Genomic DNA, 72,089 nt, shown 5'->3' on the forward strand with positions numbered 1-72,089 from the left:
TTTATTAAAATAATATCACATATCTAGAATGGTCGTATATGCAATGTAAAAGTAAAAGCAAACATTTCATATTTTAAAGTCAAATTTAAATATCCTTTCAAGAAAAAAGTCAAATTTGAATATAAAATATGTACTCTTAAAAAAATTTAACTATTTCAATCTTTAAATATAACATGAAATTTGAAGAAATTATATACCATACAGATTTACTTGAATATAAAAATATTAATAAAATAATTTTAGGAAAAAAACAGTGGGATGGATAGAGTGCGAACGAAAGCTGGATTCGTTCTGTTTCTCGACACATCCCATAAAAAATGTTGATTTTATTGAATTTTTATTAAAAATAGTAGATAATTAATTTTCTAAAATATTAGTACTATTTAGTAAAATAATAGTAGTAGTAGTAGTAGTAGTAGTAGTAGTAGTAATAATAATAATAATAATAATAATAATAATAATAATAATAATAATAATAATATATAAATTATGAACAATAATAAAGCGTATAAAATAGTAAAATAGTAGTAATAATAATAATGTGTACTCTATCTCAAAATAATAATCGTTTACCCAAGAGAGCTTAGATGAGATGACGCGAGTATCTTCTAGCTTAACCAAGGTCATGAGTTCGAATCCAGCCTTTAACATGCAGCAGCGTTAGAACTCTTAGGGAGAATTTGCCGCCCATTTAGGTCCCACAAGACTCTGGGGATTAGTCTCCGCAAGTTGCGCACGGATGATATCCAATTTACACCAACAAAAAAAAATTGTTTAAGATTTATGCACATGAACTGATTAAATGTGTTGTCCGGTGGAAAGTAAGGAGCTAGGTCGCAGCTTGAGTTACACCCTCGACCGAGATGCTTGCACGCTGCACATGTGCGAATAATCTCTTTTGCCATAACTGCACATTAAATTAGGAAATTCAATTACTCTGTTCAATTAACAACAACAATTTATAACACACAAAATGTGAAAACAAAATCTATCGTTATCAAAATGATCGATATGATTCATGATAGTTATTCAATTTAATCTTAATATAAATAATTGAGCTTTCAAAAATGGCCTCAAAACCATGTATATATAACAATGATGGAATCTCAATTTTCAACGATCAAAATTTTAAAAAATAAATAAAAGGGAAAATCTTGAAATGAAATGAAGGAGAAATTGTCATAAAAAACCAACCCAAGATACTACAAAAGAGATAAAGAAGAAGCGTTTTTGAAAATGAATGATAATTTGTAGGAGAACAAAGTGACGATGGAAAACTTAGTTTAGAGAAGGAGAAGTGCTATGAAGGATGAGATGTTACAAGCAAAGCCTTCTTGTGTTATTTATAATGAAATGTTCTCATTTTTTTATTATTATTTTTTGACCATAATATGTGAACATTTTTTTTTGGTCAAGAAAATATGTGAACATTTATTTACATTCAACTCTTTTTTTTTTTTTTTTGTCAAAAAGAAATACATTAAACTCTTTTTTTATTTTATTAAACAATATCACATATCTAGAAAGGTCGTACATGCGCAATGTAAAAGTAAAAGCAAACATTTCATATTTTAAAGTCAAATTTAAATATCCTTTCAAGAAAAAAAATCAAATTTGAATATAAAATATCTAAAGTGTCCAGGTTTCAAAATGTTACGATTTTAGTCCTCTATGGAAAAAAATGAAAATTTTACCCATTAATGTCATAAATTAGTGCAATTATATTAGCCATACTTATACATCTTATTATACACTGCATGCATTAGATCACAAACATCTTTTTTCTCATCCTCCCCCTCCCCTCTTCTTTGCTCCCTAACGTCCATTTCCACCATTGCTGCCCTTGTATTAACATTTCCTGGGGTGTCTATGATGTCAGCCATGGAGAAGATGAAGCAAGGTGTTTCCCCAAATGAAAGAACTTGGACTGTTGTTTGAACCAATGTGAAGAAATAAGTCCTTGGTCCTTAATTCACCGACACCCCTTTATTCTTCCATTCAATTCTTTGTTTAAGAAAAAAGTATACAAAAAGATGTTGCAACTTGCAATGAAAAGAAATCAAAAGAAATGGCAATAAAATTTCGCTGCTCACTTTGTTTTATTTCTATGTATAAGTTCCCATTATTAAAAGAAATTTTATAAAAGAAATTATATATGTATAAGTTCCCATTGTTGGTCCTTCAAAAAAAGTTCCCATTGTTGCCACATGCCAAGGCTTCAAGGACACCAACACAAAGTTCAATTTGGGAAGGTTCACTTTCATTTTCTAGCCGCAACAACATCTTCTCTGTACGCTTAACTCACTCAACAAACGCTTATGAATTATTCGTATCTCCTATGGCTGATTTGGTCATGTGAGAGATATAGGGGGCATGATTGAGTGTGACAATATTTCAAAGTTATATTTTTATTCTAAAAAAATATGGACCATTCATGAAATCTGACAATGTATAAAATATGGTCCACTAGTGAGGGACTTAGTTGGGCTCTCACTCTAGAAGCACTGAATATTAAAATTATTATATGCAAATTTGTCTAATGGTATAATTGGAAGTGAAAAAATCAGCTCAAAACTATGTATTCCCTTTATATATATAACTAGTGTTTAGGCAGTCACTTCGTATTTGTTTGTCTCATCTTCTTATTGCACTAATGCGTATAATTTATGAACAACAATATTTATGAAATTTTGTTTAGAATTAAGAGTTTAATGGTGGTAGGGTAATTTTATTTGATTAAAATTATAGGTATAAATAATAGATATTTTACATTTTCATATTGTAACAAATTATACTTATCTTTTTAAATGATACCGACAATATAACAAATTTTTATCTTTTTTAATGATACCAACAAAATAGCATTTTTATAGTCAAATTTGTTTAAAGGTATAATTGGAAGGAAAAAAAAAAACAGTCCAAAACTACCTTTTTTCTTTATGTCTAGTGTGTGTGTGTGTGTGTGTGTGTGTGTGTGTGTGTGTGTATATATATATATATATATATATATATATATATATATATATATATATATATATAAGGAATATAGTTATCTAGAAGGAAGCAATGTTGTAAATAACAACAATCATTTCATAATTTAAAGTCAAATGTAAATATAAAATATGTATGGTATCTTGTGTTTTGTTTTGTTTTTCCCAAACCATTATTATATTCACTCATATTATAATAAAAATTTAATTAATATAATATTTACATATAACATAATATATGAAGAACTTAAATAGTACACATTAATTTTTTAATATAAAAATATTAATTTTTTACTTTTCTAAGAACGATGGATAATAATTTATCTCATGGATAAGACCCTAGTGTTGTAACCTCGAGGTACTGAGTTTGAATATCCTTGAAAAAGGTGGTAAAATGGCCGCTAATATTGCTTGAGCGGATTTACAATATAAAAATTATTATTTTTCAAAATAATTTTTTGTTTGAGATAATTACTTTTCAAAATAATTAATACTCATTATAATATATGTATTTAAAGGATGTGGATAATTAATCATTCAACGATTTAGAGGAATAATTGAATTAAGACTAGTAATTAAAAGGAATAGAATATATATATAGCAGGAAACAATAAGGTAATAATTTCAAGGGTCAAATTTTGCAAATATTTCATATTTTTAAAATAATATTTTGATTAGTTAAATATTTTAATATTTTGTTAAGTGTCAAAGGTATATGGACGTCCACAATGCTCTGTCCTCGAAACTCAGCACGCTTACCACGTCGTGGCCTTTTTAAAGGTGGGGGATGAAGATCATGGGACTGTTCCATAAAGTTGTCGGCTAGGTCAAGTTTTTTATTATCATTGTATGTTACTTAAGTGGATCGAAGTTGAACCATTGATATCTCTCTCGTTCTATTCCCAACAAAACTTCAAAATGTTTTCAACCTACTCGAATTAAAGTTAGTTTAAGGTTCAAATAACCACACTATGTTAGTTTAAGGTACAAGCAAATGAATTGTCTGTCCAATTCAATCGTTTGTATAACTTAACTTAGTCACAAGTAAGGACTTAAAAATTACAGTCATGAAGAAAATCAATAGAGACTACACCTAGAAAGTATGCGTTCATAATTATCTTATGTAAATATAATATTGGTAATGAAAACTTATAAGTATTATCATCATTCACTAAAGATAATAAGCTTAATTGGAGCACTTTTATTATGAGATAAAAGAAAACATACATAATACATCTAGATTTGGTGTCGATTTTATCCGAAAATGAAGAGAAAACAATATAAAAATCAAAACTGCATCAAACTATGGTATTTGATGTATGTTTTAGATGTCCAAATATTTTTTCTCATCAGCTTCTAAACAACTACAACACCAATATGTCTTATTATTCTTGTTTATGTTGGGGATACTCCAATCGCCGCCGCAAGATCAAACGTTGTGGCTCCCCGGCAATCGACCCTGGTTGCTTGTGCTAGTGCTACCATTGTCAAAAGTATCAGCCCTAGAAGAAGGAAGCACAGAAGGAGCATCAACAGGAGGAACATGAGGAAGCATCTGGGATCCAGCCAACCCAGAATCATGAACAGGAACATCAGCACCCATCTGGAATCTTGCCGAGCCACCACTGCCACCGACTGAACCACCACCAACAGGAACATTAACATCCATCTGGAATCCTGCCAACCCATCATCACCATCGGGGCCACTAAGAAGCTTTTGTTTTAGAACTTCTAGGTTGTGAAGCTGCTGAGTCGTTAACTCAGCAGCTGGCAGCTGATTAAAACCCAATGGTCCTCCACCGACTGTCATAGTCGGTGGAGAAGCATTTGGCTTAAAGCCAAAACAATCAGGAAAAGCGAGAACAAATTCAACGACCTGAGGATTGAGGTATTTGGCCAGTTCATTCTTCATACTCTTGAGCTCCGTTTGAGCTTCATTCAACCTACCTTGAAGGTCATTTGCTGGACCCGCACAACCATGGATAGGGTCCCTCAACCAGGCATCAGCTTCATACACCAAGGATTCAACAACTTGTTCATGATGTGAAACATCCAGTTTTTTCAACAGATTAGTCACATTTCTCTTTCCAAACACCGAGTGTACCTTGGCGAAACGCTCCAAGTTGTCCTTTGGAAAGTAAGGAGCTAAGACACAGCTAGGGTGGCACTTCCTATGGAGATGCTTGCAAGCTGCACATGGGCGAATAATCTCTCTATCCATAACTGCACATTAAATTAGCAAATTCAATTATTCATTTCATTCAAGAACAACAATTTAAAACACACACCGAAAGCGAAAACGAAATCTAACTCAAATCTTTTTTTTTCTTGACCTAACTGTGCCATGCAATATAAAGAATTTTGAGGTGTAAAATATAGGGCATCAAAACCATGTATATATAACAGCAATGGAATATGTGAGGTAAATGGTGGTAGCTACTGATTCCTGAAGATCTCAATTTTCAACGATCAAAATTTTAAAAAATAAAGAAATAAGAGAGAAAATATTGAAATGAAAAGAAAAAGATTAATTGAAATGAGAATTTCTATGAAAATAAAGCGGCGAAGGAAAACTTACATTGGAGAAGAAAAGGTGCTATGAAAGATGAGATGTTACAAGCAAAGCCTTCTTACCCTATTTATAATGAAATGTTATCATTTTTTTATTATTATTTTTTGACCAAAATATTTTAACATTTCTTTCTATGAAAATCCTTTTTTACTAAAACAAATAAAATAATTAAATAAAAAATTAGTAATAGTCAAAGGAATAGAGTTATCTAGAAGGAATCAATGATAAATATAAATATAAATATAAATTTAAATATAATACATACAAAAACAAATCAATATTATTACAAAATAAATAAATTAAAAATAATAACTATAGGAGTAGAATTATATAGAAGGAAACAATAAGGTGATAATTACAAGTGTCAAATTTTGCAAATATTTAATATTTTTGAAAAAAAAATATTTTTTTGAATGAATTTTTGAAAAAAAAAAATAATATTTTGATCAGTCCTCTGTCCTCTAATAAATATCTGGGGCTACCCACTCAATTTGGGAGATCAAAAGTTCAAGACTTCAACTACATAATGGATAAAATCATCAATAAGCTGAAAGGATGGAAAGAGAGACATCTGTCTTTTGCTGGTAGAAGTGTGCTCATTAAGGCAGTAGCTCAAGCCATACCTGTCTATGTAATGAGCTGCTTCCTTCTGCCTCAAGAAATTTGTCATAGAATTGAAAGTGCAGTTTGCAGATTTTGGTGGGGTAGTAAAGGAGATAACAAGCCTATTCATTGGATCTGCAAGGAGAAAATTTTTAAATCCACTACTGAAGGTGGGCTAGGATTCAAAGGCCTTAGGGATTTCAACCTAGCCATGTTGGCTAAACAAATCTGGAGATTGCACAATAATCCTAACTCTCTTATTGCTCAGTGTTTTAAAGCCAGATACTACCCAAATTCAGATGTTCTACAAGCCTCTATAGGCCTAACTCCTAGTTATGCATGGAGAAGTCTACAACAGTCTATTTGGATTATAAATAAGGGCTGCTGCTGGAAAGTTGGTAATGGGCATAAGATTGATATATGGTGTGACAATTGGTTACCTTTTCAGAATGGTCTCAAGGTCATTACTAAAAACATCAACAACCCTAACATTGTAAAGGTTAAAGATATACTTCAAGGAACTCCTCCAAAGTGGAACCAATCACTAATTGAGGAAACCTTGCTACCCATTGATGGGAACCAGATACAGCAAATTCCAATAACTCACAAGGATAATGAAGATTCTTTGATGTGGACCTACTCTGAGTCAGGTGTTTACTCTGTTAAAACAGGTTATCAAGCTATTCAAACGTGGGAAAACAATAGGGACCAAGGAACATCTGACAATGGAGTAATGGATCAGGTCTGGAAGAAAATTTGGGGAATTGTGACCATCCCCAGACACAAGGTGTTTCTTTGAAGACTTTTGCAAAATGCCATCCCAGTTAGGAATGAGCTGCTTAAAAGAGGCATCAGGTGCTCCCCCCTCTGCCCCAGATGTGAGTCAGGCATTGAGACCACTCAACACCTCTTTTTCAATTGCGAAGTCACTAGGAGAGAGTGGTTTGGATCCCAGCTAGGGATCAACTTTAACTCTACTAGGATTCCAAATTTTATTGACTGGCTTATCAACTTTATTACTACCAAAGACAAGGATATCATAATTTTACTAGCAGCCTTACTCTACAACATATGGCATGCTCGGAACCAAAAAGTTTTTGACAATATCGACGTACCTGGAGAAGTGGTGTTACAACGTGCCAGCACTAGCATCCAAAACTTCGAAAAGGCCCGCGCTGACGCTTCCGAAATCCATACTAGCTCCAACCCTTCCTTCAGCATACACAGAGCTCGAACACCTAACAAGGTAAAATGGAAGAAACCTGAGAAGGATAGTATCAAGCTAAATAGTGATGTGAACCTTTCCATACCTGACCTGTGGGGTATCGGCGTTATTGCTAGAAACGACGAGGGCTTGGCGATGGCATCTGGAACTTGGCACCGACCAGGTTTCAACTGTGCAACAACGGCGGAAGCTTGGGGTATCTACCAAGCTTTGATTTTCGCAGGAGATTGTGGCTTCTCCAGAGTTGAATTCGAAAGTGATAATGAAAAGGTTGTGAAGATGCTTAATGGATCTGAAGAGGAGTGTAAAGGCTACCTGGGCTCTATAGTAGATAGCATTCTCTCTCTTAGTTCTAATTTTAACCAATGTAGTTTTTCTCATGTCAGAAGAAGTGGAAATGGTTTGGCTCACTTTTTGGCCAAATTAGCTCTTGCCGATCCTGATAAGGTTTGGATGGAAGATGTACCATCCAATGCCACATCATTGTATTTCTCTGATCTTATTGGTTAATAATAAAACAGTCTTTTTATTCAAAAAAAAAATATTATTAATTTTAATTTATTATGCAAACCATCTACGAGAAAAATATTTGCACTGCTAGTGTATGTTTGAGACCTTGAGGTATGATTCTCTCAAGTTTGATTCATCTCGATGTTAATTTTGGTGGACTAGTCTATGCAATGCTTTTAAATGGCCCCCCAAATGGACGATAAGATTTTTTTTAATGACACAACATAACATTCTTATATACAAGTTTGTTTAAGGTTACATCCAAAGAATGAAAAAGCGAGCCCAAAATCATCTGCCCCATTTATATATTGGTATAGAATAGATAGTACAATAAGGGTGAGATATGTATTGAAAGCAATAGGTATGAATAGAGATTTAGAACATTTACATGCAATTGCTACATATTCCATGATCTTAATTTTCACAATAGAAGCTTCAATTTAGCAAGTTGTTAAGTTGTTGACATAATACAAAGTGGCATCATTAACTACCACTGTATATTATAGTTTCTGGTTAACAATTGCAGGCTTGCAGTTGAGAATTGTTAAGAGAGTAATAATTTTGATTACTTAACTAGATTTTGTTCGTAGTTAGTACGTACGAATTGGTTAATTCTCAACATGCTCTATATATAGAGGTATCTTGTATACATCTTACATATCTTTGAATATAATTTACTATCCTTTTGAGAATTTCCTTTCATTTCCAAGCTCTCAAGCTTTCAAGTTAGTTCTTTTTCCTCCATGGTCCTCTGATTCTTAATAAGCATTTGGGACAACACGTACCACATTTATACACAAAAAATTCGAAAAACAGGCCACAAATGCTTGTAAATCCAACTAGACAATGCATACCAAACTGAAAAGGTAGGGTTGCACCTAGAAAGTAGAGGTAACTCGAATTCCAGTTGCTCCTCACAACTGAAAAGGTAGGGTTGCACCTAGAAAGTAGAGGTAACTCTTGTGAACATTCTTTTGAATATACAATTTTTATCGGTATAAATTCATACAATTCTCACAACTTGAAAATGGGGTCCACATAGAGTGGTGTGATCCATCAATACAAGACACTTAAAACTTTTAGTGACAGCAAAGAACCGTATGTAAATATCAATCTGTATATATATATCCCAAAACCCTGTACCTACGGCCCATTATTTCATAGTAAATAGTTTACTATACCTACAGCCGGAACGCCATTGCTGTAGGTTATAGCGACGGTGTGCGTTGGAGCCAATCCAATCATTTTTCATCAACAAGTGTTACAAAAAGTTATTGATGGCGTGTGACATTTTATTAATTTGTGAGGATGATTCCAGTCTTTTTCAATTTAGAAGCTCTTTTTTGGTATGTACCAATTACCCTTACTTAGCAACTGTAAAGATTAATCCTTCAATCGGATGGTTGATGCATAAACAATATAATCTTTTTCATCAAAATTAAATATCAAAGGCGTACGATTGTGGAAACATGTTATCGGAGAAAAATAGTTAATAGTTGGATTCATTATACACTATCGTGTTTATTCTGCCATGTGGTAAATCACAGAGTTTGAAAACGATATAAATGAGCTCAAAAAATACATCTAAAGCTCAACAACATCCATAAAGTTTAGAACAAACAAATACAAACTTATATATAAGATAATTAAAGGAGCAATGACTTGCTAAGAGTAGTATTCGTATTTAGAGAACCCAAATTTTAGTGGTAAAAGAAAAAATCTCTTCTAAAATACGTTTATTCTCGGTTCCCAAATAAAAATCTTTGTCTCTCTCTCCCGCTCCCGTTCTTTTCCCTAAAGAAATTCAGAAAGTCACGAGCAATGTTTGAGAAATCAGCACATCAAATCAGTGAGACATCTAAATTATGGGTTCAAATGCTTTAGACTACTCGAATTAAGATAAAGCTACTATCGAATTGTTCAAACAACCACACTACAGGAGTATTAGTTTAGGGTTAAACCGAATGAATTTCCCAATTAAAATCGTTTATATAACTAAGTCACAAGTAAGGACTTAATCTTAATCTTAATCTTAATACTATACAAGCATGCAACATGTTTTAGGTAGAATCAAATAGGTGTCAAGCTTAGAAGCATTCATTGCCATGCCATCATACTAAAATTGTACTTTATTTGCCAAATCTTAATCTTAATAGTATACTATACAAGCATGAAACATGTTTTAGGTAGAATCAAATAGGTGTCAAGCTTAGAAGCATTCCTTGCCACATCGATCATCATATTAAAATTATATTTTCCTTGCCAAATCTTAATCTTAATATTTTAATCTCTTTTTAATCTTAATCTTAATACTATACAAGCATGCAACATGTTTTAGGTAGAATCAAATAGGTGTCAAGCTTAGAAGCATTCATTGCCATGCCATCATACTAAAATTGTACTTTATTTGTCAAATCTTAATCTTAATAGTATACTATACAAGCATGAAACATGTTTTAGGTAGAATCAAATAGGTGTCAAGCTTAGAAGCATTCCTTGCCACATCGATCATCATATTAAAATTATATTTTCCTTGCCAAATCTTAATCTTAATATTTTAATCTCTTTTTAATCTTAATCTTAATACTATACAAGCATGCAACATGTTTTAGGTAGAATCAAATAGGTGTCAAGCTTAGAAGCATTCATTGCCATGCCATCATACTAAAATTGTACTTTATTTGCCAAATCTTAATCTTAATAGTATACTATACAAGCATGAAACATGTTTTAGGTAGAATCAAATAGGTGTCAAGCTTAGAAGCATTCCTTGCCACATCGATCATCATATTAAAATTATATTTTCCTTGCCAAATCTTAATCTTAATATTTTAATCTCTTTTTAATCTTAATCATGTCTTATCTTATCTTATCTTGAGGGTGAAATTTATGAATTTATGTACACACATGCAACTATTTAAGGCTGGTTTCTGTTTTTATTTTATTGCTCTAACAATTATTAATAAGCATTTTATCTTTTTAAATGTTCTAGGTCAAGACCACATTTACTGCTATTGTAATCGATTTTGTCTCTTCATGTATTGCTCTTTATATATTTGTTTTATGTGTTGAATCAAAATTTGTTCACTATTGAATACCATTGGCTGCTTTGAAACACATCCATCAAAACAAACTTACCAGTTACCACCACTCCCTCTTTTCTTCACACTCTCTCTCACGTAACAACACATAAACCCTTTTCTTCTTCAAAAACACATACAAACCCTACTTAATCTTAATCTTAATACTTTGAAACATATCCATCAATCAACTATAATTTTTTCAATAGAAACAGAGGTATATCTTAAAGGTGATTCACACAAATAATAGTGAAATGATTTTCATCATAGGAGGGCTGGAAATGAGTCGAGTCGAGTCGAACCTGTCTGAGCTCGACTCGACTCGATAAGAATTGGTTCGGCTCGAAACTCGACTCGAGTTCGAAACGAACCTTTTTTTCGACTCGAGTTCGGCTCGTTTAAAGTTCACGAACAACTCGGTTCGGCTCGTTAGGTTCATTTCGTTTGCACGAATTGCATATTTCAAAACTTTTTTTTTTGAGAAAAAAGGTTTTTTTGTCAAAAATACATGATTTTGACCTTTAAAAAAAATAACAAAAATATAATTGAAATAAAACTACCGTAGAAGGTAGTAGCACTTTATATATTACTACTGTAGCATATAGTATAATAGTACTAGTATTGGTTGGCAAAAGTTATGGTGCATAAGGAGATCCTTATGCACCGTGCATAATTGCTTTCTACACCCAACATAATTGCTTTCTACACACCAAGTGAAAAGAATTATTTGGGTCCACTAAAAAATCTATTTGTTTGTGGGCCTAATAAAGCCCCATATTATAATTTTTTTTCTTAACAATTTATTTATGCAAAATAGCTTATTCGAAATAGTTTATTTATGCAAAACAACTTATTAGAATGATTTTTTAAAAACCGCTTATTCAAAACAACTTATTTATGCAAAACAGCTTATTCCGATTAATTTTAAAAACCAACTTATTCAAAATAGCTTATTTATGCAAAACAGCTTATTCGAAACAACTTATTAGGATCACTTTTTTTAAAACCGCTTATTCAAAACAACTTATTTATGCAAAACAGCTTATTTGTTCAAAACAGCTTATTCAAAACAGCTTATTTATACAAAACAGCTTATTCCGATTTCATTTTAAAAAACAACTTATTCAAAACAACTTATTTATGCAAAACAACATATTTATGCAAAACAACTTATTCAAAACAGCTTATTTATGCAAAACAGCTTATTCGAAACAACTTATTTATACAAAATAGCTTATTTGTGCAAAACAACTCATTCAAAACAACTTATTTATACAAAACAGCTTATTTGTGCAAAACAGCTTATTTAAAACAGCTTATTTATACAAAACAACTTATTCCGATTTCATTTTAAAAAACAACTTATTCAAAACAACTTATTTATGCAAAACAACATATTTATGCAAAACAACTTATTCAAAACAGCTTATTTATGCAAAATAGCTTATTCGAAACAACTTATTTATAAAAAAGAGCTTATTTGTGCAAAACAGCTTATTCAAAACAACTTATTTATACAAAACAACTTATTTGTGCAAAACAACTTATTCAAAACAGCTTATTTATACAAAACAGCTTATTCCTATTAATTTTAAAAACCAACTTATTCAAAATAGCTTATTTATGCAAAACAACTTATTCAAAACAACTTATTTATACAAAACAGCTTATTTGTGCAAAACAGCTTATTCAAAACAGCTTATTTATACAAAACAGCTTATTCCTATTAATTTTAAAAACCAACTTATTCAAAATAGCTTATTTGTGCAAAACAGCTTATTCAAAACAACTTATTTATACAAAACAACTTATTCCGATTTCATTTTAAAAAACAACTTATTCAAAACAACTTATTTATGCAAAACAACATATTTATGCAAAAACAACTTATTCAAAACAGCTTATTTATGCAAAACAGCTTATTCGAAACAACTTATTTATACAAAATAGCTTATTTGTGCAAAACAACTCATTCAAAACAACTTATTTATACAAAACAGCTTATTTGTGCAAAACAACTTATTTAAAACAGCTTATTTATACAAAACAACTTATTCCGATTTCATTTTAAAAAACAACTTATTCAAAACAACTTAGTTATGCAAAACAACATATTTATGCAAAACAACTTATTCAAAACAGCTTATTTATGCAAAACAGCTTATTCGAAACAACTTATTTATACAAAATAGCTTATTTGTGCAAAACAACTCATTCGAAACAACTTATTTATACAAAATAGTTTATTTGTGCAAAACAGCTTATTCAAAACAACTTATTTATACAAAACAGCTTATTTGTGCAAAACAACTTATTTATACAAAACAGCTTATTCTGATTTCATTTTAAAACACAACTTATATATGCAAAACAACATATTTATGCAAAACAACTTATTCAAAACAGCTTATTTATGCAAAACAGCTTGTTCGAAACAACTTATTTATACAAAATAGCTTATTTGTGCAAAACAGCTTATTCAAAACAACTTATCTATACAAAACAGCTTATTTGTGCAAAACAGCTTATTCAAAACAGCTTATTTATACAAAACAGCTTATTTGTGCAAAACAGCTGTTTTGCACAAAATAAGCTGTTTTGAATAAGCTTTTTATGAGTTAGAGAGAGAAATGAGTATGGATTATGAGTTTCTTTACTGGAACGTTGTTTAACATGTTATAGACTGCAATTATTAATGAAACCATAATTATGGTTTAATGGTTTTGATAATCATGTATGTGAAACCAAGATAAATGTGTAATGATTTTTAATGAAATTATTATTGTTAGATGGTTTTGAATAATGATTAAGATGTTATACACTGAAATTATTACTGAAACCATAATTATGGTTTAATGGTTTTGATAGTCTTCTATGAGAAACCAAAATAATTGTCTAATGGTTTTGCTATGGCTATGGTTTCTGTGAGTTGGTTTCAAAACCATTTTGCTGTGGAAATGGCTTCCGTGAGTTGTACTCCAAAACCATTTTGCAGTGAAAATGGTTTCCGTGAGTAATGCTAACACCAAATCCGAACCGGATTGATCATAAACAACACAATTCATCACAACATTCTCAATAATTCATCAAATCCGAATTCCAGCTTATACCAACAGATTTCACATCGAATCATTTCCCAATTCCAGTGAAAATGGCTTTGTAATAAAAAAATTGTGATAAACATTTAAATCATTATTAAGTAACCACTTAATAGTACACACTTATAACCTAATGTGAATTAATCAATAAGTAACCACTTTTTTTGTAAAGCCTCGTCATCTCTCTTTTATTTCTTACGTTGTAAAACGAATTTCTGACTTTGTCTAAATATAATCGCGCTTTAATGGTTTTAATAGACTTGTATGTGAAGAAAAATAATTGTCAAATGCTAAATAAAATAAAAGAATAGTGAAAATTATTATTGACAAATGATTTTAAATAAAAACTATTACTGAAACCATAAGTGTGGTTTAATGGTTTTGATAGTGTTCTACACGAAACCAAACTAATTGTTTAATGGTTTTGCTATGGGTATGGTTTCTTTGAGTTGTACTCCAAAACCATTTTGTTGTGGAAATGGTTTATGTGAGTTGTACTCCAAAACCATTTGATGTACTTAATGGTTTTGGAGTACAACTCACGGAAACCATTTCCACTGCAAAATGGTTTTGAAACCAACTCACAGAAACCATAGCCATAGCAAACCCATTAGACAATTATTTTGGTTTCTCATAGAAGACTATCAAAACCATTAAACCATAATTATGGTTTCAGTAATAATTTCAGTGTAAAACATCTTAATCATTATTCAAAACCATCTAACAATAATAATTTCATTAAAAATCATTACACATTTATCTTGGTTTCACATACATGATTATCAAAACCATTAAACCATAATTAAGGTTTCAGTAATAATTGCAGTGTATAACATGTTAAACAACGTTCCAGTAAAGAAACTCATAATCCATACTCATTTCTCTCTCTAACTCATAAAAAGCTTATTCAAAACAGCTTATTTTGTGCAAAATAGCTGTTTTGCAGCTGTTTTGTATAAATAAGTTGTTTTGAATAAGCTGTTTTGTACAAATAAGCTATTTTATATAAATATGTTGTTTCGAATAAGCTGTTTTGTATAAATAAGCTGTTTTGCACAAATAAGCTGTTTTGTATAGATAAGTTGTTTTGAATAAGCTGTTTTGCACAAATAAGCTATTTTGTATAAATAAGTTGTTTCGAATAAGCTGTTTTGCATAAATAAGTTGTTTTGCATAAATATGTTGTTTTGCATATATAAGTTGTTTTGAATAAGTTGTTTTTTAAAATGAAATCGGAATAAGCTGTTTCGTATAAATAAGTTGTTTTGCACAAATAAGCTGTTTTGTATAAATAAGTTGTTTTGAATAAGCTGTTTTGCACAAATAAGCTATTTTGTATAAATAAGTTGTTTCGAATAAGCTGTTTTGCATAAATAAGCTGTTTTGAATAAGTTGTTTTTGCATAAATATGTTGTTTTGCATAAATAAATTGTTTTGAATAAGTTGTTTTTTAAAATGAAATCGGAATAAGTTGTTTTGTATAAATAAGCTGTTTTGAATAAGCTGTTTTGCACAAATAAGCTGTTTTGTATAAATAAGTTGTTTTGAATAAGCTGTTTTGCACAAATAAGCTATTTTGTATAAATAAGTTGTTTCGAATAAGCAGTTTTGTATAAATAAGCTGTTTTGAATAAGCTGTTTTGCACAAATACGTTGTTTTGTATAAATAAGTTGTTTCGAATAAGCTGTTTTGCATAAATAAACTGTTTTGAATAAGTTGTTTTGCATAAATATGTTGTTTTGCATAAATAAGTTGTTTTGAATAAGTTGTTTTTAAAATGAAATCGGAATAAGCTGTTTTGTATAAATAAGCTGTTTTGAATAAGCTGTTTTGCACAAATAAGCTGTTTTGTATAAATAAGTTGTTTTGAATAAGCTGTTTTGCACAAATAAGCTCTTTTGTATAAATAAGTTGTTTCGAATAAGCTGTTTTACATAAATAAGCTGTTTTGAATAAGTTGTTTTGCATAAATAAGTTGTTTTGAATAGGTTGTTTTTTAAAATGAAATCGGAATAAGCTGTTTTGTTTAAATAAGCTGTTTTGCACAAATAAGCTGTTTTGTATAAATAAGTTGTTTCGAATAAGCTGTTTTGCATAAATAAGCTGTTTTGAATAAGTTGTTTTGCATAAATATGTTGTTTTGCATAAATAAGTTGTTTTGTATAAGTTGTTTTTTAAAATGAAATCGGAATAAGCTGTTTTGTATAAACAAGCTGTTTTGCACAAATAAGTTGTTTTGCATAAATAAGTTGTTTTGAATAAGCGGTTTTAAAAAAAGTGATCCTAATAAGTTGTTTCGAATAAGCTGTTTTGCATAAATAAGCTGTTTTGAATAAGTTGCTTTTTAAAATGAGATCGGAATAAGCTGTTTTGCATAAATAAGTTGTTTTGAATAAGCGGTTTTTAAAAAATCATTCTAATAAGTTGTTTTGCATAAATAAACTATTTCGAATAAACTATTTTGCATAAATAAATTGTTAAGAAAAAAATTATAATATGAGGTTTTAATTTAGTGGGCTTGGAGTTTTTTTAAGTGGGCTTTGAAATTTGGGGCTCTATTGACACCTCTACTTATTAGAATTAAGCTTTCACTTAGGGTGTAGAAAGCAATTATGTTGGGTGTAGAAAGCAATTATGCACGGTGCATAAGGATCTCCTTATGCACCATAACCACACCCGTATTGGTTTACATTGTTTTCGTAATGCACTGCTCATATTTGTATATACTCCTCCTCGCTACTCTTTTCAAAACTCCCCGATGTGGGACAATTTTTATGCACATGTATATTTAAAAGCTTTGTGTGGGCATTAACTTTTTTTTCCCTCTCTCTAGTATTACAATTATCTTTGATTTTTATTCAAATTAGCAATAAGTAATTATTCCTATGAAAAAAGTTGATAATTATTAGATGAAGCTTGTAATAAATTCTATATTATATAAAAAGTGGGTGTGTATATATATATCGAGCTGGTACATGAAACAAACGAGTCGAACCATACTTAGTTCAAGTTCAACTCATTTATTTAACGAGCTTAATTTTTAACTCAAGTTCGACTCATTTGGTTCATGAACCAAGTTCAACGAACCAATTATCGAATCGAGTATCAAACTATTTTCGAGTTGGTTCGGTTCATTGACAACCCTACATCATAGTATTCACACAAACAATAGTTAAATGACTTTTATCATAGTAATAGTTACTAATTAGCATCACGTGTGTAATGTTCCGCATGTAAAAATTTAGTATCAGTTATTCTATCCTTGAAATTTTTATGAGAAGGGCATAATGGTAATTGTGCATAAGACTTTTCATGACCGAATCATATTATTCCAACGGACTACGGACAATGAAATATCTCGCTTAAAACTTTTACGGTATTTTATTGGCTAAGTTAAGAAGAGTGTAGAAAAGGGCAATTTGGTCTTTTCCCCTAAGTGGTGTATATAAGACAAAATATACATTAAATTCTCTACACTTTTCTAGTCACATCTCTCACTAGAAAAAAATCTGAATTTCTTCCCTCTCCCACTACCTCCATCGGCCTCCCTCTCTCACTCAAACCACTAAAATTCATACTCTCTTCATGCAAATCATCATGCTCAGGGGCGGTTCTAAGGCCCGGCGAGCCCGGGCACTCGCCCGGGCTCCGGCCCAAATTTTTTGCAATTTCTTATGTAAATCCCCTTGAATTTCTTATATAAACCCCTATAAATTGGGCAATTTCTTTAAATTTTTTTATTATTTGCTTGCAATTTCTTATGTAAACCCTATAAATATATTGCAAATTTTTTTTCGCCCGGGCTTTATAAAAATCCTGGCTCCGCCACAGATCATGCTTATGAACAAATAGAACCTTTAGAAGACTTAATCCTTCAATCTTTCCTCTCTTAAGAAACTTTTTTATATGCACTCTAGCAAAGGGTTTAAGAAGCTAAGAGTTGAGTTGGTAATCTTGTAATGGAAATTGAAGTTTGGAGTTATACTTTGAGCATTAGAGACAAGCTTGAGAAAGATTGAGGCAAGACACCAAGATCTAGGGTTTGGCTTGGCAAGAAGATTGAGTCAAGGGCTAAGTATTGAAATTGAAGTGTAAGTATAAGTGATAAATAGCTTAAGTTGTGATTAAGTTGCCATAAGTTGTTCCAAAAGCTACCATAATTGATTATTGAGTTAAACATGTTAGAATATTTTTATGAGTGGTTTAGGAGCTATGTATACATGTTTTATTTTCATATGGAAAATTTGAATTGAGATTGAATTGTCTAGAGGTCATAAGCTGTTAGTTAAGCTGTTTTGGGAATTTTGCCTAAAATGACTAAGTTGTGGAATAAGTTGCTGTATAATTTATTTCTATGGCTGATTATACATGTTGGAACTGTTGTGTTAAAGTTTGGATTGAAATTAATATGGTAGAAGTCATAAGTTGCTAGTTAAGTTGTTTGGACAAAAGTTTAAGTTGGAATTTTAGTTGTTTAAGGTATAATTTTGTGATGAAAAAATTTGGAAAGATATATTAAATTGTTATATGAGTAATTGTGAAATGATAAGCTGTTCTAGTAATGTAAAAAGTGCTTAAATGACGATTAAGCTGTTTTGGAAGTACTTAAATGGGTAAAAGTTGAACTTCTGTTGCAAGGACTGAAATGGGAATTTTTTTACATGTTGGTTGATGGAGTAAGAGTGGAACACAATTGAGTTGAGTTGTTTCAAAAAGGACAAAAGATATAAGTTAGGGCATAAGTTGTTTTGGAAAAGTGATTATGGAGTTTTAGAGATGGCAGAAGTTGCAGGCTGTTGATAAGCTGCTTTGCAATTTTCCAGAATTTATTAACGGTGAGTTCCTTTAGATAGAAACCCCACCTTGGGTAGTTTAATTTCCATGAAATTATATAAATTCACTTATTTTAGCTTATTAATTTAAATGTTAGTTTTTTTATGACAATATATGTGTATTGGTAATTATTTTATAATCCTTTTAGGAAAGGGAAACGACAACGATATGCCTAGAATCTAAATAGGACAGCATGAGCAAGTACATGAAAGTATTGGAATTATGAGATCATGTTATGATTAACGGGTAGACCACTGACCCAGCAAGTTAATTACAGGTTAAAGACGGGATCACTACGTCTTTTTACCAGTTTATATTATTTTTAAAACACATTTAAGTCGTGTTTTTTGTTATTCACGCCAGTGGGATACAAAAGGTTCACGCTAGTGGGACGGGGCACTTTCCGTAAGGATAACCCGCACGACGACAAGAGGAGTCCAGTGTTAGCCTCAGATAGGAATAATTTTCACCGGTCATGTCATGGAAATAAATTTCGGGGTTACTACACTCGGGTTTATTCCGTAAAATCAATCCAGATAATATTGTTTGTTCAACGCTAACTTTCAAACATAAATATGAAAGATAATAAGAATATGATTATGATAAGAATCATGATAGTATAGAGATAGCGATCCTAGTTTTCCCCCGATCGATCAGTTATGCAGATAAGAACAGTATAAACCCAAAATGGGTTGAGTTTAGAAACATATGGCGATCATAGGTTCCCTGAGATTGCCTACAGCATAGGATAGGTGGAACTCACTGAGACATCATATCTCACCCCATTCCCTTATTTTATTTCAGAGGTTCAAGTTGCTCGCAAGCAGGATAGTTCGTGATGAAGCATCGGAAGAACCTGGACGATTATGTTTACTCGTCTTATACCAGTTTATGATTTGTCATTTGTATGAATTTTGTACACATTAGTGGTAAAATTGCACATTTTATGACTCATGTATGTATACGCCAGTGGTATTATTTCAGATGTATCATTCTATAATTTGTTCAAAGAAAATTTTAATTATTGTAATTTTAATGTATCCATTACTAAATATAACACAAATGCTGAATATTCTAGATAAATTAAGTATGAGTATTACAGCGTGTCTCTGCATTTTATAAGTGCTTTTGGTTTTGATCTCACTATCCTGCTCTTGATTAAAAATTATGAATTCAAATGCATCTCTATGACAAGTATATAATTTGTTTCACACATTATTTGTTTAAATTTTTCTTTTTAACCTGAAAGTATAAACTCAAAGATAACGCTATATAAGTTATAGGCCGACCTACGTTATACAATCCAATAGCTTCACAAGAAGGAATTACATATTCAACCAATGACCATTCCAATCTATGGTAAGAGTTAGGCTTAATTAATGATTTGGTCCCTTAAGTTATTTGTTGGTTACATTTTGGTCCCATAAGTTATTAACGTTACAACATTGGCTTAACGTTGCAATGTGTATCCACCTTAAACATTGGCTTAACGGTTTTGACGGTGGGAATCTATTTGGTTGACGGAAGATGGCTTAAAGGGACCAAATTGTAACATTAATGGACTAAAATGTAGCCAACAAATAACTTAAGGGACCACATCATTAATTAAACCTAAGAGTTAGTATGTTATTTCATTATCTTTTGAGTAAGTATCTTATATGTTGCTTTTAATTTTTTTAACCTCTAAAATTTTGATGGTATTCAAAAACAAAAGGGACACTCAAATTCTTGCACTTAATTCTTTTAACCTCATATGTTGATGCTATTATTTGAGTGAGTGTCTTATTTATTGTGTATCTTAATCTTATTGTTCTACAAGCATGCAACATGTTTTAGGTAGAATCATATAGGTGTCAAGCTTAGAAGCATTCCTTGCCACATTATCATATTAAAATTGTACTTTCGTTGCCAAATTCAGCATTCACAAATTTAAAAAATGCAATAACTTACAAAAATTTAATTAAAATTCTAAGTGAAAATGACATGAAATTTGCCGTTGACACATGTGTTAAGGTTGAAAAACACCACAAAAATACGGAAATGCCTCGGTAGCCGTTAACTGCCGATGCGTAAAGAACCGGTGGCAGTTAACTGCCGATGGAATCGGCAGCAGTTAACTACCGCGAGATCCATCGGCAGTTAACTACCGATGCGATCCTGACAAAAATTCAGGTTGATGTAAATGTTTTTCTTTTATAACATTTAGTTGTTATAAATGTTTTTCTTTTTTTATAATTTTAGTTTTAGGTTGATGTAAATATTGTTTTTTTTATATAATTTTACTTTTTGAGTAGATTTACATGTTATAATTCATTTTTAGAGTAGGCAGCACAACATGGTGTCGTTTATCGATATGTTTGTCATGCTGCAGAGATCAACTAAAGATATTATCAACAGTTTGATTCCGCAAGAAGATCATGATTAGGTAGGGAATGCACCTTCAACTACAACAATTGTCTTACACATGAAATTGGATAAGGTCAAACCTGTTAAACAACAACTCTCAAGCATTCACCTAGAAGTTCTATGTTTAGGTAGTATCTTTATTTTGTTGGAATTTAAATTAAATTCTTGTTAGTTTGTTGAAGATGTTGGAATTGAAGATAACACTACATGTATTATGCAGAATCAGCTATATAAGTTATGATATCGAATTTCTTCATATAAGATGAGTGTCACGGAATGCACTTCATTCTTTATGTGATAACTCGTCTTATATGAGGGAATTCGATGTGATAACATATATAGTTGATTTTGTAGAATACATGTGTTGTGTTCTCTTCATTCTTATAAGACACTTTAGTGCCAATATTTTCAATAAACTTTCAAGAATTTAATATAAATCCAACATCATGATGATGCTATATATATTTAGGGAGAATGTAATGTAACATAGATGATTTTAAATTTGAATAAATACGCTATTTCGCTTCGAATTGAATAAATACGCAATTTCACTTCGAATTTAATCAATACACAATTTCGCTTCGAATTTATTCAAAACACAAGTTTATTCAAGATTATTCAATAACAAAATATTCCAAAATGTGCGGCATATTCAAGATTATTACAAGCTGTCATACTCCAATTTTGGACCAGTCATTTCTTTTTAGTCGTATTTTTAAAAACGTCAAACTCTTTTCGCTTTATTTATTTAAAGTCATTTAGTCGTCTATTAAAAATTTTTAAGGCTTTATTTTACAGTTCAAAGCGCATTTCTTTTTGTCCAACTTTCGTGTAATTATTTCTTTTGCGCGTCAGCTTTTTTTTAAAAAAAAAAATATTTTACGCGCTCTTTTTAAGTGTTTAGCGTCCTATTTTATTTTAATTTCCTGTAAGAAGCTTTTAATTCAAATTTTCCTCTTTGTCCGTCTTTAGATTGCTTCAAAAGAATTTTGTTCGCACTTTAAAACGCCGCGTTATTTTAGACATTTCAGTCACAATTTCGGCAGAGAGGTATTTTAAAATACCTCATTTAAGATAATGTTTTCATTCTCGTTATCCTTTTATTATTATTATTATTATTAATTATTATTATTTTTTATTATTACTATTATTATTACCTTTAGTATTATTATTATTATTATTATTAATTATTTTATTTCTTTTTCTTTTAGTCACGTGAGTGACCTTTTTCCTTTTGTTTTATTATTTATTTTATGTTTTGTGTTGGTTAAGTCCTTGGGTCCCTTTGTGTCCATGTGGCAGTCTCTTATTGGCTCAGTTTTAAAACTTGCTCTCCAATCCTCTTTTTGCCTTGCTGTTCACCTGTATCAGAGACTTTAAGGGTAATACTGTCTTTTGCATCAGAGTCAGGGTTAGCCCTACTTTTTGCTATTTAAGACACTGTTCAGTGTCAGAATTGGACCCCCAATCATTGATTTTACACTGTAGCGGCAGAAACCCTAATCCTCTTCTCTTTCTTCACAATTTCAAATCAAATACCACAATCGTATGAACTTCATGAAGAATAGGAAGAACACATAAACCCTAATTTTTTTTTTCAGTAATTAGCAATCATTGAATCATACCACAAATCATCTTCCATACACAGTCATCTCATGTCAAGCTCGAAATTCATGTTTATCACAACATAAGTTTCGAATTTAACACCATAAGCATCACAACATGAACCATTTTGAATCTGTCCATACAAAAATAGAAGGAATCCGAGTTCACAACCATTTCTACTTCAAAGGCAAACACGAATCAAAGAGAAACTAGGGGAGAAGAAAAGGGAATCGGATCTTATAATCAAGGAAGGAGCAGCAGCTTGTTTTCTTCCTCTTTCAAGCACAGATCGATCTACAAGAGGTAAATATCCACTCTCTTCTCTGTTTCACTTTTTGTTTGTTGTCCATGAGTTGTTTTTTTTCTTTGAAAAATTCGTATCTCTAAACTCAGATCTAGGCTTATATAATGGTTGTTTGAAAAATCTAAGCCTGGAATCGGACAGAGGAGAAGAAGAGGGTTCGGATGATGTAAAAATTTTAAAAAAATAAAATAAAAAACGCTCCGACGCGGCGGCTCTCCGGCCGACCACCGCGTCGGAGCCCCCTCCGACCACCACTCTTCTTTCTTCTCCGGCGGTCTGGACTTGGAGAGAGAAGAGAGCTTCTCTCTCTTCTTTGTGTTTTAGAGAGAAGGGATGAAGAAAAAATGAAGGAGGAAACCGGTCTTTTTGCTTATAAACCCTCCCTGCCGGTTCGGTTTTCTCCTGAACCATTTCAGGCGAACCGAACCGGCCCAACCTGAGTGGGTCTGGCTCTTAAGCCCATTATCATGCTTCTGCTTCTGTTCTGTTTGTCTGATTACTGTTTGAACCTCCTGTGTTGCTAGCTGCGCCCCATTTTTTAATTTCCTCGCATATTCTTCTAGTGCTGTTTTGATTTTATATTTTTTTTTATAATGTCTATTATCATGCGTTACCATTGGTTTATTTAACCATACATTAAAAACCATTTCGTGCATTTTTTTTTCTTCTTTTTTTTTCTTGCTTTGATACCATGCATTTCTCACATTTAGTTTTTGAAATACAATTCTTATCTCAAGTTTCTTTTTTAAAATGAAGTTCATGTAGTACCATAATCATGCTTCAGGCATTTGAAATGGTTTAATTTTCATGATATGCGTTCTTTTAATTTTGTTTCAAGTGTTCTTAAGCTTCATTTCATGCATCTTCAATATCATACACGTTTGTTTGGTAACTAGTCTCAGTATAGGATTTAGAATCTAATATTTTGTCATATGGTGTTTTACATCATCTCTAAAATTACGGCATGCATATTTACTTCCATCATTCACTTTTCATTGCTTTTGATTTGTTTTATTAGCACTATTGGTTCAATATATGAAACCATAAAGACTTTTAATTAAAAAATCATATCACATTTTTATCATGTTCCTTTTTCACTTAATTTTAGTTACGTCCCCTTGGCATTTTGGCTCAAAATTATATTCCATGATTAAGCATGCTTTTATCTAGTTCACTCCATGACTTAATCCATATTTCATGCATCTTAAGCTTTTCGAAATTCATCATGTGCACATCTACCTATTCCATCTCACTTTGCTTAATATAAGTGCCCATTTCACAGGTTTATTTTTTATTCTTTGGCATTGCTTTATTATCTTAGATTTTTCCAATATTTTAGTGTGTATCTTAGGTGTTGATGTAATTTATTTTTGAGCTTTTTATTTCTTGCTTTAGAATGCCCCTAGGATGGAATGTAATAGCTTAGTAATTGCACACACCGACACTTGCACTGACACCATATCACTTTGCTTTACTCTCGCTTTATTTTTTCACGTTGTTACGCTCGCTTTCCGTTAGTTTAGAAAAATCTTTTTTTTTATCTCAAAAATCAAATAAGCAAAAGTCAAATTATTTTCTTAATAAACCTTGGATCCAAATCCAAGTGATTTTCCTTTATTTTCTTAATTAAACTCCTTAATGAACTTTAATTAAACTTAGACTAAATTTCTCAAATAAAATGAAACAACCTCACTTCTATTTTATTCTTCTATACCTTGAGGTCTCGCAACCCTTCTCAAAATCATTTTCAAAAATAATTAAAATCAACCCAACCCACAAAAAAAATATATTTTTAAGAGTGAACTACGGTGGTTTTGATCCCTTTTAAGGGTACGTAGGCAGAGGCTTTATTCCTTTCAAATCAATCAAATAAAAATAACCAAAACTCCTACTTCTTCTCCCTCCATTCTTTCACTCATACTTTAATCAATAATTTTTCAAATAAAATAAAGTTAGAAAGAGGTTCTCACGGAGTACCGTGAACGACGCGGGTGCCTAACACCTTCCCGAATCGTAACCAACCCCCGGATCCAAAAAGGGTTTTTCAATCTCTTTTTCCCTTCCCAAGAATAAAATCGAGCAAGTCCGGTAGATTGAAGGTTCAAGTCCAATCAATGGCTTGACACCCGAAAATCTTGGTCTACAAAAATGGCGACTTCACTGGGGATCCTACGCGGGTTTAGCCCACCTTTCTTTCTTTATTACTTTTGCTTTATCTTTTGTATATACTTTGTAAATGTTTATACGTGAGGGGTGAGAAAAGAAGTCCTACTCCCGGACTCGAGTGAAACCTAAGATAGGACGGAGTACGATCATAGTGCCATACCAGGAGTAGTCCTGCCTATGTGTGCATGTGATATAACTCCACTCAACGTGGGTTCAAGAGTACATATACGTCACCATGAGTAGTCGTGATTGGCGTTATTATTCTTGAAATCCATCAAGCGTTGAGGACCTTTAGATCACCCTTAACCCATCTTGGCCTTTTATTAGGACGTAGTGCGGAGACTAAACCAGGAGTAGTCCTGACTTTGGTCGTCACGCGATACTACACTCAAACTAGACTTCCTTACGAATTATTGGTCTAGGAGTTAATCCTACGCACCGAGATATTCATGAGGGTAGTTGTAAGTTGGGAACTTGGTAGAACCCTTGTTACAAGTGCAACTTGAAACCATAGTCCTTACCAAATGGCGTTACCTTCAACTCCAACATTGTAAATATAGTCCCCATGTATTCTAGCATTATCATGCATCCATGCATTCATCCATGAATACTCTTTTTCATTCATAAAATTATCGAAGGATTTAGACAAAGTTTGTTTTTGTAAACATCGTAGATGAATCCACAATTGAGGGCTACCCAGAGGTATAGTTTCAAGAAACCGGATTTGACAAGACTAAGGGAGATGGAAAAGCAATTGTCTGATCCTAGGAGGTTTCGGAATCAGTATGGGAGGTTGCTTGATCTTATTAAGGTGAGGGTGGATGATGGCATCTTGGAAACTTTGGTGCAATTCTATGACCCGGTCTATCATTGCTTTACTTTCCCAGACTATCAATTACTTCCCACGCTTGAGGAGTATTCCTATTGGGTTGGCTTACCGGTGTCCAAAGAAATACCCTTCACTGGTCTTGAACTCGCACCTAAAGAGGCTGCTATTGCAAAGGCGCTCTACCTTAAGCCTTCTGACCTAGTTGAACCCCACTTTACCATCAAGAATGGTTACCAAGGCCTCACTGCTAGATTTCTCTACCGAAAGGCCTCTGACTTTGCCAAAGCCGGGAAGACTATTGCCTTTGAATCTATTCTCGCCTTACTCATATATGGCCTCTTCTTGTTTCCCAATATGGATAACTTTGTTGACATCAATGCAATTAAAATCTTTCTCACCAACAATCCAGTCCCTACCCTTCTTGCAGATACTTATCACTCTATCCACCATAGACACCGCCAAGAAGGTGGTGCTATTGTTTGTTGTGCACCTCTGTTATACAAATGGTTTGCCTCACATTTGCCCAGATCCGTCTTTGCCATAACCGAAACCGGAAAAACTTCTTGGTCTGATAGGCTTATGCCCCTCACCCCGGCCGACATTGTTTGGGCTCATCCTGCTGCCGACGTTGAAGGAATCATTGGTAGTTGTGGGGAATTTCAGAATGTGCCTCTTATTGGAACATGTGGAGGAATCACCTATAGTCCGACTCTCGCCATGCGCCAGTATGGATATCCTATGAAGACACCGCCTGATAGTCGTTTTTTGTCCGGTGAATTCTACCTTAATAGTGAGGTTCACATTGGTTTGAGAGAGCTCTTCGGGAAAGCTTGGTATGCCGTTCATATGTTTGATAGAATCCAGCTGGGGAAGAAACAAGACTTTGCGCATGAGTCTTATACAAAGTGGGTTATTGACAGGGCTACGACTTTCCTTATGCCTTACCCCATACCTAGGTACTTGTCCGCGGCTGCTCCAGAGATACCAGTGCCGTTGCTCCCAAAGACTCAGAAGGAGTACCAAGAGCGTATGCACGCGTCCGACCGAGAGAAGGCCACTTTGGAATGGAAGCTCCGCAAGAAGGAACATGATTATGATGTGGTAGTGGGTATGTTAGAGCAAAAGAATTGGGAAAGTGAAGAGAGGCGCCTTGAGATTCTCCGATTGGAAGCCCTCATCAAAGAAAAAGATGCTGCACTTGACAGGGTCCCGGGACACAAGAAGAAACGGAGCGCTTTCTTTGCCAGCACATGTTCTCATCCGTCTCCCTAGAGCGTCTGAAGTTTCTTCAAGGAGTTGTTATTGCTTTATGCTTTATATTTGTATTGTTTTATATTTGCAAGTGTTTTGTATTTGTAAGTCTATCCCTTGGCTTGGTTGTTAGAAAGGGAATTACCTTGTAGTATTTTATATTTGGAGTCCACCCCTTGACTCAGTCTGTTAAAAGGGGGTCTATCCTGTAGTTTTCTTTACATTTGTAAGTTTATCCCTTGGCTTGGTTGTTACCTTGTAGTACTCTTTTGTCATCAATGAAATGTTTAAGTTGCTATGTTTACAAAATTACTTCTATAAGTCCTTCGATAAAAATGAAAAAGTGCATACTTTCGCATCTAGCATATCATGCATCATTTGCATTCATCAAGTGTCAAAATCAAGTCTCACACTTCACTCCTTTTCTGCCGCAGTAATTGAAAGTGGCCCGACGAATTCAATACAAGCCTACTCGCATTCATCACACAAGGGCTTACATTAAGAAGAAGATGGCAAATGCGGAACAGGAAAACGTTCAGCTCAGAGCAGATGTTAGTAATCTTAAGGCAGAATTAGAGAAGATGGCACTTATGATGGAAGTCCTGATGACTGAGAGAGAACAAGCAGCGGTCTCCGAGCCAGCTCCTACTGTGGTCGCTTCTGTGGCACTTAACGGTACTTCACAGCCGATACCTGCTGTTGTTACATCTGCTGGGCCTACACAGCCTCTCATGGTGGGTTTCTCATCTGATGATATGAACAACCAGAGTTTCCGTCCTCCTGGTCCTCATGGTGTTACTTCCCAATACTACATGCCTCCCGGCTATCCTTGGGGCATGCCTCAGATGATCAATGATGGTGTCCGTCCTGGTACTACGGAAATGTCGTTCCCTTACGGCCAACAGTCAACCCCATTTGTTCAGCCGGGCCATCCAATTCCTCAGGCTGTTGTGACTCCTGCAGGACCCCATGTCCACGTCACACAACAAGAAGATGAACAGGTTTACCATTCAGGTAGTGTGGCAGGAAATAATGAAGTGGAAGACTTGCGTGAGAAATACGATGAAATGTGGCAAGAGGTGAAAGCCCTCCGTGCAAAAGATGCTGTTGGTCCAGAGGCCCATGAACTTTGCTTGGTCCCAGATGTTGTGATACCACCCAAGTTTAAGTTGCCAGAATTTGAGAAGTACAAGGGAAGCACTTGCCCTAAGCTTCATTTGGCTATGTATGTTCGAAAGATGTCAGCCCATGCTAGAGATGACAAGTTACTCATTCACTGTTTCCTCGACAGTTTGGCAGAGCCCGCGTCAAGGTGGTATATGAAGCTAGAGAAAGACAAGATCCATACTTTCAGAGATTTGGGGTTAGCTTTCATTCAGCAATATGACTACAACGGATTCCTGGTTCCAGATAGAGAACAACTCAGAGCTGAAAGTCAAGGAGACAAGGAAAGCTTTAGGGCATATGCCATGAGGTGGAGAGAGTTGGCATCACAGGTCGTCCCGACAATAGGAGACCCAGAGATGACCAAAATCTTTCTCAGAACTCTCAATCCGTTCTACTACCGAAACATGGTTGCCATAGCTCCTAACAATTTCAATGACATGGTGATTATGGGAATGCGTCTCGAAGAAGGGGTCCGAGAAGGGCGGTTAGTTGTTGAAGATGGGTCGTCAGGAAACTCGCCAGGGGGTACTTCGAGTGGTCCTTCGGGTGGTTCATCAAGTGGATCGTCTAATGGCAATAGGAGGTCTGGAAATGGATACCCAAGGAAGAATACTCAAGAGGTCAGCATGGTGGCCCAAGGCGGTCCCCAACCTGTGTACCCAAACTACCCATATGTCGCCAATGTCGCACCACAAGCGCCAGCCCCACAAAACCCACCTCAACAACAACAACGTCCTCAAGCTCCTCCACCATATTATCCACCATTATACCAACAACCTTACCAACCATACAATCCTCAACCATTCTACCCATACCCATATTATCCTCCACCACCCTCACCACCTCAACAACAACAACGTCCTCAAGCTCAACAGCAGCCTCGCCCTCCTAGAAATCAATTCCCTCCCATACCTATGCCATACAAGGATTTGTTGCCTTCTCTCCTTGCCAGAAATTTGGTGCAAACTAGGCCTCAGCCTCGCATGCAAAACCCTTTACCAGCCTGGTATCGTGCCGATCGCACCTGTGAATTCCATCAAGGGGCACCAGGGCATGATATTGAACATTGTCGCGCCCTTAAAGAAGAGGTCCAGAAGTTAATCAATGACAAAGAACTAACCTTCGCGAACCCTGACCCTGTTGTTCCAAACAACCCTCTGCCGCCACATGGGCCTGCTGTCAATATGATTCAAGGAGACAACTATGTTCTCTATGCAAGTGATATCAAGACTCCTCTGGTCCCGATTCATGTAAAAATGTGTGAGGCCACCCTCTTCAGTCATAATCATGAGGCTTGTGTTGTATGTTCAGTGGATTCTCGCGGGTGTAAGCAAGTCCAGGACGATGTGCAGGGGTTACTGGACAGGAAAGAACTTGTTGTCACTAGAAAGGAGAAAGATAAGAATGTTTGTGTTGTTACTCCAGTTTTCAAGACTCGGGAGCCACTTGTGATAATGGTCAATCGTGCCAAACTAGCCAGTACTCCCCTGGTGATCTGCCCACCAGAACAGTTGCCTTATTCATCTCAAAAAGCTGTGCCGTATAATTACGAATACTCCATTCTGGAAGATGGAAAAAAGGTACCCCTTGATTCGTCAGTCCATGTAGACAACATTGCGGAAAATAGCAAGATCTTGAGAAGTGGACGGGTGTTCCCGGTTGTTAATCAGAAGGAAGTCAGTGCTCCAGCCGAAGAACCAGTGAAAGGGCGAAATCTTGATAAGGGTAAAGCTATCAGACAGCCCAATGAGATTGTCTATGAAGATAGTGATGAGATCTTGAAACTAATCAAGAGGAGCGAGTATAAGGTAGTGGATCAGTTGCTACAAACTCCTGCCAAAATCTCTATAATGTCTCTCCTATCCAGCTCTGATGCCCACAGAGATGCCTTGATGAAGGTGCTAGATCAAGCCTATGTGGAATATGATGTGACTCTGGGACAATTTGAAAGTATTGTGGGGAATGTGACTGCCTGCAACAATTTGAGCTTCAGTGACGAAGACCTCCCAGCGGAAGGAAAGAATCACAATCTGGCATTGCTTATCTCCGTCCTCTGCAAATCAGATTCTCTCTCTAACGTCTTGATAGATACTGGGTCCGCTTTAAATGTGATGCCTAAGTCCACTTTGGACCAGCTTTCATATCCAAAAGCTCTCTTGCAGCCCAGCACGGTGACGGTGAGAGCATTTGACGGAACTAGAAGGTCAGTATTTGGGGAAATAAAGTTGCCTATCTCAGTGGGCCCACATGAATTTGAAGTTAAATTCCAAGTTATGGAGATTCAGGCCTCTTTCAGTTGCCTCCTTGACCGGCCTTGGATCCATAATGCTGGGGCAGTGACATCCACTCTCCACCAGAAGCTAAAGTTTATAAGTCATGGAAAGTTAATAACCGTAAGTGGTGAGACGGCCTTGTTGGTCAGTAATCTGTCGGCTTTCTCTTACATTGGGGGTAGTAGCTCAGAGGGGTCGTCATTCCAGGGTCTCTCCGTTGAAGGGAGTGCAAAGAAAGCTGAGACTAGTATGGCTTCTTTGAAGGACGCTCAGAGGGTTATTCAAGAAGGCAAGACTGAAGCGTGGGGTCAGTTGGTGGAGCTGCACGAGAACAAACGCAAGGAGGGAATTGGTTTCCCGAATAGCAAGCCTGGGGCGTTCAACCCTACTGGTTGTACTTTTTACAGTGCTGGTTTTATCTATGATCCACCGGAGACTAATGCGATCATTGAGGATCAATCTGAAGAGGTGGCACCCATCTTCGTAACACCTGGGGGAGTCTGCTGCAACTGGATCGCTGTGGATGTTCCTTCTGTGATACCTCGCTTTAAGTAATATGTTTGTCTTTGTTTTTGTTTTTTCTTTAAGAAAACTCCTTTCGTCCTGCCCCAGACGAAAGTGAAACTTTGTAGGGCCTTATGTTTTGTTTCAAGTACTTTTGGTTATTAATGAAATCGTCGTTTCTATCACGGCCTTTATTTTACTTTACTTTATTTTATTTTAGTGCTTTTTCTGGAAAAAAATGGTAATACGTAAAACCAAAGTTGTTTCTCTTTTTCTTTTAAAAATCAAACTCAAAGGTCCTGCATTTACTCATTTAAAATCAATCATAAATCATATGCAGGCTGAACATAAATGAGCCCGTTGAACACAGTAACCCTATGCTTCCTCCCAACTTTGAGGTTCCCGTATATGAGGCTATGGTAGAAGGTGATGAAGAGATTCCTGATGAGATTAGATGGATGTTGGAGCGAGAAGGAAAGGCTATTCAACCTCATCAGGAAGAGATAGAAATTGTCAATCTGGGTACAGAGGAAGACAAGAAAGAAATCAAGATAGGGGCATTGTTGGATGCCACGGTTAAGGAAAGAGTTATTGAGCTTCTCAGAGAGTATGCTGACATTTTCGCATGGTCATACAAGGATATGCCAGGGATAGATGCCGAAGTTGTGGAACATCGTCTGCCTTTGAAACCCGAGTGCCCTCCTGTTAAGCAGAAGTTGAGAAGATCTCATCCCGAGATGGCCCTCAAGATCAAGGAAGAAGTGCGAAAGCAGATTGACGCCGGTTTCCTAATCACATCTGAATACCCTCAATGGTTAGCTAATATAGTACCTGTTCCAAAGAAAGATGGTAAAGTCAGAATGTGTGTGGATTACCGAGATTTGAACAAAGCTAGCCCAAAAGATGATTTCCCTTTACCTCACATCGATGTATTGGTTGATAATACTGCTAAATGCAAAGTGTTCTCCTTCATGGATGGTTTCTCCGGGTATAATCAGATCAAGATGGCTCCTGAAGATAGAGAGAAGACATCTTTCATCACGCCATGGGGCGCTTTTTGCTATAAGGTGATGCCGTTCGGATTGATAAATGCTGGTGCCACTTACCAAAGGGGCATGACTAAGATTTTCCATGATATGATGCACAAAGAGGTCGAGGTTTATGTGGATGATATGATTGTCAAGTCAAGTACTGAAGAAGAGCATGTTGAGTATTTATTGAAGATGTTTCAGCGGTTGAGAAAGTATAAGCTCCGTCTAAATCCCAATAAGTGTACTTTCGGCGTCAGATCCGGGAAACTTCTTGGTTTTATCGTTAGTCAGAAGGGTATTGAAGTAGATCCCGACAAAGTCAAAGCTATCAGAGAGATGCCTGTTCCAAAAACCGAGAAACAAGTCAGAGGTTTCCTTGGTAGGCTGAACTACATATCCCGATTCATTTCTCAGATGACCGCTACATGTGGGCCGATATTCAAGTTGCTCCGCAAGGATCAAGGGATTGTGTGGACAGATGAATGCCAAAAAGCCTTCGATAGTATCAAGGAGTATTTGTTAGAACCTCCAATCCTTGTCCCTCCAGTAGACGGAAGGCCTTTGATCATGTATTTGACTGTATTGGAAGATTCTATGGGTTGTGTACTTGGTCAGCAAGATGAAACTGGTAAGAAAGAGCATGCAATTTACTACTTAAGCAAGAAGTTCACTGATTGTGAGACTCGATACTCCGCGCTGGAGAAAACTTGTTGTGCCTTAGTCTGGGCTGCCCGGCGTCTCCGCCACTACATGATTAATCACACTACTTGGTTGATCTCCAGAATGGATCCCATCAAATACCTCTTCGAGAAGCCTGTTCTGAACGGAAGAATCTCTCGTTGGCAGATGTTATTGTCCGAGTATGATATTGTGTACCGCACTCAGAAAGCTATCAAAGGAAGTGCCGTTGCTGATCATTTGGCCCATCAACCAATTGAAGATTACCAGCCTATCAAGTTTGACTTCCCAGATGAAGAGATCATGTATTTGAAGATGAAAGATTGTGATGAACCGTTGTTTGGTGAAGGTCCTGATCCTGAATCTGAATGGGGTTTGATATTTGATGGAGCTGTGAATGTCTATGGTAAAGGAATTGGGGCGATTCTCATCAAACCCAATGGCGAGCACATCCCTTTTACTGCAAGGTTACGTTTTGATTGTACAAATAACATTGCAGAGTATGAGGCTTGTATTATGGGTATTGAGGAAGCTATCGATTTGAGAATTAAGAAGATTAAGATATATGGTGATTCAGCTCTGGTGATTAACCAGATTAAGGGAAAGTGGGAAACTCATCATGACGGTTTGATACCTTACAGAGATTACGCCAGACGTCTGTTAACTTTCTTCAACAAAGTGGAATTGAACCACATTCCTAGGGAGGAGAATCAAATGGCAGATGCTTTAGCTACCTTATCCTCCATGATCAAGGTAAATTGCCCCAAAATGGTACCTTTGATTAGTGTCAAGTTCCTTGACAGGCCAGCTTATGTATTTGCTGCTGAAGCAGTCTTTGATGACAAACCATGGTTTCACGATATCAAGGTTTTCCTTCAAACTCAAGAGTATCCGCCTGGGGCATCTCGCAAAGATAAGAGGACTCTAAGAAGATTGTCTGGTAACTTTTTCTTGAATGGAGATGTGTTGTACAAAAGGAACTTCGATGAGGTTTTGCTCCGATGTATAGATCGGCGTGAGGCAGATTTGTTAATGCATGAGATACATGAAGGCACGTTCGGGACTCACGCTAATGGCTATGCAATGGCTAAGAAGGCGTTGAGGGCAGGCTATTACTGGATAACGATGCATGCTGACTGTTATCACCATGCCAAGAAGTGTCACAAGTGTCAGATTTATGCGGATAAGATCCATGTCCCGCCAACTTTGCTCAATGTTATCTCCTCCCCGTGGCCTTTCTCTATGTGGGGCATTGATATGATTGGTCGGATTGAACCAAAAGCTTCCAATGGACATCGTTTCATACTAGTGGCTATTGATTACTTCACCAAGTGGGTTGAAGCGGCATCTTATGCTAATGTGACCAAGCAAGTGGTGGTCCGATTCATCAAGAACAATATCATCTGCAGATATGGTGTCCCTAACAAGATTATCACAGATAATGGTACCAATCTGAATAACAAGATGATGAAGGAATTGTGCGAGGATTTCAAGATTGAACATCATAACTCCTCTCCTTATAGACCACAGATGAATGGTGCAGTTGAAGCTGCAAATAAGAACATCAAGAAGATTGTGCAAAAGATGGTGGTCACTTACAAGGACTGGCATGAAATGTTACCTTATGCTTTGTATGGTTATCGTACCTCAGTGCGTACTTCGACAGGGGCAACCCCTTTCTCCCTGGTATATGGTATGGAGGCTGTACTCCCGGTGGAGGTTGAAATCCCATCTTTAAGAGTTTTGAAGGAAGCTGAATTGTCTGAAGCTGAATGGTGTCAGGATAGGTATGATCAGTTGAATTTGATTGAAGAAAAGCGTATGACAGCTTTGTGTCGTGGACAGCTATATCAGTCAAGAATGAAACAGGCATTTGACAAGAGGGTGCATCCCCGCAAATTTAAAGAAGGAGACCTTGTGGTCAAGAGTATCAAGTCCTTTCAACCAGACCCAAAGGGCAAATGGACACCTAACTATGAAGGTCCCTATGTTGTCAAGAGAGCTTTCTCCGGTGGTGCTTTAATACTTACAAATATGGATGGAGAAGAGTTACCCCGTCCTGTGAATTCTGATGCAGTCAAGAAATACTATGTCTAGAAAATATATAAAAGAACAGCTCGGTAGGTTGAAAACCCGAAGGGGCGGCCTAAACCAAAAATGAGCGTCTCGATGGATTGAAAACCCGAAAGGGCGGTCCATGCAAAAATTAGAGACACAAAAAAAAAAGAAGAAAAAAGAAAAAAAATGTTTACCCTGATAGATTGAAAACCCGAAAGGGCGATCTATGCAAAAGTTAAGGGTTTATGACAAGTAACTGCATCAGACTAAGCATCACTCACTTGGGGCACCTTAGTTGTCAGAAGTTCTCCTATATCAGAGCATCATAGCAGTGGATTTCAAAGTTGCTAGGGAATATAGCGGTTATTGTGTTCAATGTACCTTCCATATATTAATTACCATTTTCCAAATTTTGTAATCTGTGGTGCCATGCCTTTGGCCGGTTACCATTTCTAATACATTAATTTGAGCCAGTGCTTTTATTTGGAATTCTTGTTTATTCTATGTGCAAAATTTCTTCCGTTTTTAATATTAGTACTTGAAACAAAAACTTTGAAAAATCTTTTTTTTAAAAAATTTTCATTGTTTTCTTTGAAAAAATAAAAAAAAATGACAAACATATTATCTTTACAATTATGTATCATGGAAGCATGTGTCAACATTCGATCTAAAAGCAGGTGGATACCACAATTGGACATAGTCATTGCTGAAAAAAAGAGATAAAAGAAAAAGCTCGCTAAGTTGAAAACCTGAAAGGGCGACTTAGGCAAGAATGAGCGTCCTGGTGGATCGAAAACCCGAAAGGGCGGTCCAGGCAAAAATTAAGGACATAGAAAATGCAAAAAAAAAAGAGAATATATTCCCGATGGATTGAAAACCCGAAAGGGCGATCCAGGCAAAAGTTAGGGATTTCGAAAGATTTGAAAGAAAATATTCAAAAGAAAGCAATGACTATGTAGAGCCTGAATTTGAGAAGGTGCCGCGGTTGAGAAATGTCGACCTCTGCCAATGATTTGTTTGATGGGTTGTACCCCGGCTTTTGTTTTGGTTCATCCCCAGCGATGTTATCCCCAATGAAGATTACTAAGTGTTGGCTATGTGATGTCGGGCCACTTTCTTTGGACCTGCCCATGCTCGTCTCAATAATCTTTCTGTTAAACCGTCATATAAGTCTCATATGCATTCATTCATCCATGCATAGATAGCATGCATACAAATATCATTCATGCATAACTGCATTATTTTCCCATGTTTTACTCCAATACTTAAAAATGTCAATCCCAAGGTGTTAACCAATCAATTTATGCTCAAGTGGCAGGTCACATCAAATGATCATTTTACCAATGTTAATCAGTTTCCCAGTACCCTGCTTAAAGTACTCCGGTATTATTGATAGACAAGCTTTATCTTCCATTCTTTCGTCTTTATCACGGGCAGTTGATAATAGACAAGCTTTAATCAGTATTTTCGTCTTTACCACGGCAGTTGGTAGTAGACAAGCTTTATCTTCCGCATTTTCATCATTTACCACGGGCTGTTGGTAATTGATAAGCTTTACTTTCCACCTCAAGCTTTACTTTTGTCTCAAGCTTTATGTTCAGTCTCAAGCTTTATCTCCCGTCTGAGCTTTATCTTCAGTCCAAGCTTTATCTTCCGCATTGTCATCGTTTACCACGGGCTGTTGGTAATTGATAAGCTTTACTTTCCATCTCAAGCTTTATTTTCCGTCATAAGCTTTATTTTCCGTCTTAAGCTTTATTGTCCGTCGCAAGCTTTATGTCCTGTCTTAAGCTTTATTTGCTGTCTGAGCTTTATATTCCAAGCTTTACCGTCTGTTCAAGCTTTATATTCCGACAAGCTTTATCATCTGTATTTTCGTCTTTACCGCGGCTGTTGGTAATAGACAAGCTTTATCTTCTGTATCTCCGTCTTTACTACGGGCTGTTGGTAATAGACAAGCTTTACTTCCCGTCTCAAGCTTTATTTTCCGTCTTAAGCTTTATTGCCCGTTCCAAGCTTTATCTTCGGTACTTTCGTCTTTATCACGGCAGTTGATAAAAGACAAGCTTTATCCTCCGCATTTTCGCCTTTACCATGGCAGTCAGTATTAGACAGGCTTTTTCTCCCCAGTGTTATTTATCAGTTTGTTCCCCCAGTCAGTATATGTTTGTCGTCATTGCATTCATAATAACATTGTACACATGCATACCATAACACTCATGAACATTACACTCTTAGCATCTCGACTGGTCCAAAAGTGGTGTATTTAAGTATTTAAGTCTCTTCGACCCATCGATTTAAAAGTCTTCTTCCAAATCTTTGTGACGAAGAAACTTAAATAGGGGCATCTGTCATACTCCAATTTTGGACCAGTCATTTCTTTTTAGTCGTATTTTTAAAAACGTCAAACTCTTTTCGCTTTATTTATTTAAAGTCATTTAGTCGTCTATTAAAAATTTTTAAGGCTTTATTTTACAGTTCAAAGCGCATTTCTTTTTGTCCAACTTTCGTGTAATTATTTCTTTTGCGCGTCAGCTTTTTTTTAAAAAAAAAAATATTTTACGCGCTCTTTTTAAGTGTTTAGCGTCCTATTTTATTTTAATTTCCTGTAAGAAGCTTTTAATTCAAATTTTCCTCTTTGTCCGTCTTTAGATTGCTTCAAAAGAATTTTGTTCGCACTTTAAAACGCCGCGTTATTTTAGACATTTCAGTCACAATTTCGGCAGAGAGGTATTTTAAAATACCTCATTTAAGATAATGTTTTCATTCTCGTTATCCTTTTATTATTATTATTATTATTATTATTAATTATTATTATTTTTTATTATTACTATTATTATTACCTTTAGTATTATTATTATTATTATTATTATTATTATTATTAATTATTTTATTTCTTTTTCTTTTAGTCACGTGAGTGACCTTTTTCCTTTTGTTTTATTATTTATTTTATGTTTTGTGTTGGTTAAGTCCTTGGGTCCCTTTGTGTCCATGTGGCAGTCTCTTATTGGCTCAGTTTTAAAACTTGCTCTCCAATCCTCTTTTTGCCTTGCTGTTCACCTGTATCAGAGACTTTAAGGGTAATACTGTCTTTTGCATCAGAGTCAGGGTTAGCCCTACTTTTTGCTATTTAAGACACTGTTCAGTGTCAGAATTGGACCCCCAATCATTGATTTTACACTGTAGCGGCAGAAACCCTAATCCTCTTCTCTTTCTTCACAATTTCAAATCAAATACCACAATCGTATGAACTTCATGAAGAATAGGAAGAACACATAAACCCTAATTTTTTTTTTCAGTAATTAGCAATCATTGAATCATACCACAAATCATCTTCCATACACAGTCATCTCATGTCAAGCTCGAAATTCATGTTTATCACAACATAAGTTTCGAATTTAACACCATAAGCATCACAACATGAACCATTTTGAATCTGTCCATACAAAAATAGAAGGAATCCGAGTTCACAACCATTTCTACTTCAAAGGCAAACACGAATCAAAGAGAAACTAGGGGAGAAGAAAAGGGAATCGGATCTTATAATCAAGGAAGGAGCAGCAGCTTGTTTTCTTCCTCTTTCAAGCACAGATCGATCTACAAGAGGTAAATATCCACTCTCTTCTCTGTTTCACTTTTTGTTTGTTGTCCATGAGTTGTTTTTTTTCTTTGAAAAATTCGTATCTCTAAACTCAGATCTAGGCTTATATAATGGTTGTTTGAAAAATCTAAGCCTGGAATCGGACAGAGGAGAAGAAGAGGGTTCGGATGATGTAAAAATTTTAAAAAAATAAAATAAAAAACGCTCCGACGCGGCGGCTCTCCGGCCGACCACCGCGTCGGAGCCCCCTCCGACCACCACTCTTCTTTCTTCTCCGGCGGTCTGGACTTGGAGAGAGAAGAGAGCTTCTCTCTCTTCTTTGTGTTTTAGAGAGAAGGGATGAAGAAAAAATGAAGGAGGAAACCGGTCTTTTTGCTTATAAACCCTCCCTGCCGGTTCGGTTTTCTCCTGAACCATTTCAGGCGAACCGAACCGGCCCAACCTGAGTGGGTCTGGCTCTTAAGCCCATTATCATGCTTCTGCTTCTGTTCTGTTTGTCTGATTACTGTTTGAACCTCCTGTGTTGCTAGCTGCGCCCCATTTTTTAATTTCCTCGCATATTCTTCTAGTGCTGTTTTGATTTTATATTTTTTTTTATAATGTCTATTATCATGCGTTACCATTGGTTTATTTAACCATACATTAAAAACCATTTCGTGCATTTTTTTTTCTTCTTTTTTTTTCTTGCTTTGATACCATGCATTTCTCACATTTAGTTTTTGAAATACAATTCTTATCTCAAGTTTCTTTTTTAAAATGAAGTTCATGTAGTACCATAATCATGCTTCAGGCATTTGAAATGGTTTAATTTTCATGATATGCGTTCTTTTAATTTTGTTTCAAGTGTTCTTAAGCTTCATTTCATGCATCTTCAATATCATACACGTTTGTTTGGTAACTAGTCTCAGTATAGGATTTAGAATCTAATATTTTGTCATATGGTGTTTTACATCATCTCTAAAATTACGGCATGCATATTTACTTCCATCATTCACTTTTCATTGCTTTTGATTTGTTTTATTAGCACTATTGGTTCAATATATGAAACCATAAAGACTTTTAATTAAAAAATCATATCACATTTTTATCATGTTCCTTTTTCACTTAATTTTAGTTACGTCCCCTTGGCATTTTGGCTCAAAATTATATTCCATGATTAAGCATGCTTTTATCTAGTTCACTCCATGACTTAATCCATATTTCATGCATCTTAAGCTTTTCGAAATTCATCATGTGCACATCTACCTATTCCATCTCACTTTGCTTAATATAAGTGCCCATTTCACAGGTTTATTTTTTATTCTTTGGCATTGCTTTATTATCTTAGATTTTTCCAATATTTTAGTGTGTATCTTAGGTGTTGATGTAATTTATTTTTGAGCTTTTTATTTCTTGCTTTAGAATGCCCCTAGGATGGAATGTAATAGCTTAGTAATTGCACACACCGACACTTGCACTGACACCATATCACTTTGCTTTACTCTCGCTTTATTTTTTCACGTTGTTACGCTCGCTTTCCGTTAGTTTAGAAAAATCTTTTTTTTTATCTCAAAAATCAAATAAGCAAAAGTCAAATTATTTTCTTAATAAACCTTGGATCCAAATCCAAGTGATTTTCCTTTATTTTCTTAATTAAACTCCTTAATGAACTTTAATTAAACTTAGACTAAATTTCTCAAATAAAATGAAACAACCTCACTTCTATTTTATTCTTCTATACCTTGAGGTCTCGCAACCCTTCTCAAAATCATTTTCAAAAATAATTAAAATCAACCCAACCCACAAAAAAAATATATTTTTAAGAGTGAACTACGGTGGTTTTGATCCCTTTTAAGGGTACGTAGGCAGAGGCTTTATTCCTTTCAAATCAATCAAATAAAAATAACCAAAACTCCTACTTCTTCTCCCTCCATTCTTTCACTCATACTTTAATCAATAATTTTTCAAATAAAATAAAGTTAGAAAGAGGTTCTCACGGAGTACCGTGAACGACGCGGGTGCCTAACACCTTCCCGAATCGTAACCAACCCCCGGATCCAAAAAGGGTTTTTCAATCTCTTTTTCCCTTCCCAAGAATAAAATCGAGCAAGTCCGGTAGATTGAAGGTTCAAGTCCAATCAATGGCTTGACACCCGAAAATCTTGGTCTACACAAGCCATTACATTATTTAATCATCTCCCTCGTCGCTTATCTCAATTGGGTTGTCCTCGACAGTCCCTGGGGCACCTGCTTTTGGTTGAGGACCAAAATAGCAAGTCCTCCCGCTCCTCCTCAGCCTGGACTGATTATACACCGTCCCCTTCGAATCCTTTTTTTACGGAACCATCACATTCGACTACGTGTCATGTCACAGGCGATTTTGCTTTCTTCTTCTCATCACCCTCCTTTTTGTATAACTGAACATCACCCTGATTCTGAGACATATCTACATAAAGAAAATCGGTGATCAAAACCTACTAACAATTCTATCACAAATTCATAACAACAACAATTCATAAAAAAAAAAAAAAAAAAAACTTAAACTAATCCTAACAATTCTACAACAATTCATCAAAACCTAAACTAATCCTAAAAATTCTACCACAATTTTCTAACAATTCTACAACAATATTATATTCAACTCTAATCTAACATTAAATCATAAAATCAACAAAACCTAATTATGTGACAATTTAACCAAAAAAACTAACAATTCAATCACAAAACAGCAATGCAATAGGATGATAACAACTTACTTGATTTTGTAATCGTAATTGGCGTTGAATCCGCAACAACTGGGAAAATTCGCACCTCTTGAACTTCAATCCGCAACAATGGAGTTTTAGAAACTCCTAGGTGATGTTCTGTTCTTATAACAGAGCATCGACACTTAACTGCCAATGGAATCCTCAGCACTTAACTGTTGCCGGTTCCATCGGTTGTTAGTTGTTGCCGGTTAACTAAACATCGGCACTTAAGCGCCGAGGGGTATTTTGTTCATTTACATGTGTTTTTCAGCCAATGATGATGTGTCAAAAGCAATGTTCAAATGACATTTGATCAAAAGTTTTTGAATATTTGAAATTTCCCCTTCAAATATGGTATTTGGGCCTAACAATCATAATAATTCAAAAGTCTAATTAAAATTAGGTCCAATATTACCTAAACCCAAGCACAAGTTAACTATGAAACACTACCTAACAAAAAATAATTCCCCACCTTCTGCAGAAATTAGCAGCTTACATGGTTTTTCATCCATCAGTCACTTTTAAAATTAAGTCTCACAATTCATAGTATGAATTGAATTCAAATTCAAACACAAACACAAATGCTTTGATTCTTTCTCTAATTCTTTTCAGTTCCTTCTCTCTCTGCGTGAAGCAACATTCCTCTTTCCGTTCACTGCCGTCGGTTCTATGACCAAACACAAACACAAATTTTCCTTCCATCTCTCTTACTCTTTGTTCTTTATCTTCCTATCCACACATTTTCATATTGCTTTCTATCTCCCTTTCTATTTATAATCACAGCGAGTCGACTACAGGGAACAATTTTGAACCAACAGGCACTGCGACAGCTAAGGTACGAAATCCAAATCAATTTTTCGATTTTGGATACCAAATACTTGTCATATCGTCATATTAAAATTGTACTTTCTTTGCCAAATTCAGTATTCACAAATTAAAAAATTTGAAAATTCTAAGTGAAAATGACATTTGATCAATGTTTTTTGAATATTTGAAATATCCCTCTCAAATATGGCATCTCAGGCCTAACAATCAAAATAAGACTATTACTTTTTCCACCCTATGCTATTCTCGCGCACCCTGTAAAATTTCCAAAAATTCCCCTAGGTTTTCGGATTATAAAATCAGAAAACATCCAAACTAAGTTCGAATTTTATAATCCGAAATATGCTTATGTATATTCAGCAATCAGAATCTCTCTCATTTCAGTAGTTTTGACTTTTACTTTTAAAAACAACAAACAAACAAAGTAAAAATGATAAAAACCTGTCAAATAAAATTATAAAAATACCACCAAAAAATTCTAAAGTTCAAATAAAATTAATGCAAATTTTTTCGGATTTTCCTGAGAACATGAAAAATTAAAAAAAATTAAAAAATTAGTCAAAACGATGAAATTTTGGATTTTGAGGGCCGAAGTCCCGTAAGATGTCCTTCTACGGGAGTCTTGACCATGGATTTTTTTTTATTTTCTAGGGAAGTTTCAGAGCAATCTAATCAAGTAGCCTGTAAACCAGAATTTTTATTAAAAACAGTTAACAATAACCTAAAATAGAAGGATGAGAGTTAGGAAGATTAATATGGTCCTTAACCTGGTTATCCATGTTACAAACAAACTCAGAATTTGTGCTGATACAGTTTAGATTATATAATCCAAAAAAAGCAAGTAACGAGCCCTATTTTTTGAGGTTTTCGAATTATAAAATTCGAATTGTTGAAAAACTCACTTTTTCACCCTATAACAAAGGAAAAACTCAGTTCGGATTCTAAAATCCGAAAATCACATGGGCATTTTCGTAAAAAAAACAGGGTGGGCGAGAAACGAGTAGGATGGGAAAAGTAATTGTCTCAAAATAATCCAAAAGTCCAATTAAAATAAAGCCCAATATTATCAAAGCTCAAGCACAAGGCAACTATGAAACACTGCCAAACAAAACATAATTCCCCACCTTCTCGAAAAATCAATAGCTTACATGGCTTTTTATCCATAGGTCACTTTCAAATTAGAATCTCACAATTCATAATTTGAATTGAATTCAAATTCAAATACAAACACAAACACAAATGCTTTCATTCTTTCTTTAATTCTTTTTAGTTCCTTCTCTCTCTCTCTACGTGAATCACCTTTCCTCTTCCCGTTCACTGCCGTCGGTTCTACGGCCAAACACAAACACAAATTTTTCCTTCTATCTCTCTTATACTCTCTGTTCTTTATCTTCCTCTCCACACATATTTACATATCTTTATTTCTCCCTCTTTATTGACAATCATGGAGTGTCAACGACTGGAAACAATTTCGAAGTCGGGGAATTAGTCACTTTAGTCCCTGAATGGGGAACGATTCGTCAATTTAGTCCCTGAATGCAGATAAATTGCAAAATAGTCCCTGAATGTAGACTTTGTTAGTCAATTTAGTCCCTGAATGCAGACTCCGTTAGTCAATTTAGTCCCTGAATGTAGACTTCGTTAGTCACTTTAGTCCCTGAAATTGACCATGCAGGGACTGTTTTGCATATTATCTGCATTCAGGGACTAAATTGACGAATCGTTCCCCATTCAGGGACTAAAGTGACTAATTCCCCTTTCGAAGTCACACGCAATACGGCAGCTGAGGTAAGAATTCCAAATCAATTTTTCGTTATTGGATACCAAATCCATATATATTTTTGGATTCTACAACCATTATATTTTGGATACTATACAAGCAAAAGTACTACAAGCCTTGGCATTCATGAGTTAGGCATCACAAATGGATGGTGCTCTTAAAGATTGTATGCAGCAGATAACAATATGCTACTGTTTCTTTTTTACATTAATATATATTATTGATTACTAAATTTTTCCCTATCACGAATTAATAATTCATATTTGTATTCATGCAAGTGTTTATCTAATTTCTATAAAACTATATGATTAAGCTAGAAAGTACATTCATAATTAGCTTATGTAAATATAATATTGGTAAAAAAAACTTACAAGTACATTATCATCATGCGTTCAAGATAATAAGCTTAGAGCACTTTTATTAGGAGAATGATTCATTGACACCCTTTTTCCCATATCACTTTTGTATATATCCTACGTGGTAGGGTATTTCGGTAATTTCATAAACCCTTTTTTTTTCAATCTCGCCAATCCTCCTCCGTAACGGAAACACACCCTCTCCAATCCTTGTGTGCAACAGTAAAACCCACCCTCAAACATTCCCCTCCTCTCTCTACCATCTCCCGTTCTCTCCACTCTCTCGACTCTCTCTCTATCTCTACCATCAGATTTGAAACTCACGGTGAGATTGTGGATTAACAAGAACAAATAACCATGGACGACGACGGTGAGTCCGTGAACGGCGACGGTGATAAAGACACGACAAATTGCAGAGGGAGGGCGCTAGAACAATTGCAACGAAGATGGTGGAGGACGAAGACATTTGGATCCAGTGATTTGAGGGAGAAGGGGATGACCACTGATGAAGAGATGGTGACGAGGACAAAGATGATGGTGGTGGGAGGTCGTTGAGCAGTTGAGAGAACGGCAGTTTCAATCGCCGTCGTCGGAAAATAAATAGGCTGCCGACGGCGGTGGTGAACTTTGGGGTGAAGGAGAAAGGAGAAAAAAGGTGAAGGAAGAGAGAGACAGAGGGAACGTTTCCATTTTTTTAGTTGGCACTATTTATTATCTTTTATTGGCATTTGGGAGGTGTAGAATGGTATGTTGCCACATAGGTGTGTCAACATATCATCTCTCCTTTTATTATCAGATAAATGGAAACATACAAAATACATCTTGAATTGGTGTCGATTTTATTAATAAATATGAAGAGAAAACGATATAAAAACCAAAACTACATCAAACTATGGTATCTGATGTGAGTTTTAGATGTCCAAATATTAAACAACTACAACACCAATATCTCTCTTATTATTCTTGTTGGTTGCTAGTCTTACCATTGTCAATAGTATCAGCCCTAGAAAAAGGAAGCACAGAAGGAGCATCAACATGAGGAACGTCAGGAAGCATCTGGGATCCTGCCAACCCAGAATCACGAACAAGAACATCAGCATCCATCTGGAGTCTTGCCGAGTCACTACTGCCATTGACAAAACCACCACCAACAGGGTGGGACCTAGTACTAGTGCCACCGTTTTCAACAGGAACATTAACATCCATCTGGAATCCTGCCAACCCATCATCACCATCGGGGCCACTAAGAAGCTTTTGTTTTAACACTTCTAAGTTGTGAATCTGTTGAGTCGTCAACTCAGCAGCCGGCAGCTGATTAAAAGCCAATTGTCTTGCACCGACTGTCATAGTCCGTGCAGATGCATCTGGCTTAAAGCCGAAACAATCAGGAAAGGCGAGAACAAATTCAACGACCTGAGGACTGAGGTATTTGGCCAGTTCGTTCTTCACACTCTTGAGTTCCGTTCGAACTTCATTCAACCTACCTTGAAGGTCATTTGCTGGACCCGCACAGCCATAGACTGGGTCCCTCAACCTGGCCTCAGCCTCATACACCAATGATTCAATAACTTGTTCATGATGTGAAGCATCAAGTTTTTTCAACATATTCGACACATTGTTCTTTCCAAACACAGAGTGTACCTTGATGAAACGCTCCGGGTTGTCAGGTGGAAAGTAAAGAGCAAGGTCACAGCTTGAGTCGCACTCCTGACAGAGATGCTTGCACGCTGCGCACGGGCGAATAATCACTCTTGCCATCACTGCACATTAAATTAACAAATTCAATTACTAAGTTCATTCAACAACAATATATAACACAAAAAGTGAAAACGAAATCCATTGTCTATATTTTTTTTCTTGACCTAACAATGCCATGCGATATTAAATAATTTTGAAACGATCAAAATTTTTAACGATCTGGGATATCAATTTTCAATGATCAAAATTTTTAAAAATGAAGAAATAAGAGAGAAAAAAAAAATCTTAAAACGAAAAGAAGAATCTTACAATGGAAAAGGAGAAGTGCTATGAAAGATGAAATGTTTTTTTGAAACATTAAGTATGAGATGTTACAAACAAAGCTTTCTTACTCTATTTATAATGAAATGCTATCTTTTTTTATTATTATTTTTTGACCCAAATATGTGAACAATTCTTTACATTAAACTCTTTTCTTTTCGTATCACATTTCTAGAATGGTCTTATATGTAATGTAAAATTAATAACAAACATTTTTTTCTAAAAAAAAATAATAATTTAAAGTCAAATTTAAATATAAAATATGTACTCTTAAAAAAAATAACAATTTGAATATTTAAATATAACAAAAAAAATTCAGAAATTAATTTCAGTGATTTTTTTATTAAAAATAGATAATAATTATTAGTGATAGCAATCAGGTAAATATTTCAAAATCATTTCATAATTTAAAGTCAAACTTATATACTTCATCCGTTTTAAAATGAGTGTCGTTTTATCCAAAAAAAATATATATTTTAAAATGAATGTCACTTTCAGTTTCCAATGCAATAATAACTTTTTCTTTTCAATTGTACCCTTCAATTAATACTATATACACTACTTCCAAAGTATTATTTTTTCTTTAATGAAAAACAAATCAATAGTTGATTAGGATAATTTGGTAAAATAACAGCTCTCTTTCTTTTAATTAATGCATTTTTTAATATGTGTGTAAAAACTTTAAACAACATCCATTTTGAAACGGAAGGAGTATAAAATGTGTATGTATCTTGTTTTTGTTTTGTTTTTCTCAAAATATTATTATATTCACTCATATAAGATATTAAAAAATTAATTGATTGAATATTTAAATAGAACATAAAATATAAAGAAATTAAATGCTACACATTAATTATTTTAACATAAAAACAATAATTCTATTAATTTTCTAACAATGACAGATAATCACTTATCTCAAAGACGATAACTTAGTCTTGTAACCTTGAGGAACTGAGTTTATCTATCCTCGAGGAAGGTTGTAAAATGGCCCCTAATACGGCTTGAGCCAATAAAATTTCCCCCTTCTCAATTCAAAAAATATATTATTATTTTTAAGTTGCAATTTATAAAATATTTAATATTTAAAAAAAATTGATTAGTCCTTTAAAAAAAATATTCAAGTTAAATTTTAATTTTTTAAGTCAGGAGAAAGGACATGCCTCAAGGAAAAATAGCGACAACCCAATTAGGTTGGCACCCCACTGCACCCCATCCCTAAGCCGTCAATCTAAAAAAATTTACTAAAAAAAGTGAAAAGTAAAAGCCATCATTTCATAAAAATATTATGAAGAAAAAAAAATCATTTTTACACTTCTAGAATGGTCATATATGTGAAGTAAAAGTAAAAGCAATAATTTCATAATTCAAAGCAATCATTTATTAAAAAAATATTTTAATATGAAAAATAGAATTTAATAAAATAATGTATAACATAAATTATGAAAAAAATTAAATACTATATAACATTTAGTTTCTTATAAAATATTAATTATATTACTTTTCTAAAAAAAATTCTTATAAAATATTAATTATATTACTTTTCTAAAAAAATAGATAATTACCTTTAAAAATTATTAATAATGATTGTAATTTATTAATTTAATGCAGTTGAATAATTTATCATTCAATGATTTAGATAAAGGACAAAAATAAATAAATATTTTCTCAAAATAACCAAATAAATATTAATTATAATAATAATATAATAATAATTAAAGGAATAGAATTATCTAGAAGGAAGCAAATAAGGTTGAAATTTCAAGGGACAAATTTTATAAATATTTTATATTTTTATGAAAAAATATTTTAGTTAGTGTGATAAAGTTTATAATATTAAATAAAAGTTTGATAAAGGTTATAATATTATTAATTACAATTTATTATACAAACCATTCATGAGACAAATGTTTTTTCTTTTGGAACACGAGACAAATGTTTTTCCGTAATCAATTAGTTTTTATCATAAAGCTAAAACTTTATTTAAGAAATAAAAAATAAATAAATTGGAGGGACCTAAATAGTTAACGGATAATCATTCACCGAGTAAATTAGTTCTTGTATGGAACTAATACAAACACGAGATCAATGTTTTTCACTAATGTATAAAATGAGACGTTAATATTTCGATAAATATTTGTGTCAGGTGATATGTTTTATCTATAAAAAATGACAAGTAATCAATTTTTTTTACATTTGTTAAGAGTTTTGAGGTTTTTTTTGTCAGTAGCCTAGTGGCTAGAATTCACCTTATAATGTGAATAAGTGGCGTGTCTGAGGTTCGAACCCCGACCTTGCATATAATAATGCATTGTCCTACCAACTGAGCTTTGCTCACGGGACCGAGTTTTGAGGTTTTATTCGTACCTAAAAATATGAAGAAAATGTTTTGGCCAGCCTAACCAAAATCGAATGACACTTTGTCACTCTAAAATGAAAAGAGAATAATCCAAATACAAAACTTGGAACACACTAAAAGTATTGTGCTAGCTGATAGCAATAGTAGTGTGAGCAAAGTATTTAATTATCATACCTGGGAAGAAGACCCCTTATTTATCATGATGCATTCTCAAGATGCACTCGAGTCTGTTGCTATTTTCACTCGTAAGATAGGGTTCAGTTTGCTGAGTGCAACTAAATTCGAGATATATGTGGCCGCCTATCGGATTCGAATGCATCCTTAGATGATAGGGATTGTTTAGTGATTATTTGATAGTTTATTGGTGTTGATGGCGATGGAGCACATCAATGTTGAAGCATTCTTGATGTTGAAATGAGGAGATTTATGGAAAATGGCGTAGGAGGTATAGTCTTGTGTTGCGCCACGCTTCGTGGCGATATAAGCATATCAAATTGACTCGTGGTTGTTCCTGTTATTAGGCCTAGTTGCATATTTTTTTAATGGGTTTTCTTATTGGACGACCTATGGAATGAATCCTGCTCTTTACCCAAACAGTTTTGTTCATTCCCAAAGTAAATGTCACAAATGCCCCTGCGTAAGTTAACATGCGCTGCGTGAGTTAAGTCACGCTACGTGACTTAACTCACGCTAGTTATAATTCTGCAAAAAATCCCAACGTGAGTTAACTCACGTTGGTTTTCATACACACACTACATGAACATCCACCCACCATATATTTTGCAAACCTCCAAATCTGACCATATATTTTTAAAACCGAATCCACCGACTTGAGAAAGTCAATTGGTTGATGAAGTGATGAAGAATTCATGATGGATGGTCCTTTGTAGAAAGTCAACACAAAAGCACCTGCTATTGAGATTATGCTCCCCATTACCGAATCCACCGACTTGAGAAAGCCAATTGGTTGATGAAGTGATGAGAGCAAACCACGCAGACTAATAACTTTTTCATTCTTAATTACAATTATAAGACCAAACCAAATAAGTGGACAACAGACTAATAAGAGCAAACAAAATATTGTGGATTGCATGAAAGCAAACCAACGTGAGTTAACTCACGCTGGGAGTCAGTGTGTTTTTTTTTGTGTGACTTAAGTCACGTGATATTTTGTACTAGCATGAGTTAAGTTGCGCTACGTAACTTAAGTTACGTACGATTTGTACTTGCGCAAGTTAAGTTGCGTAGGGTCATATGTGTAATTTACTTTGGGAGTGAGCAAAACTGTTTGGGTAAAGAGCAGGACTCCTATGGAATAACTGGCTTGGGCCTTTTAGGCGCATACCATTACATAAAAGAAAATGAGTATTACTTTTCCCACCCTATGGCCTCCTCGCGCGCCCTATGCAAATTACCAACATACCCTCTGGAATATATATTCTGGAATAACTATGAAAATTCCAGATTATATAATCCGGACAATTGCGACATATAAAAGGAACTTCACCCCTCATTTTTACAGTTTTACATTTTCACTTTCCCAAATTCTCTCTCTGTAACACTCATACTAGACGTATCTAGAAAGTCTAGCATGTGTATTAGTTTAGTACTGGATACATTAAAAATTTACAACTACGAATGAATACATATACGACCAAATGCGTTCGTACATAATAATACAACTCAACTTTTCTAAAGTATATTAGATGCATCCTTGAATATCCACATCGTCCCGCAGCGGTACGAACGAACACTTGTCGCATCATCCATTCGGCTACTAGCTTGCTAATCCAACCTGTTTATCTGAAACAAATAAGGATTGGGATGAGACATAATGTCTCAGTGAGTTCCCCTAAATCCTAGGCTATAGGCAACCTCAAGGGGAAACCTACGGTCACCACGTGTCTACATTACAACCTGACGGTTGATTATACGTGTGTGGGGACTTGCATACTTAGACGGTAGTGCATACTAGAGCCGTCATAATCGTATCTTAACTTGTTATAGGCTTCACTTCCTATACGAGTCATGGCGGTCGAGGGGGAATCTAAAACCGCATTGTCAAGAATACACTCTATGTATCGAGGCCTAAACATAACATACTCATGACACGATTCTAAACCGAACGATTAGGGAAAACCTAAGATCGTCATCGGTATCATGTTCTTTACTTGCTTTATTCCATGCCTTGTACTTATCATGTAGCATCTAGTGCTCATATTCTTAAACATAATGTGCATGGATTCATTCTTGTATAAACATGAAAAACCTAATCATATTCATATATTGCATAAACGTATCTAGGTTCATTCATTAGGTTAGCGTTGAACAACAATTATTATCTTGATTCATTTTACGGAGAGCCCCGGGGTGGAGTAAACCCGAGTACAATCCCATACATACCAAAAATACCTAGCTAAGGTAATCGGACTCCCTCGGTGTCGTGCGGGTCCCTTACGGCTTAAACCGTTCCCCTTAGGTCGAGAACCTCCCGTATCCCCCTGGCGTGGATAACAAGAGACACGAACACCTACGTCTTACTTACTCGGTGACATGCGGGTCCCTTACGGCTTGAATCGTTCTCATTAGGAGAACCCCTTGTATCCCCCTGAAGTGGATATCAAGAGACATGTCACCTACACATATTATGTCATGGTCTTGTCGTGCATATAAGTTAAACATAATCATACATACATATTTACCTCGGAACCTTAATCGATCCGATTAGCGGTAACTTATACTTATTCATACTTAACATGGTGGAGGGGTCTAACCTATCAATCCACAACTTACATATTTGCTAAGTCATTCTAGCTCATGTGCGAAGAAATTACACTTCGCGTCTTACTTACATATGCACTCATTCCTATACTTGACATACTTAGGGATTCATGCTAACTTGCTAGTTCTCAACAACTATGTCGAGGCTCTACATTCATGCCCTTTCTTAATTCATCACTACCCGGACATATTGCATAACATAACACTCTTGCGTATCATTTATCAACAAGTATTGGTAACAATTTGCCATGCCTTTCCCTTGATTAAAACCTTGTTTGGAATTGTACTTTAGGCACTTGGAATTGAGGGGTTCATAGTTTAATAAGGTACTGCGAGATCAAGCCTCGGATGGCCCATGCTGGCCACAAAACGAATTGACAACACATGATGTGCAGTCAATTTCGCCATGGCCAAATTCTCTCCGCCATGGCAAAATTTTTCGCCGTGGCGAGCTCAATGGCGAGCTACTCCAGAGAGCCCTAATCCCCAGCTCGCCATGGTGAGCTAAATTTCGCCAGGCGAACTGTAGCAGTCCAGAATTCTGCAGAAAACGTGATTTTGCATAAAAACATCAATTCAAGTGTTCTAATTCATTCTAATCATCCATAACATCATAAAAACAACTTATATCATGTGCATGGCATCAATTAACAATATTTGATCATAAATGATACAAAGGGGTACTAAAACCCTAGTTTTATAAACTAACATAATTCAAGTTTTCTTCACAAGATTATACAAACCCAAAGGTAGGTAATCTAACTATGGAACTCACCTAACATGTTCCTTGCAATTTCCAAGCATCAACCCTAGCTTTGATCCATTCTTGATCCTTAGCCCTTTTCACCAAACCATGCTTAATCCTTTCCTCCTCTTGTTTCTTGCTTGATAAGTTACCATAATCCATGCTTAATCATGTTTTGAAGGAAGTTTGGATGATTAAGAGAGGAGAGGGAGGCGAAAATTCTTAGAGAGAAGGGGGAGAGAAAGGGTTTTCCAAAACCTAGAGAGAGAAGTGAAATGGGAAAATGAATATTTTGGTGCCAAAACCACTTATATACTCCCTTGCGTGCAAATACTTAAATGCCCTTCGTCTCAATCGTGTTTACCTGACACTGATACACAAGTCCATATTTAACTGATACCACATAATATTAGCTTCCCTCGTACTTAACATTTTCGTCATACTTGCTTTCCATGAATCTTAGTCCTCTGATACATTTAACAGATAAAATTTCCATTAGCTGACGAGCGGGATATTACATTCCACCCCCCTTAAAAAAATTTCGTCCTCGAAATTTAGAGATCAACTACCAATCCTCATGACAAAACTTATCATCTATGGTCTGAGTCAAACATTTTTCCATTCATACATATCCAAAGGGTTTATCGAATCATGTCGTCATCTTGTTTCTTAACACACATGTAACTGAACATAGCCTTCTTGATCTTAATATCACTCAACTTAGAGTTATCTTGGCATATCATGACTTGAAACTTACCTTGCTACACATAAACTTCTTGTCTCTGACTCGTAACTTACCCACTTAACATAAACCATTCATAAAGGTATCTTATCATAAGCATGAACACTCAGGATTTGCCTTTTTAACTGGAATCCTATCGGATACCAGGTTTGCCCTGCAGTGCTTACTTGCAGCATAAAACATTTTTCATACACATACATAGTTAAAAACATAATTTTCCTTATAGCACCTTGAGACATACTCCTCTTTCCCACATTACTTATCTTGACGATTTCACGAATCCACGAATCTCTTGTCTCTTTTCAGAGTCTTATTAATTCTTCTGATTTCATTACCATTCTTATTGCACCCAAATTCATGGATGACTCATATAACTTGTCGTAGAGAGGTGAAATTAAATACACCGATACATATGTCATTCATCAACCCATCTTGTAGCTTACATGCTCTTAAGGCTTCCGACTTAGATCCCTTTCATTTGAATACTCTTAACATATACTTGTGCACCTCATAAGACTTTTCGAAAAACCTTGTTGTTTACTTCATTAAATCTTACCTTACATGGTGTCCTACATGCTCTCAAGTGTCGCATCTTGTGATATAATAACGATACTTGTTCTTACATCTTGATTAAGAAAATTTTCTAAACCTTGGTATTTGGGTCCTTGGAACGAATAATTGTATAACTTAAAAGAAAACATTACGAAATCATATTTTTAAAATAATCATCGTTCCAAAGTCCCTTACTACCCATTTTAATTTTAAAAGTTATAAATCATAATTCGAAATCTTCGTAGCAAGTATCGTGATCATTTAACAAGTTTGACATAGGAGAGTATGCACTTCCTCGTGCATAACTCAAGGTTTATATCTCCATGATTACTGTCTGAACTTTATTTATTAACTTTCGTTGCGCCACTCTGATTCCCACCAGTTGACTTTAACCAATATTCTAATCCCTCGAGACGACTGAAACTTCACATTAATTTTCCCATATGAGCCTTATATTCTTGAACTTTTCATATGGCAACCATTGCCATAGACATGCACCTCAAAATACCTTGCAAGATCGAATCTCATAGTAGACTTGTCACATTACCATAATACTTTACTTGGGAATAGACCTTATATTCACACTAGTTGAGTTCACCTCATGACATACACTTATCATACATAAACTTGTTTCTGAGAAATCTTGAATTCCCATAGTAGACTTATCATAATTCATACATACTTTCCTTGATCATACTTCATTGCATCCTTGTATTCTCGCATACTATGTTTTGCATAATCAAACTAATGATTGCTCGTTAATTTCTTTCTTTAAGAAAACATCATAATTTAACACACGGGTCATTGGCGTTGACGGTTTCTCTTTATGTAAAAACGTAATAAGTTTGGCCCCAGTCGTTACTCTAAAATCACGGAATAAGTTGACAACACAACTGTGTCATCTAACCTTAGTTCCAGTGAGTTTAGCCCACTCTACGTGAGTCGTAACAACCGGTACCTACAAAAATTCCATTTTAAAAATCTATAAACATCAACTCCAATCACCCATATGTGTCTACCTTTCTAAAATCTTGTAAACTTTTGAATTCAATATCTTAACGGGCTTTAACAATTCAATTAAGCAAAACATAGATCCGGGGGTACTCATAATTTCCTTAAATCTGATAATCTCGCGACTTTACATAATTCTTTACCACTTACCTTTCATCTCATGCATGCGCATCCACTTTATCCATTCATATGCCGGAACCTTAAAACTTTTGACCCAAGCTCTTCGTCAGCTCTTGCCACATTAACTTCTAATGTTGCCTTAAACCAGATTGATTCCGTTAATACTTGTCCATGCATTTTCTTCCTTAGAAATCATAGGGTGTGATGTGCATTCAATACTTGGTATTATAGAGAGTGTTTGTTACATAAAAGATTGTGAAAACAACCTCCAATAACTACTACTGACCCTAGAGACGAAATGACAGGTTTCAGAAAAACTGAAAATTTCGCCCCAGGTTCGCTATTAGCGAAATCCTCTGGAGTAATTTCGCTATTATCGCAATTTTCGCTATTGGCGTATTTTCTAAAAATTAGTTTTCCAGAAAATCATATTTTTCATAAAATCTTATTTCCTCAAGTATCCCAATGCATATCATTCCTTTCGATCGTCTTAAAAACAATTCTATAACCTTTGCATGACAAGCATTAACATCAATCGATTCAATTCACGGCACATTAGAAACTGATATCTTGTCATCCTAGCACTTAACATAAACTTCCACTTAAAACTTCAACTTCATCCGCTAAGAACGGCTTAACTTATCTCTCTGCCAACTTATTCATTGTTAGAACCTTATTCTTACTGAACATATAAATCTTTATCTTCCGTTCTCATATCTCAATCCCTGAGAGCTTACTAATTCCATCAACACATGTTGACTTCTCCTTAACTTTTAGTCTTGTACTTACGTTCCAGAATATATGTTCCTTTGCATACAGTAAACCCTGTTCCAACAACAACTTTTGCCGCAACTTCATACCATACTTAGATATTTCAAATTCTTCACTTATGGGTATACGAAATATCATAAACATCTTACCCTACGATGTTGGAACATTCCTTCTTATCATAACCTTACATTCACGGAGGATTTACACTTCCACTGGCTTAGTTCACCGGCACCTTCTGGCACGATCAGACTCTTACTAATACTTATCCGAGTTCTTACTTCTGAGTTCACATTTTCCAGTGCATCTCCATCACATACTTCGTTCCTCCTGGGTCCTATTCAGCTCTCAGGCATCCATTCCAATCGTCGAATGCTAAATTGAGTTGATCAGGCTCAACTAACAACAACAATTAGAACTTTTACCCGGAACCCAATGGTCCCACTACCTTTGTTGTAACTTAATGACCCAAGGCACGATCTGAATCGACCTGCTCTGATACCAAATGTAACACCAATACTAGACGTATCTAGAAAGTCTAGCATGTGTATTAGTTTAGTACTGGATACATTAAAAATTTACAACTACGAATGAATACATATACGACCAAATGCGTTCGTACATAATAATACAACTCAACTTTTCTAAAGTATATTAGATGCATCCTTGAATATCCACATCATCCCGCAGCGGTACGAACGAACACTTGTCGCATCATCCATTCGGCTACTAGCTTGCTAATCCAACCTGTTTATCTGAAACAAATAAGGATTGGGATGAGACATAATGTCTCAGTGAGTTCCCCTAAATCCTAGGCTATAGGCAACCTCAAGGGGAAACCTACGGTCACCACGTGTCTACATTACAACCTGACGGTTGATTATACGTGTGTGGGGACTTGCATACTTAGACGGTAGTGCATACTAGAGCCGTCATAATCGTATCTTAACTTGTTATAGGCTTCACTTCCTATACGAGTCATGGCGGTCGAGGGGGAATCTAAAACCGCATTGTCAAGAATACACTCTATGTATCGAGGCCTAAACATAACATACTCATGACACGATTCTAAACCGAACGATTAGGGGAAACCTAAGATCGTCATCGGTATCATGTTCTTTACTTGCTTTATTCCATGCCTTGTACTTATCATGTAGCATCTAGTGCTCATATTCTTAAACATAATGTGCATGGATTCATTCTTGCATAAACATGAAAAACCTAATCATATTCATATATTGCATAAACGTATCTAGGTTCATTCATTAGGTTAGCTTTGAACAACAATTATTATCTTGATTCATTTGAGCCCCGGGGTGGAGTAAACCCGAGTACAATCCCATACATACCGAAAATACCTAGCAAAGGTAATCGGACTCCCTCGGTGTCGTGCGGGTCCCTTGCGGCTTAAACTGTTCCCCTTAGGTCGAGAACCTCCCGTATCCCCCTGGCGTGGATAACAAGAGACACGAACACCTACGTCTTACTTACTCGGTGACATGCGGGTCCCTTACGGCTTGAATCGTTCTCATTACGAGAACCCCTTGTATCCCCCTGAAGTGGATATCAAGAGACATGTCACCTACACATATTATGTCATGGTCTTGTCGTGCATATAAGTTAAACATAATCATACATACATATTTACCTCGGAACCTTAATCGATCCGATTAGCGGTAACTTATACTTATTCATACTTAACATGGTGGAGGGGTCTAACCTATCAATCCACAACTTACATATTTGCTAAGTCATTCTAGCTCATGTGCGAAGAAATTACACTTCGCGTCTTACTTACATATGCACTCATTCCTATACTTGACATACTTAGGGAATCTTGCTAACTTGCTAGTTCTCAACAACTATGTCGAGGCTCTATATTCATGCCCTTTCTTAATTCATCACTACCCGGACATATTGCATAACATAACACTCTTGCGTATCATTTATCAACAAGTATTGTTAACAATTTGCCATGCCTTTCCCTTGATTAAAACCTTGTTTGGAATTGTACTTTAGGCACTTGGAATTGAGAGGTTCATATTTTAATAAGGTACTGCGAGATCGAGCCTCGGATAGCCCATGCTGGCCACAAAACGAATTGACAACACATGCTGTGCAGTCAATTTCGCCATGGCCAAATTCTCTCCGCCATGGCGAAATTTTTCGCCGTGGCGAGCTCAATGGCGAGCTACTCCAGAGAGCCCTAATCCCCAGCTCGCCATGGCGAGCTAAATTCCGCCAGGCGAACTGTAGCAGTCCAGAATTCTGCAGAAAACATGATTTTGCATAAAAACCTCAATTCAAGTGTTCTAATTCATTCTAATCATCCATAACATCATAAAAACAACTTATATCATGTGCATGGCATCAATTAACAATATTTGATCATAAATGATACAAAGGGGTACTAAAACCCTAGTTTTATAAACTAACATAATTCAAGTTTTCTTCACAAGATTATACAAACCCAAAGGTAGGTAATCTAACTATGGAACTCACCTAACATGTTCCTTGCAATTTCCAAGCATCAACCCTAGCTTTGATCCATTCTTGATCCTTAGCCCTTTTCACCAAACCATGCTTAATCCTTTCCTCCTCTTGTTTCTTGCTTGATAAGTTACCATAATCCATGCTTAATCATGTTTTGAAGGAAGTTTGGATGATTAAGAGAGGAGAGGGAGGCGAAAATTCTTAGAGAGAAGGGGGAGAGAAAGGGTTTTCCAAAACCTAGAGAGAGAAGTGAAATGGGAAAATGAATATTTTGGTGCCAAAACCACTTATATACTCCCTTGCGTGCAAATACTTAAATGCCCTTCGTCTCAGTCGTGTTTACCTGACACTGATACACAAGTCCATATTTAACTGATACCACATAATATTAGCTTCCCTCGTACTTAACATTTTCGTCATACTTGCTTTCCATGAATCTTAGTCCTCTGATACATTTAACAGATAAAATTTCCATTAGCTGACGAGCGGGATAATACACACACACACTCTCTCTCTCTACATTATCCCAAATTCCGAACACAACAAATCTTGTCCAAATTTGGAGTTTTTTTGCTCAAAAGCACCGCATTTCAACCCTTGTCAAACATCATGGAAGGTAAGTTCGATTTCTGTAGTCATGCAAGTTCAATTAGTTCGTTTTTTTTTTGAATTCTGTCGAATCCAGTCCGGATTTCGTTTTCTGGACTAGGTTGTTCCACTTCCAGAATTCGAAATCCGGACAAACCCAGAATGTTGTTTTGCTTCTGTTTTGTGCTGTTTGATTGTGATGGTTGATTACCCTAATTTGAATGTTACAGAAGGTTCAACTTCTAATACTCAGCGCGTAAGGGAGGCAGGGCATGCTTCCCGTAGGAGAGCGCGTAGGCAACAGATGGAGGTTGAAGGTGTTGTTCGTCTGAGGCGTCGGGGTGCTAGAGGATGCCATGCTGATGTCGATCCTGATGTCGAGCAGCAGCCGGATCAGCAAGAGGACATAGAGCAGGAGATGCCTGATGTGGAGTTGCAGTGTATGGAGGAGCAGGAGCTTGAGGAGGAGCTGCAGGGTATGAACGAGGAGATGGAAGATGCCGAGCCACAGCAGAGGCGAAAGAAGAAGGAGAAGGTGGTGGACCCTGAGCCATTACAAGACTATCCTGGTGGTCCACACCAGACTGACCTGCTGTGGAGGTACCATGTGCACGTGGCCAGGAAGGCGGCTGATGACGTGGTATGTATTGTTTAACTCACTTTATATCTGAAGCTCAGTTTATATCTAAAACTGCTTGGTTATGTACTGTTTATATCTGACTGGTTTATTTATTGTTAAATATGTTTGTGAAGCCATGAATTTAAACTCACTTTATTAATTATAAATATTTGCAGTGGCGTGGAAAATTAAAATGCATCAACAACGGAAAGAAGATAGAGGCGATGCATGATGATGACACCAGACCTATCATGGCTGCACGTTGGTGGGAGAGCAGATTGCGTCGCACAGGCCTTGGTTGGCTCCAGGATACGAGCTACACGATTATTGATCATGGGCTGATCTGTGCGTTCGTGGAGAGGTGGCACGAGGAGACTTCCAGCTTCCACCTTCCGTTTGGGGAGATGACAGTCACACTTGATGATGTGGCCTCTTTGCTGCATATCCCCATTGACGGCATGCTCCTGTCCCACGGCTCCATATCACGGGACGAGGCGGTGGAATGGATGGTGGAGTACTTGGGGTCTGATCTGGGTGATGCACTCAAAGAGGTCGACAAGACCAAAGGTGCACATTGCAGATTTAACTACCTGGAGAGGATATTCAAGGAGCGGTTGAAGGAGCAGAGGGATTTGGCGGAGGAGTATGATGTGACTGAGGAGGTGGAGAGGTTGCGGGACCAGGCTGTCCGCCTATATTTGCTGTACTTGGTGGGCATCACGATCTTCAGTGACAAAAGCCAGTGGAATGTCTATGTTGTCTACCTGAAATACTTCAGAGACCTTGATATTTGTGCTAGTTTTTCATGGGGAGCTGCGGCACTAACTCAGTTGTATAAGGAGCTCAACAATGCTGCACGTTGGAACACCAGTCAGGTGGCAGGATACCTGAGTTTGTTGCAGGTATAAATCAAGAACTATGTTTTATTTTTTTTTTAATTTAAGTGTATATGGTTTGTATATTTATATGTGGTTGTCTTTGATGCAGGCTTGGGTGTTTCATCACTTCATAGGTATGGGAAGCAAGGATGTCTGGGACGGATATGTGGAGAATTTGTATCCACGCGCGATGCTTTTTGTGCCACTGCATGGTTTAGGCACGATGGACAACTACAAGAACTATCTAGATACGCTGGATTTGACGAGGGTTGTCATGGCCCCATATGGAGAGCACCGTCAGACACGTCCGTTTGAGCAGGTCAGCCTTTACTCTGGATGGCTGAGATGCGGAGAGCGCATGGTGAGATATCTGCCGGAGAGGGTGCTTCGCCAGTTTGGGTTTGTTCAGACCAGACCGAGACATCCCGTTCAGAGTGCACCTGTTGATGTGAACTTGGCGGAGATCACAAACCGCTTTCAGCGTGCACTTGATTATGCGCTGACACCTCAGGAGTTGGGAGAGACTGCAGTCCACGGTGTGGAGGTAGCAGATGGATACATCGAGTGGTTTTACCAGGTGTGTCATCCACGCATGATTCTTTCAGACATGCCGGTACCGGTGCCACAGCCACCAGAGCGTGAGGTCCTTGATGCCCGAGCTGCTGAAGATGATGGAGACCTTGCGTACTTACAGCTTAGCGGAAAGATGACCGCATCAGAGACCACATTTATGCTGTGATGAGAAGCGGTCTGATGCCGAAAGGGAGTGAGGAATGACAACATTTGGAGGATGCCTTGAGAGAGGTGCATGATGCCAAAGTTTACCGTCGTCGGAAAGCTACTGAGGGTGGCAGGGGTGGTGGCAGAGGTGGTAGCAGAGGTGTAGTTATTAGGGACTGATACTATTTTATGTAATTTTAATGTTTGAATATTTTGGATAATTATGTTATGTACCATTTGGATAATTATGTTTTATTAAAGTTTAAAAATTATATTATGTTGTTAATTTTGATGTTATAATTTGATTTTCTGGTTTACGTATGGTCAAAGGCCAAAAACATTGACTGAATTTGCTCTAAAACAGAGGCTCAGCCAAAACAGATAGCTTCTGCCTCTGAACTGATGCACTCCGGATTATTAAATCCGGACATATTTAACGCATTCCGGATTATATAATCCGGAACTGTCGTTCACCACCCCCTTTTGTTGACTTTCAACGGGGTGATTTACATGTTTCGGATTATATATTCCGGAATATCTCTAACGCCTTCGGATTATATAATCCGGACCACTATTTTTATAACTGGTATCATCAACCATCAGGGTGAATGGAGTGTCAAACTACACGAATTAATCCGGAATATGTATTCCGGAACTAGTTCGGATTATATAATCCGGACGAAGGGTATTTTAGGAAAAAAATAGGGCGCGCTAGGAAAGGCATAGGGTGGGAAAAGTAATACTCAAAGAAAATTGCTTTTTTGACATTGAATACTTCCTATTGACACAAGTAAATGACCAAATTACCTCAAGCGGTAGTTAACTACCGTTGGTTAAAGCGCCTGAAAAATTGCTTTTCTTTACTATCCCACTTGTTCTGCCACTTTTCTAGTCTTTACTCTTGCATCACTCAAGCTTCTTTACAATCTTTTCTACAGGTTTTCTAAAAATTATCAGGGAAGAAAACAAGTAACTCATCACAAAACTCTCCATTTTGGGAATAATACTTACCATAGTCAGTGTAGGCCAAAACCACAACCCACAATGATTGAAGAAGAAGACGAGGTGAACTACGGAGGAGGAAGAACAATGACAGCCCCAACCTCATGTACAACAACACCAATAAAAAGTGCCAGAGTGAATCTGCAACTTTTATGTGTTTATTAAGACATATCTCCAGGACATTTTACAGATCAAAGCACTAACCAAATCACATGTTACAAACTATGATTGATGAAAGGATAAGCATTTAAAGAAAGGATAAGAAGAACATCAATGGAGAGAGAAACGAGAATCATGGTTTCTTGTTGGTGTCTAATTAATCTCTTGGGTGGAACCAATTAAGATCCAATTCAAAAATTCTAAAATCAATCTAATGAAGAAGGATAATCCAATTCTAAAATTCATGGTTTCTTGTTGGTGTCTAATTAATCTCTTGGGTGGAATATTGGCACAAAGAAACAAGAAAGTATGAGCTGTAATTGATGTTGCAGTAATGGAACGGTTAGAAAAATAGGATTGAGCTGCATAAATCCCATTGAGATTGGGAAAGTAACGATTTTTGCTGTGTAAGCGGCAGTTAACTGTCGACGCTTTAACCAACGGTAATTAACTACCGCTGGAGGTAATTTGGTCATTTACTTGTGTCAATAGGAAGTATTCTATGTCAGAAAAGCAATTCTCTACATAAAATCTAGAGGTTCTTAGTCATTTTAATGATTAATGGGTCTAAGAATAATGAACTAAAAAGTTTTTTGAATTTTCCCGATGTGAATATTTTTTTTACTAACATGAAATTTCTTGAGATGAGATATTGTATTCACATAGTTCCTTCAGCCCCCTAGACTTGCAACTCAAATATGATGTAAAGGTCCAAAGGTTTATCTAATGTGACTACTCAAGGGTTGTGTCACTTCATGATATGAGCTTCTAAACACATGTCTCTATCATATCAATTGAATTATGTATGATGCATTCGTTACTTTTATATGAGGGATTGAATCGTTGGATTCATGGATGAAGGATCGTGTCGCTTGATTGTAATGAGTAATTCTGAATCACTGTCGATCCGTGTTAAACAGTCACTCAAATTCTTATATAAACCCTTTTCTTTTTCATATTGTTCCTCGTTTTCAAATTGAGATTTCTCAAAATGATTTTCCAAGTATTTTTCTATCTCATTGTCTCTGATTCATCTCTTTGTTCTTTCTTGTGTAATTTCCTCGATAGTTGTCGTCTCCTTTCTTTGATTGTATGATGTCTCATTTAGAAAATGCTCATCTTAGTACCTCATCTGATGCTCTGATTGAAGTCATGTTCTTAGAGACTTCGACGAAGGTTTCATCCATTTCTTCTGAGAATAGGTATGGCTTAGGGAAAGTTCCATGTGCCTTTCCTTTTGATAACCTACGAAAAATGTTGGTTGTTACCTTTACTTTTACCTCTAATATTCAAGTGTTCTTTAAGTGATTGTATGACCTATTTCTCCTTACATGTGTCTATTTAGGTGTTTATTAATTCAATTAGTTTTTTCATGTTATTTAATCATTTGGAGTACTTTAGGCTTGCTAGTGTTTGGTTCAATGACCATGAAATGCAATTTGGTGAAGTTGAGACCAAGGTTGCAACGTTGTAATGAAAGCTGCAGCTTCGCGTACTACAAGACTAGTCAAGTTACATAGTACATAAGTGGGTTCAACATATGGCGTGGAACTGAAGTTAAAGGAAGCTCAAATGATTGATAGTACACTGTAAGAATAAGGAATATATTTGATCATTAATAAATAAGGAAAATGACAACTTTCATGGAAATTACAAAAGGGCGCAAAAAGGTAAGGGCAATGACATGTATGATGCCTTGTCCTATGCAAGGACAAATTTTATGTTGAGCTAATGATCCTTCTTGTATCGTTTCATTGTTGCTACTAACTCTAGCAGCCACTTAGATCTCAAACTCATATTATACATTATGAACCTTCATTCATTCCACCTTAAAGGCATTATAGCTAATTTTAGCTAAATTCATCCATTTCACCTTGAACCCATATTCTACTAACCCTAGCAAACGATGAAATGATGTTTACCAAACGAGGCTTTTTTAGTCATACGACTCATTCGCTATAAGCTCGTTTCATGACCTTGCCAAACAGACCCTGTGTATATTTTTAATTCGATATCTAACCTAAAGACCAACTAATTAAGATGACCAATCTCATTATCCATTTACGAAAGATTCAATTAAAGTCAAAACAAAGTTCTATAAAAACCTAAACAAATACATTTCTGTAGACCATGATTTTCGGGTGTCAATCCATTGATTAGTTTTGAACCTTCAATCGTTGGGCTTTTCGATCTTTATTCGTGGGAAGGGAAAAGATGAATTAAAACCCTTTTTCAAAGACTTTGGATCCGGGGGTTGATTTCGATAGAGGAAGGTGTTAGGCACCCCTAAAGACCACGGTACTCCGTGGGAACCTCTTTCCTAACTTTATCTTGTGCTAAAATATTTTTATTTTGAAAATTTCTTGCTTAGGATCTAAGTGAAAGAATGGAGGGAGAAGAAGTAAGTTCTTGTTGTTTTTTATTTGATTGATTTGGAAGGAATAAATCCTTTGCCTACGTACCCTAAAAAGGGATCAAAACCACCGTAGTTCACTCTTAAAAATATTTTTTTGGTGGGTTAGGTTGATTTTAATTTGTTTTTGAAAATTGTTTTAAGAAGGGTTGCGAGACCTCAAGATATAGAAGAATAAAACGGTGTGAAGTTGGTCAATTTTAATCAAGAAATTTAGTCTAAGTTCAATTAAGATTCATTAGAAATTTGATTAAGAAAATAAAGGGAAAAAACAACTTGGATTTGGATCCAAGGTTTATTAAGAAAATAATTTGACTTCTACTTATTTGATTTTTGAGATAAATTTTTTTTTCTTCTAAACTAACGGTAAACTAGCGTAAAAACGTGAAAACATAAAGCGAGCATAAAGTGATAAATAAAATGGTGTTGTGTCGGTGCTTGTGTCGGTGTGTGCAATTACTACATTATTACATACCCTCCTAGATACATTCTAAGGCAAGAAAATAAAAAACACAAAAATAAATTACATCAATGCTTAAATACACACTATAATATTGACATTAAAATAAAATGCAAGGAATTAAAATATGCAAGAGATGAGAATAAATGCAATTATGATATGTAACCATGAAAATTGTAAAGAGAACAATTAAAACAAATAAAATAAACTCACATGTTTTTAGGAATTTTTAGAAGAAATTTTGAATAAAAGGAGGTGCGAAAAAGAAGAAACAGTGGTGTAAACAGTAAAATAGTAGAAAAATTTGAAAACAAAATGGGCGTAGTACAAAAAAAATTGGGCTTAGGCCTGGTCAGATCTGAACCGTGAGATTAATCAAAGGGTCTTGATCTGGTTCCAGGAATCTCATCACAGCCATTTGATCAAAGATCCAAGGGTTTCTAAAAAAAAGATAAAATAAACACTAAGACAAGGAGCAAAATGACAGTAAAGCAGGGACCGTCAGATCCATGATCTGACGATTTAAAATAAAAACACATGGTGAACTACATAAGGGATGCTAGCGCAGTATTCTAAAGAGAGACTCACAGTAGCCATCAGATCTTAGATGTCTCCATATCTAATGGTTACAAACACACAGGAGCATAATAAGCCATGGACGCGCGCACACACAATTAAGGAGGGGTATATAAGGATATAGACACCAAAAAAACAAACACAACTCAAAAACACTCCTCTGTCTAAACTCAAAAACACTCTCACTTCTCTCTATAAAACAGGCCGCCGGAGAAGAAGAGTAAGCGGCGATCGGAACCGCTCTGACGCGGCGGTCGGCCGGAGAGCCGCCGTGTCGGAGTGTTTTTTTTTTTTGAAATATTTTTATACCGACGGCTTCCTCTTCTTCTCCTCTTTGCAAATATCAACTTAAAAATTCCAGGAAACCAACACAAACTACTAGATCTAAATTTAAGTTTCGAAAGCTTCAAAAACGAAGAACACAAATACGACCTACTACCTTCGATTGCCGCCTCTGGATACTTTTAGATACTCGATTCCGATCCGGTCCGAGCTGTTGTTGTTCTTCATGGCTTCGATTCAGCTCATCCCCGATCTTCTTCTTTCATGAAACCGGCTCGGTTTAGCTTCCTCCTCTATCTCTGTGTCTCGGATTCTTCTCGGTTCCGTTTCGTTTGTATAGTTTTGATTTGGTTCGCTCTTCTCTGTGATCTTGTAGTGATTTGTATGTTAAAACCGATTTGCTGTTGTTGTTGGAATTTACGGACAGTGGCGAGGATTGTGCTGGAATCCGATTTGAATTGTGAGGGTTTTGGAAGTTTGATGATGATTTTGAATGTGTTGTTCTGATTCTGGAAAAAATGAACGAAGTTCATGATGAACACTCATGAGTGTTCATGATTTTTGAATGGTTTTGATCTGAAAATGTGGAATGGAATGGAAAATTAGGGTTTGTGATATGCGGCTGCTATGATTGGACTTGTCAGACTCTGGCAATTAATGCTACTATTTATACTGTGTAAAATTAGGTTAACTCTGCAGGTGCATCAGATTAGGTGTCCCTTTCACTGGACCAAAATACCCTTACTTGGGTCTGACTTGAATAAAGGACAAAGAAAAACTGGACTAAAAAAATGGACCAAGAGAATAAAACGCAAGACTAAAAGGAAAATGGCACAGTTAATAAAATAAATTAAATAAAAATATAAGAATAAAGAAGAGAATGACTAAATAAAGAAGGAAATAATAAGAAATAAAAAGAGAATTAAAATGAAATTAAAAATGTCCCTTTCGGTAACCGAAATGAGGTATTTTAAAATACTTTTCTGTCGAAATTCCGTCTAAAACGACGGAACTTCTCGACGTTTTAAAATACGAATAAAAACTTAAAAACAAAGAAAAGTGGTCAAAAATTGGGGTATGACAATTTCTTTTAGTATAACCCTTAACAAACAATTGACTTTTTGTAGTTTGCAACAAAATTATGAATTTAAGAAAATGATAGTAAGAATTAAGTCAAAATTTAAAAAACCACAAGGAAATGCACAAAATTTTCCTCTCGACAGTAAAAAACGATGCACAAAATTTTCCTCTCGACAGTAAAAAACGAGTAAGCCCAAATAGGTCAATAACCTAAAACCCCTAACCTCTAACCTCAAAACCCCATTTTGCGTTACAGAGAGAGAAACAGAGAAACAATCATGGCGCAGTGGTGGCGCTCCGCCGCGAGCCACCTCCGATCAACGGAGGTTCACCCTTTAACCTCATCCGCACTCCGTCGCAACCACTACCACACAATCCAAGCAATCCCTCGAGAAATCACCGGCAGTAGAGTCGCCGCCAGAGACAGAAAACAAGGGCGAATCCCCGCCGTCGTTTTCTTCCAGGACCTTCTTGAAAAATCCCCCGAAGCTCGATCCACTTCAAGGAAGCAACTTCTCACCGTCGAGAAGAGGCAGATTAAGGCAGTGCTGAACTCCATTGAAGCTCCGTTCTTTTGTTCGACGCGTTTTCCGCTTCAGATTCGTGCTGGTTCTGGATCCACTCATTTGCTTGAAAGTGGAACTGTTCTACCTATAAAGGTTTGTTTTTTATTTTTTTGTTGCATTTTTTTTTTAATTTTGTTTGAATTTTGGAAATGTGAATTTAGGGTTTGTGTTTTTTGTTTGTGTAGATTCATAGGGATGAAGAAAGTGGGAATATTTTGAATTTGGTGTTTGTTTGGGCTGAAGATGGTATGAATTTGAAGGTTGATGTTCCTGTTGTTATCAAAGGGGAAGATGTTTGTCCTGGTCTTAAGAAAGGTAAGTCCATTTTTAACACGAATTTGTTAGTGTAATATGAAATGATTGAAAGGTAATTCTTAAGCTATCAATAGTAATAATCATTTTTATGGCTTAGTTAGATATTGATCTGCAAGGTGATTCTGGTTTTACTGAATATGTTTGGTTTTTTGTTTTGTTGGAATCAAATTACTTTTCTGCTGTCTACTTTATGATTGTTTTAATTAAACATGGTGTATCAGTTGGGAAAAAAAAAATAGAAACTAAAACTAGGACAAAATACTTTCATTTCAAGAGGTAAATTTTTAGGCCAAACTATTGAGATGTAGATTTTAACGGTTTATCTTTAGACATATCCATTACACGGGTACCGTGGCCTAAACTACAAAATTACATAGCTGATCTCACCTAGTGGGACCAGATTCCATGCAACACATTCATACACACTGTTAAATTTAAATTGAGGTCGCTTGTGTTAGGAACCTAAGAATTCTAATCTTCAAGATTAGAGGAATGGGTAGAAGTACAAATTCAAATGATATCTCAGGGCCAAGAGAAAGTAAACATGAATTAACCGTTTAGAGGTGAGAGCTATTTGAAGACTTCCTAAGAATAACCAAAATAACAAATCTTAACAACAACCTAACAAGCTAAGCAATTAACATCTTAACACCAATTCTAACAAACTCCCCTTTATTCTAAGTCCTAATAGCGTGGCTCAGATTTCACAACAATAAAATCAGTATAAGACGATCTCGGCCTTTAATTTGCGATCAGATGGTCAAGATTAAAAATTGCGTCCCACACCCGTTTCCCACCCAGTGGGAGGTAAATACTTGCGTTGAGGTGCAAAAGGGACTAGTAAATGGGATAGGTGATTTGAAATAATTATATGCCTTGTCCTTAGACCGGATACCAAGTTTTAAAAAAAAAAATTGCCTTGAGATGTCTGAGATTGTATGGAATGTCTTTTGTCTCGAAGTATCTTGCAGATTGGCTTTCATTTCGTCTATTATTTTGCACAGTTATCAACCCTGATAACAGCCCAGGGTAGCTGAACCCAAAACCTCTATAGCAGGATTGCTAATATACTGAAATTTTTAATACAAGTTAAATAATACCCATGCACATGCCTATGTTTTTTGTTAATCCCAGATAGCAGCACTGACCCCCTAAAATGCTACAGCGGAAAGCGGATATCGCAAGGCTAAAAATCGGTTTAAAAAATTGAAAAATGCACAAAGTTAAAAAGATCATCATACTTAATGAATAAAGAACCTAAAGTACACAGCAATAAAACTTAAACAGAAAAGTAGAACATAACAAACTGAATTAAAATTGGAAGAAGAACGGAACGATTGTCTGTGTCTCTGTGAGCAAGAGAACAGAACATAATGAAGAACAGATCATTACCCTTAAAAGGGTTTGAATTGACATTTATATCCTTAAAAAAGACAACAAATTAAAAAAAGAATTTGAGGAATTTCTCTCCGAAACGCTAATAGCGGATGCGATAGCGGTTTGGGACTGCAATTAGCGGCCGCAACAACCGCTATTGTTGACGGCGGCTCGCAGCGCTATTGACAACATAGGCACGCACACACACACACACACACAGTGTGTGTGTGTGTTGAAGCATTCAATTGTGCAGTATTATGGCTGTCATGACTACCAGCCACCATTAAAAAATCACCGCATTATGGTTTTGTTTTCCAGTCGCTGCTGCAGCTATCACTGAGGAATTCACATCAAATTATGAGAATGCAGCCACAAATATGAAACACATTTAAAAATCCTTTTTACCCTCAAATCCCAAAGTTGGCCGTATAGACAACTTTTCAAAAAATAATATTTGCCTTTTAGAGCTTACTGCCTCATTGACATCGTAAAGGCTTCATTGCCTCTCAATTTGTTTGGAAGATAACAAGCACCTTGTTTTGACTAAAACCCACACTGCTCGCCATTGTAGTTTTGAATAGGTCCTTTTTTCTTCCTGGTCTTGCCTCTGCAGAGTGATGCTATTCCTTCACGTTCTCTGTTCTTTTCGGTTAATATACTCTCCTACTCACTGGTTAAAACCCACACTGCTCGCCATTGTAGTTTTGAATAGGTCCTTTTTTCTTCCTGGTCTTGCCTCTGCAGAGTGATGCTATTCCTTCACGTTCTCTGTTCTTTTCGGTTAATATACTCTCCTACTCACTGGTTAGCATTTATGGCGTTATCCACTTAGCTACATGGTGTAGTTCCACAGACGCAAAACGCCTCTGCATTAGTCTCCTCCCTTTATTTGCCTGGTTAAAATCTAACTGTGATTGTTGGCATGGCATGATTGTGGTCTTGTGGAATAATTTGAAAGATATTAACACTTGACTGTCCTAAAAAGTGGATATCTTCTCTCAATTTTAACCTTCTTTTCTTGTCTTACACTTCTATTTTAGCTATTTTTTCCATGAAAAGCTATGAAACAGCATTAGGTTAAAGCACTGTTTGATTCAAGAGAGCTATGGAATGCAAGAAATTCTGAATAAGTAATTTCAATTTAGAAAACAAGGAGAAAAAAATCATAATGCAAAAAAAGAACTAAACGAAAAGGTTATTAATTACAATATTTTCTAATGTATATTTTTGACAATGTATGTTGAAGATATATATTAAACTTTCCAACTTTCAGTTGTTATGACTTGTGCCTGTTGTATACCTTAGGACTTTTGCTGTTAGGTTGGGTCAATCGACTTATATATTATGCTTTGATAATATGTGCCACTGCCTTAAAATATCAACATTCATAATTCAAGGCAGATGATGTTTTTTTGCGTAGGGATCTCGATTAAACTGTTTACAAATTTAACATTAGTGGGAATTCAATGTGGTTTCTACTGCTAATACGGTCTATACTTTTTATGCCATTATTGCAGGTGGATTTTTGAATAAGATCAGAACTAGTCTAAGATATCTTGGCCCCTCTGAGCACATTCCTTCAAAAATTGAGGTGGATATCAGCAATTTAGATATTGAAGATAGGATATTCATGCGTGATATCGAGGTTCATCCATCCTTGAAGCTTCTGAATAAGAATGAAAACATGCCCATATGTAAAATAGTTCCAACTAGTTTGGGAAAACAAGAAGTAGTTCCAACAAGTTTGGAAAACCAAGAACCGGTTGATGCGTGATCACTGAAACAACATTTGAGATTCGACAGTGGGCTGAGATGAAAGGAATGAAAGGAATGCAGAGGCTTCCAAATAAACAGGGTTAACTCCCTGATTTGATGATATGTTGGCAGTGATGAGTACAAACACCTGAGATGTTAGAACCGTTTTGTATTAGACTTCATTGTTGTTTCAATATAGGTTGCCGTTGTTTTTTAATGGATTGATTATTTTCATTCAATCTTTGATGGCATAGAGTTGCTTGTAGCTTTTGTTGTTTGGTTCTTCTTATATTTTTCTATACTTTTAATCTCTATATTTAAAAAATAGTGTACTCTTTAATTTCAGGTGGTTTGAAATTGTTATTTTAAAGGGTTTAACATGAATAAAATTTGATTATATCAACGATATAAAAGTGTTTTAAGGAATATCTATTTCAGGGTGCGTTTGTTTTAGCTTTAAAAAAAATAGATTTTGAGTTAAAAGAATCTAGAGATTTTTTTTTTTAGAGATTTTTAAAAAAATCTAAAGCTATTTCTGTTTGTTTAGTATCATAAAAATCATTTTTTAAGATTTGAAACTCTTACACTTGAGTTCCTTGTATTTTGGAAAAAATAGATTTTGGAAAAGCTACTTGAAATAGATTTTCATTTTCAGGTTAAAAATGATTTTTTTAGCAAAATGGATTTTTAAAAAATCTAAAACAAACACAACAAAAATAAAAAAATCCAAAACAAACGGGCCCTCAATCTTTAATTGAAAGCGATTAATCACATCTTGATTGCTATATATATATATATATATATATATATATATATATATATATATATATATATATATATATATATATATATATATGGGTTATGCTATAACACACCCTCTCACTTTTGTGAAGGTGTGTTTTAGCATTGCACACCTTTTATGCTTGGACAAAAACACCCCAACTTTCCTTTCAACAAATAATTATAGATGAAGGGCAAATACGTAAATCATGGTTTAATATATGTTAATATCCTTTTTTATTCCATCTTTTCTCTCTCTTCCTCTTCTCGTCCAAAAAATAAAAAATAAGAAAGCTCTTCTCCCCCAATGGATGACATTACGCAGGTACAGGAAAACAAAATTGGGGTTTCTCTTTGACAGATACCTCCCTCCCTCCCCTTTTTGTTCATGTTCATGACCAATACAAAGTTATTTTTTGAGAGAATGACCAATACAAAGTTAATAATTCTCTTGACATCA

At 35.5% G+C, this 72,089-nt stretch overlaps 6 protein-coding genes and 1 long non-coding RNA gene across 7 annotated transcripts; 5 read left to right on the forward strand and 2 right to left on the reverse strand.

Annotated features, from left to right (window-relative positions):
• Positions 1-4,162: 4,162 nt before the first annotated feature.
• On the reverse strand, positions 4,163-5,439 carry LOC146900979 (uncharacterized). The gene has a single exon (XM_085735518.1). It carries the CDS (start codon positions 5,209-5,211, stop codon positions 4,420-4,422), a length of 792 nt encoding a protein of 263 aa, XP_085591644.1. The 5' UTR covers positions 5,212-5,439; the 3' UTR covers positions 4,163-4,419.
• Positions 5,440-17,571: 12,132 nt separating this feature from the next.
• Positions 17,572-19,995, forward strand: LOC146900980 (uncharacterized). The gene is made up of 2 exons (XR_015022311.1): positions 17,572-18,914; positions 19,717-19,995. It is a non-coding gene; the product is annotated as an uncharacterized LOC146900980 (long non-coding RNA).
• A 6,071-nt stretch (positions 19,996-26,066) lies between these two features.
• Positions 26,067-27,784, forward strand: LOC146900981 (uncharacterized). Its single transcript, XM_085732907.1, has one exon. The coding sequence runs from the start codon at positions 26,067-26,069 to the stop codon at positions 27,492-27,494; it is 1,428 nt and encodes a 475-aa protein (XP_085589033.1). The 3' UTR covers positions 27,495-27,784.
• Positions 27,785-27,982: 198 nt separating this feature from the next.
• Positions 27,983-31,468, forward strand: LOC146900982 (uncharacterized). Its single transcript, XM_085736997.1, has one exon. It carries the CDS (start codon positions 27,983-27,985, stop codon positions 31,466-31,468), a length of 3,486 nt encoding a protein of 1,161 aa, XP_085593123.1.
• A 12,980-nt stretch (positions 31,469-44,448) lies between these two features.
• LOC146900983 (LOB domain-containing protein 4-like) lies at positions 44,449-46,520 on the reverse strand. The gene is made up of 2 exons (XM_085734015.1): positions 46,480-46,520; positions 44,449-46,232 (listed from the first exon to the last, which is right to left on the reverse strand). Exon 2 carries the CDS (start codon positions 46,228-46,230, stop codon positions 45,430-45,432), a length of 801 nt encoding a protein of 266 aa, XP_085590141.1. The 5' UTR covers positions 46,231-46,232; positions 46,480-46,520; the 3' UTR covers positions 44,449-45,429.
• A 12,326-nt stretch (positions 46,521-58,846) lies between these two features.
• Positions 58,847-59,406, forward strand: LOC146900984 (uncharacterized). The gene is made up of 2 exons (XM_085736998.1): positions 58,847-59,287; positions 59,401-59,406. The coding sequence occupies exons 1-2, from the start codon at positions 58,847-58,849 to the stop codon at positions 59,404-59,406; spliced, it is 447 nt and encodes a 148-aa protein (XP_085593124.1).
• Positions 59,407-67,030: 7,624 nt separating this feature from the next.
• LOC146900985 (Ribosomal protein L25/Gln-tRNA synthetase, anti-codon-binding domain-containing protein) lies at positions 67,031-71,114 on the forward strand. The gene is made up of 3 exons (XM_085733519.1): positions 67,031-67,495; positions 67,588-67,717; positions 70,612-71,114. The coding sequence occupies exons 1-3, from the start codon at positions 67,115-67,117 to the stop codon at positions 70,866-70,868; spliced, it is 768 nt and encodes a 255-aa protein (XP_085589645.1). The 5' UTR covers positions 67,031-67,114; the 3' UTR covers positions 70,869-71,114.
• Positions 71,115-72,089: the final 975 nt, after the last annotated feature.

The sequence above is a fragment of the Medicago sativa genome, chromosome 8, assembly GCF_051527215.1.
Source record: "Medicago sativa cultivar Bolivia chromosome 8, Bolivia_mono, whole genome shotgun sequence".
Taxonomy (NCBI): Eukaryota; Viridiplantae; Streptophyta; class Magnoliopsida; order Fabales; family Fabaceae; genus Medicago; species Medicago sativa.

Coding starts and splice junctions, on each gene's coding strand:
- LOC146900979 (XM_085735518.1), bottom strand. CDS start 5,211: ATGGATAGAGAGATTATTCGCCCATGTGCAGCTTGCAAGCATCTCCAT.
- LOC146900981 (XM_085732907.1), top strand. CDS start 26,067: ATGAATCCACAATTGAGGGCTACCCAGAGGTATAGTTTCAAGAAACCG.
- LOC146900982 (XM_085736997.1), top strand. CDS start 27,983: ATGGCAAATGCGGAACAGGAAAACGTTCAGCTCAGAGCAGATGTTAGT.
- LOC146900983 (XM_085734015.1), bottom strand. CDS start 46,230: ATGGCAAGAGTGATTATTCGCCCGTGCGCAGCGTGCAAGCATCTCTGT.
- LOC146900984 (XM_085736998.1), top strand. CDS start 58,847: ATGGTTGATTACCCTAATTTGAATGTTACAGAAGGTTCAACTTCTAAT.
- LOC146900985 (XM_085733519.1), top strand. CDS start 67,115: ATGGCGCAGTGGTGGCGCTCCGCCGCGAGCCACCTCCGATCAACGGAG. Junction 67,496..67,587: donor GAACTGTTCTACCTATAAAG/GTTTGTTTTTTA, acceptor TTGTTTGTGTAG/ATTCATAGGGATGAAGAAAG. Junction 67,718..70,611: donor TTGTCCTGGTCTTAAGAAAG/GTAAGTCCATTT, acceptor CCATTATTGCAG/GTGGATTTTTGAATAAGATC.